This window comes from Lissotriton helveticus, chromosome 4_1, assembly GCF_964261635.1.
Source record: "Lissotriton helveticus chromosome 4_1, aLisHel1.1, whole genome shotgun sequence".
In the NCBI taxonomy this organism is placed as follows: domain Eukaryota; kingdom Metazoa; phylum Chordata; class Amphibia; order Caudata; family Salamandridae; genus Lissotriton; species Lissotriton helveticus.
The window spans coordinates 1,408,723,904-1,408,795,992 of NC_136063.1; positions in this window are offsets into that span (position 1 = coordinate 1,408,723,904).

Here is a 72,089-nt window from a genome sequence, read left to right on the forward strand (position 1 = left end):
AGAAAGTCAGAAATAAGTCGAGAATCCTTAGAACGAGCCCAGGAAAAGGAATTAATCGAGATAGGTGAACGAGTTAAAACCGAACAGTCAGACAGACAGACAGACAGAGGAACGCCCTCATTAAGGGTATGTATCATCTTCTTGCCGAGGGCTTGCCAAAAGCGACCCCGGAGGCATCCAGTAATTTCCCGCCGCCATTAGTCCCGCTCAAGCTACGTCACAAACTGACCGCAGCTGATATTTTCATCTCGTCCTATTTGGACGACACAGTCCCGGAATATGCAAATCCCGCTCCGCCAGTCCCTGTAAATCAGGCACTTCCTGCTCCTCCAGACACCGGGGCACCCCTTGCAGTACCTGCTACGGCACCCCCGGTCCAGCCTGCATTTCAAATTCCCGCTCTGCCAGCACGAAGAGCATCAGTCGATGGTTCCAGTTTAGGGGCCGCAGGAGGAGGTCCTCCTCAGACCCCGCCGCCAAATAGACGTCCAGGAGCAGTCCGAGTACTTGGTCACTTTACCGAATATGAAGGAAGATCTAGACAGAATATATCGTTTCATCCGTACAGGGGATGATCCCGAAAGTATTAGTGAAGTCATGTCTCAAAGGAAAGCTGAAATTCAGCTCATGATATTAAAGTTTCTGATTAATTGTCTAATAAGGGAACAAGATTATCCGACCAAAGATCAAGTCGAAATGAGAACCCTGACAAGGTGGAGTGATAATATAGCCGACGGTAAGCATAGAACTATCGGTAGTATAGAGAGTATGTACAAGAAAATTCGTAAGGAAATAATAAGGTTACATGATCAACGTAAGGCAGCACAAGTAAGCGAGAAAGAAAATGACTCTGCGGAAGAGGTAGAGGACGAGAATCCCGCCAGAATAGCGTATGTAGGAAAATCTAGATTTCCAGATCGCCATTTACGCCTAGAACACAAGTCAACTTTCCATCGTCCAACACCAGAACAAGGTTCTCTAGAACAAGTATTTCAAGCTACCGACCACATTCTGAAATCACGAATCGGTTATAGCGAGTTAAGTACTATGCATGAACAAGAACTAGTCCGATCAGCAGTCCGATGGATTACTGATTCTACCACTTTTCCAGACGAAATAGTGGCACAAATGTTTCTGAAATTGCCCCCAGCCAAGCAACGACTGGCGGGTATGTATATGATTCAACACCTCATTACTTTGTATGAGGGTCAACATTCTGATCCAGGTCCGTTACACGATGTCCTGAACGAGTTACTCCAGTATAAATGGAAAGGTTTAGGTACCGATTTAATTAGTGTTATTCTAGAACAGCGCCACAAATATAGTATGTTTCTGAACCCGCATTTTGTTCATGTTTCACCCCCAGAAAGTAAACCCTTTTACATAGACAGACAGAATCCGTTACGAGAAGTGCATCCAGTTAAGACAGAGGGTGGTGAAATGCAACGAGTGTTTGTTTACACCCCGATCACAAAGATGGAACTCTTAGAGATGAAAAAGTTAATTCCCTGTCATGATAAAGATCCAGCAGGGTTCCACCGAGAATTAAAAGACATGCTCCGTATGGGAGAATACACGTATCCAGATATTATTAAAATGCTAAAGGTTCTGTTGCCCGCAGGGGTATATGAGAAACTCAAGGAAAAAGATTGGGAGGTGGGAGAGAAAAAGATCGATTGGACAGTTCTAGAAGCTGAAGACAAGGCACGAGTACCAGGTACCGGTCTTGGAGACAAATGTAAAGAATTACCAGAATTATTAATACAAGTTTTGCCCAGATTATTAGCAACTAGAAAAGAAGACTGGGATGCAATCTCAGCCTGTAAACAGAAACAAGATGAAGATATTAGTGATTTTTATTCTAGATTTGAGAAATGTTTTAGCATCAACAGTGGCCTCAAGACAAGTAGCGAGTCATACCCTCACCTTTTTGTTAATAAATTAGTCGAGAATTCAAGTCCACCAATTAAGAATTGAGTTTTGAAAGTCGAAAGTACCTGGCAAGCTAATACCCCGTCCCAGATGTTACAGATGCTTCAATATCACCAGAATAGAATCAGAGAAGAGCAAGAGCACGAGAGAAAACGTATGAAAGACACAAAAATGAAAGTGCTAGTTGCACAATCTGTTCCTCAAGACAGTCAGAAGAGGGGTCCGAATCAAGCCAGTCATCCCGCAGCTCCCGTTAAAGGAAACTGCAATTATTGTAAACAGCCAGGTCATTTTATAAACGAGTGTGCAGTTCTGAAACACAACATAGCTACCGGTAAGACTAAAGAAAGACCACGTCCGCCCAGACAAGAGCAAGTTTCACAGACTCCTCAGCCACAGAATGCACAACAGACAGTTACTGTACCGCAGCCCATCGCTGCAACACAGCATGTTACACAGCAGATGTACCAGTATGCTCAGTCAGAGTATCCAGAGTATCAACCGTATTCATGAAACAGCCTAGAGAGGGAGGTAGGCTTGCCTCTCATCGAGATACCTGTAGATCAAGAAGGTCCCTATGTTCACAGTCAAGTATTAGGGAAAGACCGAAAGTTTCTGATTGATACAGGGGCAAGTAGGACCACCATCAGCCACGCCGAAGTTCCAGGGGCTCCGCTCTCAGGCTCTAGAAATGTTTCCCTTGGATTTTCAGGAAAGCCTATTGTAAATGAAATATCAAAGCCAGTTACCCTAGAAGTAGGTCCACTGTCCCGCACTACTGATCTATTACTTACGAAGTCGTGTCCAGAAAATTTATTAGGCATTAAAACACTGAAAGAATTAGGTGCAGTTATTTGCTGCTCCCCAGAGGGAATACGATTGTTCCTACGTGACTTCAAGGGTCACTATGTATTACGAGATTTTGATCCCAGATTGTCTAATGTTCCGCAGCATCTATGGGCGCGAGGTCCAACTGATGTTGGCTATATGCAAATCACACCCCATCGTGTGACTCTTAAGCCAGGTGTAGTGTTACCACGAATCAGACAGTACAGATTGCCACCTGAGGCTGTAGCAGCCTTATCCAAAATTATTGACGAGCTCATCGCTCAAGGAGTAGTTGTAGAGACCGACTCCAATGTATGTAATTCTCCGATCATTCCAGTCATGAAACGTACTGATCCAAATGCACCCCCGGTATATCGATTAGTGATTGACCTTCGAGAACTTAATAAATGTATTATTCCCCAGTACCCAGTTGTCCCAGATATCTCTTCCCTATTGACGGCCATTGATTCCGAAGCTTCATTTTTTACAGTCATAGATCTCAAGAACGCGTTTTTCAGTGTCCCCATTCATCCAGACAGCCAGTTTCTTTTCGGATTTTGTTTAAATGGAAGGAGCTATATGTTCACACGCGCTCCTCAAGGTTTCACAGAAAGTCCTAGTATTTACAGTCAAGCACTCAAGAGACAACTAGACGACATTCACATGCCAACTGACACTGCCCTGCTCCAATATGTTGACGATCTACTGATCACAGCCCGTTCTGAACGTGCTTGCGAGCAAGCATCACTTACAGTCTTGTATTTCCTTGCCGAGATGGGGCACAAGGTGTCCCCTTCTAAGCTTCAATTCTGTGTCCAGCAAGTGATCTACTTAGGCCACTTACTGTCCAAGTGGGGTAGGCAGTTGACACCTGACCGTATTCAGTTAATAGCGAGTCTTCCTCAGCCCAAGACCCAGAAGGAGGTACGTGCTTTTATCGGCCTTACTTCTTATTGCAGACAATGGATTCCTCAGTATGCATTTCTAGCTAGACCACTGATACAGTTAACGACACAGGAGGCAGCCGTATCGACTGTCCTCCCTTGGACATCTGAACATACACTTAGTTTCAATGAGTTAAAGAAAGCCCTATGTCAAGCTCCAGTTCTAGCTACACCGAACTACAGTAAGCCTTTTACACTTTTCGTCACTGAATGTGAAGGTACAGCATTATCTGTTCTCACACAAGATCAAGCAGGACAATACAAGCCCTGTGCTTATTTTTCGAGCACATTAGATCCACAGCACTAGCTATCAGACAAAGTGATTCCATAGTATTAGGACACTCTCTGACAGTACAAGTTCCACACTCCGTGGAAGTTCTTTTAAACCGAACACAAACTCAGCACTTGACAATTGCACGTTTAACAGGTTATGAATTGACACTGTTCCAGCCACACATAGAAATCAGACGCTGCAACGTTCTAAATCCTGCTACACTGTTACCATCAGTTACTTTGAATCCTGCCACACACGACTGTGTGGAAGTAGTTAACATTATGACAAAGCCAAGACAAGATCTGACAGATATTCCATTACCAGATCCCGACCTGACACTTTATGTGGATGGTTCATGCATGAGAACAAGTACAGGTGAACTAGTAGCCGCGTATGCAGTGACTACTGACACTGAAGTTATTGAAACACACCGTATTGACACCCTGTCTGCTCAAGCAGCAGAGCTAGTTGCTCTGACTCAAGCCTGCATACACGCCAAGAACCTGAAAGTTAATATTTACACAGATTCACGTTACGCATTTGGAGTCGTACACGACTTTGGAGTGCTCTGGCAGGAGAGAGGTTTCATGACTTCTCATGGAACCAAGATTCAGCATGGTCTCCTTATCCAGGCTCTGTTAGATGCAATACATTTACCGACATCCATTGCTATCATGAAATGCAAAGCACATACGAAGGCTACTGACACTATTTCTCAAGGTAATGATCTAGCAGATCGCACAGCCAAGCTTACAGCACAGACTCCAGACATTTCAGTTAAGCCAACACAGACACATACTCCAGATCCGACTACATGTATGACAGTTAAGGACCCTACTCAAGATGTCATAGATATCCAGTTACATGCTACTCCCGATGAAATCAAGAAATGGTCCGAACAAGGAGGGGTCCAGACAGATCAGGGATGGGTAACGAAGGGTAGAGCCACATGGTTTCTCCCCGACTCTATGGTTCAAGTCATTATCAATACCGCACATAGTCCAGCACATTTAGGAGAAAAAGCAATGTTAGACAGTATCCAGAACATTTGGTTCAACAAGCATTTACGAGCTGCAGCCAAGCAGAAAGTCCGTACCTGTATGATATGTTGTCAGTTTAATCCAGGTAAAAGTGTCCCGGTGGAACAAGGTGGATTCCAGCCCCCTGACCACCCTTTTGAAGTCCTCCAGATGGATTATATTCAGATGGAGCGATGTCGAGGTTTCAAGTATGTCCTTGTAGTTGTATGCGCTTTGTCCAGGTGGACAGAAGCATATCCAGTCCCAGATTACACAGCCACGACTACTGCCAAGCAGTTGGTTCGTGAGTTCTTCCCCCGTTATGGACTCCCTAGAGTCGTATATTCTGACAACGGCCAGCCATTCTCATCCGAGCTAATGAAACACGTGTCCCTTTTGTTAGGGTACCAGTGGAAGTTCCATTGTGTACGCCATCCTGAAGCGGCCGGTCTCGTAGAAAGACATAACCAGACCCTGAAAATTCGAATTGCAAAAGTTTGTCAAGAAAAAGGTGTAGACTGGCTAGTAGCTCTGCCAGTTGCCCTGTTCTATATGCGCATGGTCGCACATTCCAGGTCAGGTCTGTCCCCGTATGAGGTCGTTTTCGGCCGCCCCCCTAACATGTGGGGTACTCCTAGACCTCGAAGTATTACCGATGTTTCAAGTAATATGCTGACAGATTACCTAGCTTCCTTGATGTCTGCCCTCAACTCTTGTCGTTCACAGGTTGCCGCCGCATTTCCAGACAATACCGAGGTGGCACCGCATGAAATCGTTCCCGGATCCATGGTCCTAGTGCGAAATTTTGATCGTTCAAGTCCGCTGGAGCCTCGCTGGAAGGAGCCCCGACAGGTCCTCCTGGCCACCCGTACAGCCGTGAAGTTGGAGGGACGCAAAGGCTGGGTGCATCTATCGCATATCAAAAAGTTTTATGGATTGAAGCCCGTTTCAAAGAACATTTCCGAGGATTTAAAGGACTGCCAAAGTACTATTCTTAAGGACTGTCCCGCAAAAGACACTGTTACTGAACCCTCCCTGTTAGAGAAAACTCCGCAACAGGAGTATAAATTAAAACTAAGGTCTAGTAAAATAAGTCAGCCAGTTTGATTGTCTAAGTCCTCCCCTAGGTGAAACGGTTAGACCGGTTTCTGACATGTATAAAATAGACCCCCATAGTGAGAGAGTTAGTCAAAACTCAATCCGATGTATCGTTTTTCTAAGTTTCGTTTTGTTTCTCAGCATTATGATTTCCTGCACCAGTTATGCATTTTATCTGTATTTTCCAGTTTCTCATGTGAATAAGTCTTCTAATGTTACAGTAGAGCACACGTTTAGTGATCTGCCTCCTCATGAACTCTCTTACCGCCTCGCTATGCGTAATAATTCTTTTATCCGCATGTTACATTACTCACACCAGACCAGCAACGCCACTAATTGTTGGGTGTGTGGTCGACTCCCCCCTTTCCAGACACCGAAGGGAGTTCTGCCACTCTTTCCTTATCCATTTTCACATAATGGTTCGTGTGGAGCATGGTCCACGTTAACGTCATCCTCAACAGATATGTCTTTCCTTAACAGTACATGTTTCCCAGACAAGCAAGGTCTTCCCCACAGAACAGGGTTAGATCTAGAAAATGAAGTTTACAATTTAGGTAATTATTCTTCGAATTTTATGGTCCTGAATGTTCAGTCTGATTCCACTCCAGACTTACCTGCTATTTCCGTATTACCAGTCAAAGGCGAATTATGTGTCCGAAATAATGGTTCCGTACATGTAGGACACAGCGATTGTACTACTATTGTCAAGTATAGTGACAGTGGGAAATCTATTTTCAAAGCTTCACGTCATTCTTATTTTATTTGTGGTCAAACCGCATATGTTCGTCTGCCCCTCGATTGGGAGGGAACTTGTTATATTGCCTTCCTACTGCCACCAGTTTTTCTAGCCCCATCTGATTATCACAGAAATACACATCTAGTACACATTAGACATAAAAGGGAGATCGAGTCCCCAATTGTCGATTATACTGAAACCGCTCTAGAACAGTATACAGATTTCAATAGAGGTTTCTTCTTTTTTATAGGACCTATCCAGAATAGTAAGCTAATCCGTAGATTAACCAGAACCCTTGAAGCTGTAGTAAATGAGACTGCCTCTGCCCTAGGTAACTTAACCGAAGAGCAATCTGCTATGAGATTTGTCGTTTTGCAAAATCGTCTCGTCCTTGACGTCATACTGGCCGATAGGGGCGGGGCCTGTAGAGTCATCGGATCTAGTTGCTGCATTTTCATTCCTAATAACGCGCCGTCTGTTTATTCAGCTATAACCAGACTCCATAAAATTGCCCATCTGTTACACCAAGATCCAGGCACCTGGACATGGTCCGGTTGGTTCTGGAATATAATTTCCGCCTGGGGATGGAAAGTATTGTCCTTTCTAGGTATCGCAGTAGCGATCATATTCAGCTGCTGCCTCTGTATACAATGTGGCCCTGCGATTTGCGGCATTTGTGCTACCTCTTGTATTCCTAGTCCCAAGCCCCGTTCTAAATCCCGTTCCAAGAAAATTCGAGATGAACAATTGATGCTGTATGAAATGATAGATGGTATCATGAATATTGATGTTTCCTGATGGAAACGTAGTGACAAGGAGGGAATGTGGAAAAGTAAATTTTGCCATGTTCTGTGTCCCTACGCGTCCTACATCATATGTTATGTGTGCATGATTAATATGCATATGTATTCCCCATGTTCGATTAAAAAGACGCAATTACAGTTGTGTCCATCTCTAGTATGTCAATTTCCAGTTCTCGTGAATACTACGAATATCAGGCCTATGCAAAGCTACGTTTCCCAGTGTGCACGTTATTTCATTGTAAAGTCCCTGTTTCTAGGCCCCAAAAGGGCCCGGACACCAGATTCAGCTCCTGTCTCCTGAGCCCTCGCTGAGGAGCGATACAGCCCCCACCTGTGTTCCTGACCCTTCACTTACTTCCTGCCTCACAGTGCCCGGTTCAGCCTGGCTCTGCCTCTGAGTCTGCCAAGAGTATGTTATGATTCTAGTTATCAGTCCAGCCCTCCTTCTCTGCATTCCTAAGTTACTGAATCGCATCAATAGTTTCCGTCATAGTCTAGCCTTTACGTCTCCATGTAAGAGAAATACTGTATTTATGGTCATTTAATATTCTTCATCACGCACTACATGTAGAATAATGCATGCTCCAGTCTTAGAGTCTGTTAGCCTTTACCCCGATAACTTTTGGATTCTATCAACATGTTCTCTAAACATCAGATACTAGATACTGCTTAGGTACATGTCGCCCTGACTCTCCAGACTTCAGTCTCTGCTCCTAGCACAGAGTTCATAGCCCCCAGCTTCTCCTAGTAACACGTCATTGCCAGTTTGCGCGCACCATCAGGTTAGAGGTCCCGGCTCCTTAGGTAGCCCCCTCCATGTTTCCGCCCCATTCATGACATATTCTGTTACGTTTGCATCACATGTCTATGTATACGCCCTGTTACACCCACTTTCACCCTTATCTTTCGCGACTGCTACGCGTCACGCCTACTGCTCCACCCACTGCTCCGCCTATCATATGTACTGTAATGCAACTGTTTTACTATATATGCTTGTGTATTGTTATTAAATGTTACGCCAGTCCTTTCCCCAGGCAGCTGCCATCCTATTCCCGTGCAGGTTGTCCCGTTCCTGTCCTTTATGCTGTAATAAACCTGCAAACTCCTACTACCTCGAATCTTGACTCTTATTTTATTGAGCTATCTGTTATTGCTATGCCTAGTCAAACCTAGATCCGGTATTATTTATTTATATACCACAAGAGAAACAAGAACAAACAACATAATATACTTATATGCAGAAACGGTTTTCTGTAGTGATGAAAGTGGATGTGAACGTGTGCCACTTTTGTGAGCATGCACCATATTATAGTGCCTGCCTGGGTAAAGGTGTCGGCCCCTACCTGTGCCATTTAAGTACATGCCTCCGTGACATCTCAGAGATTACGCGACGGAATGCGTGTCTCATGGGCAACGAAATCGCATACTGATATTGTGCATCCATTATCGATTAATTTACATTCATTATATGAACAACATATGCACCCAAATATGTTAGTCTCAATCGTATCCACTCAATTAGTAAACGTTCACTTGCTCTGATGTCTATCGCTTCAACACCCATTATGTCATGCACATATACGTGGATAAATACTGTACCCAATTAGGGAAGTCGGCTTTCTGCACACAGGACCAGGAAACATGTGGGTGGTCCTAGTGAATTGGATTTAATGAAGGAATTACCTTATGGCGATCGTAATCAGGGATAGTAATTCAGGATCGCGGGCTGTAACCACTCAAGAAGGAGGAATGGCCGTGGGCAGCCCCCATAGAGTAGATAACCTCTCTCATGCGACTAGCACTAAGTGAGAATTTCTTCAGATTTGAAGACCAATTATACTTGCAAGTCCATGGAACTTCTATGGGCAGTACTTTTTCTCCGAGCATAGCCTGTCTCTATATGAGTCATTTCGAGGACCAACACATATGGTCTCAAAACCCTTACACTAACAACATATGTAAGTGGTATCGTTACATCGACGATATTCTCGTCATATGGAGGGGTGATGATAATAGCATTGACAATTTTGCAACCTGGATCAATGGATTGAATCCATACCTACACTTCACCCTGAACAAAAATAAAAAATCCATCCCTTTTCTAGATGTCAATATAATAACACAGAACGGATCTCTGGAGAGTTCCTTATACACTAAACCGACTGATAAAAACAGTCTATTGAGATTCAAAAGCGCACATCCACGGTCCCTGAGAGAAAATCTACCTGTGGGACAGTTTCTAAGAATTCGTAGAAACTGCTCCAAAATTGAAGACTATAATAAAGAGGCAGAGATACTCACATCTAAATTGAAAGAAAAGGACTACCCCACCAACATTATTGAAAAAGCGAAAAAGAGAGCACGAAATACTCCACGTGAGGCTCTATTAGAAGATAAGGAGAAAACACAACCTCAACAAATCATCTGTGTCACTACATACAACTCGTCATCGAATGATATAAAAAAAATCATAAATAAGAAGTGGTCAATCTTAACATCTAACAAACTGACATATGAGAAACCCATGTTCTCGTTCAAAAGAAATCAAAGCCTGAGAGATGTCTTGGTCCACACAGATTCATACAAACCGACAACTGACAATCAAAGAACGCTATGGAATACTACACCAGTGACAGGACATTATCCATGTGGTTCATGTGTGGCCTGTGAATTCACTGAACAAACTAAAACTATAGATCTGGGGCTACGCACTGCCTGGGAACAGAGATCCCACACAAACTGTAACTCGGAGTCAGTGGTCTACCTTATTAAGTGCCCGTGTGGACTTATGTATATAGGTATGACCAGCCGAAAGATAAAAATACACATCAGTGAACATAGAAGCACAATCAGAAGATCCATTACAGCCACCCGACTAACCGCCCACTATGTCGAAAAACAACACAAAGACACCGATCTTCAATGGACGGTAATTGAACAGGTGAAAGGTACAGGGAATCTTCAGAAGAGACTCCTACAAAGGAGTCACTCCTGAGGCTCAGCCGGGAGGTAGTTTATGGCGCCGAAAACGATCTTTTCACAAACATTTTAAAAACTGTGTGATAACTTGTATTTTATCTTTGCACACCCCTACCTCGATTTAGGAGGTTTCTGTGGACATCCCTGACCCTGCGCAGCCGAGCTAAACGCTGCCAGAGACAGGCTTTGTTTCCCTTCTTGCCGCCATCGGCGAGCCTGACCATAGGCCACGCCCATTTGCACGAGGCTACGCCCCCGCTGTTACATAAACAGAGCTGACTACGCGCTTGCTAGATTAGACACTCCTGAGGCTCAGCCGGGAGGTAGTTTATGGCGCCGAGAACGATCTTTTCACAAACATTTTAAAAACTGTGTGATAACTTGTATTTTATCTTTGCACACCCCTACCTCGATTTAGGAGGTTTCTGTGGACATCCCTGACCCTGCGCAGCCGAGCTAAACCCTGCCAGAGACAGGCTTTGTTTCCCTTTTTGCCGCCATCGGCGAGCCTGACCATAGGCCACGCCCATTTGCACGAGGCCACGCCCCCCGCTGTTACATAAACAGAGCTGACTACGCGCTCGCTAGATTAGACACTTCTGAGGCTCAGCCGGGAGGTAGTTTATGGCGCCGAAAACGATCTTTTCACAAACATTTTAAAAACTGTGTGATAACTTGTATTTTATCTTTGCACACCCCTACCTCGATTTAGGAGCTTTCTGTGGACATCCCTGACCCTGCGCAGCCGAGCTAAACGCTGCCAGAGACAGGCTTTGTTTCCCTTCTTGCCGCCATCGGCGAGCCTGACCATAGGCCACGCCCATTTGCACGAGGCCACGCCCCCTATTTCCCCATAAGAGCATGTGTTTTTCACGTACGCGCAGCATACGGGCGCAGCGGGCGCGCCGTCTGCGCGCCGAAGGCGCGCCTAAGGCAAGCCCGTCTGCGCCTGTCCGCGGCCAGACGGGCCCAGGGCCCCGGGATACTACCTCTCCCTTGACTTACTCTTCCGCTACACTGAGAAGCCTTCAGCATCCCTCTTGCGCGCTCCTGTCTACAACCTGGGATCGCCTCGTGTCCCTTGGCATCTCAGCTGAACTGCCTTCCCCCAGACTTATCTGGGTGTCCCCGTCAGCCCCCACCCCGCCTGAGACTCGCATCCGCATACTCTATCTTAACACACGGTCCCTCCCCCAATATCATGTCGATATTTTTCTTTTGCTGACAGCTGAGAACCCTGACATCTTGTTGCTCACTGAGACCTGGTTGTCTGATCTCTCCCTCCCTGACATCTTGGCTGCTCTACCTTCTAACTACTACATGCTGAACGCCAATCGGCCCACTGCCCGCCGTGGTGGAGGGGTGGCGGCAGTCATACGCAAAGATCTGACTCTCATTGCGTCTTCCTCGCTATGTCTCCCTGACGCTGAGAACCTTGTCATCAGCCTGGCAACGGAAGCTGGTGCTTTGACCCTCATTGTCCTATATCACCCCCCTACCTCTATGCCCTTGTTTCCTGCTGCCCTTAGTGAACAGCTCTCTGCCTTGCTGACCTCCTCGGCCCGCATCGCCATGTTTGGCGATTTTAATTATTGGTTTAATCATGCCGATGCTGGCCCCCACGCCACTGAACTGTTTGAGGCACTCTTCAGCCTTAATTTGATCCAGCACGTCACCTCCCCTACCCATACCGGGGGTCACATCCTGGACCACATTTGGACGCAGGGGGTATCGCTATCTTGCCCGATTATCTCCCCTTGCGTCTGGTCCGACCATTCATTGATCGAGTCCTCCATCTCTGTAAAGGGTCTGGTTAGGCCCCCCTCTGGAGGGTGGGACCGCTCGGAAATGGAATGCTCTTGACTCCTCTGCCTTCCTTTCCTTTCTCGCGGAGACCCAATCCTCATCTAACAACACTCTAGACGTCAACACAGTGGACGTAAACATCTCTCATTGGCTCACGACGGCTAGTGACCAATTCGCCCCCCTCTCCGGCTTCCCTCGCTCACGCCACAGTAAATCCCATAAATGGTTCAACTCAGCCCTGAAACAACAACATCTTGAGCTGCGTCAACTGGAGCGTAGGTGGAGGCGTAACTATCTCAGCTCTGATAGGGAGGCGTATGTGTCCGCACGCAAAGATTATAAAAAAGCCATTACTACAACTAAGTCTGCTTTCGTCTCCGAGAGAATATTAACAGCCCCTAACAAATCTAAAGAGATTTTTAAGGTCCTCGGCGAATTAACATCGGATGCCAGGACACTCCCGAATTTGCCCCCTTCCGCAGAGTCATGCAACGCCTTAAACTCCTTCTTCATCGATAAGATCTCGGCAATTAAAAACTCTATTCCCTATTCCCTTCCCTTAGCTGCAGCTGTAGCCCCCCCTGCTAACATCTCCACTCTGTCCTGTTTCCCCACACTCGATTCCGACTCCCTTGCCAAGTTGGCCACCCGAGTGAAATCCGGTTCCCCCAAGGATTGTTGCCCTCCTTCAGTGCTTCGCGACATTTGTCACACTCTTCCGCACTGTATCCTACCCTTACTCAACACCTCCCTTAACTCTGGCATAGTCCCCAGGTCGTTTAAGGAGGCCGTACTGGTGCCTCTGCTTAAAAAACCTGGCGCGGACCCAGCGGTCCTCACCAATTACCGACCCATCTCCCTCCTGCCTTTCCTGTCTAAAATCCTGGAGGCACATGTTACTACCTGCCTCTCGCAATTTATCGAGGAGTCCAACTTTCTGGAAATAAACCAGGCCGGCTTTAGACCAGCCCATTCCACTGAGGCTGTGATTCTCGCCGTGCTGGACAATCTCAGAAGCAACGCTGACAGAGGACTCCCCCAGGCATTAGTCCTACTAGACTTATCGGCGGCATTCGACACGGTGGATCATAACATCTTACTACACCGTGTCGAGGCCGCTGGAGTCTGTGGGCCTGCCCTGTCCTGGGTCAAATCTTTTCTAGAGGGTAGATCTCAAGCAGTGAGCTTGGGTCCCTTCAGCGCCACCAGTGTCCCTTCATCCTGTGGGGTCCCCCAGGGTTCTTCTCTGTCCCCCCTCCTTTTTAATTTATACCTTCAACCTCTCCTTCACTCCCTTGGTAGGTGGGACGTCACAGTGTTCAATTACGCGGAAGATTTACAAATTATTTTCCCCCTCACCTCCCCTGACGCTGTCACCAACTTCCAGGCGGTCATGACACACATCCAACACTGGATGAACCAAAAGCAATTAAAGCTCAATCCCGGCAAAACTGAGCTTCTCCTTCCTGGGAGAAGTGCCCCCCATTGGGGCCCTCAGTACTGGCCAATTGAGCTTGGGTCACCTCCCTCTCCCGCTGGCTGTGTAAAGAGTCTCGGGGTCATTATTGACTCTGAGCTCACTCTCAAGGCCCAGGTGAGTGCTGTAACATCCTCCTGTATGTTCCAGCTATACAGGATACGGAAAGTTGCCCACCTTCTGACTTCCGAACCCCTGCTACAAGTTTTAATAGCTTTGGTGATGTCCCTCTTGGACTTCTCTAACGCCCTATACCATGGCCTCCCCAAATCCCAGCTGGCTAGGTTACAGATCATCCAGAACCAGGCTGCCAGACTGGCATTTAAAATCCCTAGATGGCAGTCGGCCAAACCCCTATTACATCAACTACACTGGCTACCAGTCAGTGAAAGAATAGCCTTTAAGGTCTGTTGCCTGGTCTTCAAAGCCTTAACTGGTCCCTCCCCCGCTTTCCTGAAGTCCCTGATCACCCCTTACTGTCCTTCCCGCACCTTGAGGTCCACCCACCTTCAGCTTCTAGTTACCCCCCGGTTTAAACTCACTAAATCTGGCGGCCGCAGCTTCTCTCACCTGGCTCCCAGGCTATGGAACTCTCTTCCACTCTCACTCAAGACCTCTTGCTCCCTCCTATCTTTTAGGAAATCTTTAAAAACTCTGCTCTTTTCACATCCCCACTAAATTCCTCCCACTCAACCTCAGTGTCCTATCAGTGCCAGGAAACTCATGGTGACAGTGCGCTCAATAAATTTCCCTTAACAATAACAATAACAATAACAATAACAAAGGGAACAATGTTGGGTTTATCGCTTAAAAACCCATATTAAAGGCCTTAACGATGGCATACCTTGGAGCCAACTAAATGAGTAGATCAGAGTATTGTTCATGCCTACTTGTATCACTACCTGATAACTACACCGTCCAAGCGGACTAAATATATCTTTCCTAGTTTATTTGTTATGTGCCCCCCCTTTTTTAAAAATTCCACACCTTTGGCCTATTAAATAAACCTTCCTTATTTAATTGTTATGAGGCCATAACGTTGATATTCCCACACTCTTGGCCATTTATTCTGCAACCAAGCCATATCCATTGGTAAAATAATTGTTCCCTTTTGCAAGAAAACACAGTCACTCATGTTAGATCACATGAAGGATTACATTCGGCAGCCTAATTGTATATCCGACTTCGCCTCAAACTCTATGGATAAATATCTGTCACTTAGAACTACAGACGGACTCAAAAACTACAATCCCCATAGGGTTCCGCCCTGCGCGCTTCCAGACGTATTACGTCATTAACGCATGCGTAGGGGCGTGCCCGACGGCATCCACCGTTGCCGCCAGCTACCTTTATTAACAAACTGTCCGAGCACTTCGGCTGCCTGAACTAAAGCCGAGGACCGGAACCGATAGGAAGACTGTAGGGTGAGATCTTCATTTGAAGTAAGTGCCGCTGCACGCAGCGCGTCCGGCGGGTTACAGCCCGCGATCCTGAATTACTATCCCTGATTACGATCGCCATAAGGTAATCCCTTCATTAAATCCAATTCACTAGGACCACCCACATGTTTCCTGGTCCTGTGTGCAGAAAGCCGACTTCCCTAATTGGGTACAGTATTTATCCACGTATATGTGCATGACATAATGGGTGTTGAAGCGATAGACATCAGAACAAGTGAACGTTTACTAATTGAGTAGATACGATTGAGACTAACATATTTGGGTGCATGTGTTGTTCATATAATGTATGTACATTAATCGCTAATGGATGCACAATATCAGTATGCGATTTCGTTGCCCATGAGACACGCATTCCGTCACGTAATCTCTGAGATGTCACGGAGGCATGTACTTAAATGGCACAGGTAGGGGCCGACACCTTTACCCAGGCAGGCACTATAATATAGTGCATGCTCACAAAAGTGGCACACGTTCACATCCACTTTCATCACTACAGAAAACCGTTTCTGCATATAAGTATATTATGTTGTTTGTTCTTGTTTCTCTTCCCAGACGCAGCCTGGCAGTTGATGCACACAGCACATTCTATACTGTGAGGAGCAGCTACTCTGCCTTCACTACATTGTTAGGATAGGGAATCCCATCCTTACAATTCCTCACAAAGGGGGCTTCCTTGCCCTGAAGAAAGTCCCGGACCTTTATGGCCACGTTGGACTGAAACATGTTGGCACTAGGGTCATAGGACCATAATACCCTGACATGACCCAATTGTATATATAATTTCTATACAGTATTTTTAACTTCTCAGACAGACATCAAAATAAAGGGACACCGGGGATCTACCTGGGTGATTTTATTTTACGTAAAGGCCCCTCCTTGAATATCAGAAGAGCTTCCCAACACTGTGGTTGAGCCCACCCTGACTTATAGGGGTCAGGGTGACCCGATGATGAAGCATGACACCACTAGGGTGTGTGAGGGTAATATAAACAAGCTAGTTTCTTCCCCCACATACATGGTTGCGCTAGACACAATCTTATAATAGCATCAGTCGTGTCGCTCCTACTAACTGATCTCTAGACCACAGGTACAGTCTCTAACATTTTATTCAACTGACCTCTACGTGGTCCACTGGAGTATTTTTTCGTGTTATACTTTTCTGGGAGGACATACTCTGGTACTACCTCTCTTACCCTCAAGGTATCTGGATGTTCCCAGTGCCTATTAGTGTTATCGATGTTGATGTCTCCTCATGCTCCCGAGCCCACAACCGCCGATACTCAGCACAAATAGCCTCCAGCTTACGGGCCCTGGCCCGGACAGCCATCTCCTTACGAGTGAGCTTTTTGGGAGTAGCATCTATGAAGAAAGAAAGAAAAATACTGTAGCCAATAGTCTTTAACATAAAGTCAAAATAATTCAACGGAAGGTTGACACTCAGTAACACCAGCAAGTAGCAAACACAGTATAACATTTTGGCATGTACTTTCCGACGTCTTTGTAAGCCTGTGACACTGTGAGTTTCAGGAATTCCACTAGCAGCACTATAGGTGGACTCACTACTACATACATAGTCAGAGAGTACTAAAAAAAAGGCCTTTTTTACTTTTTTCTCTTGTTTTGCAAAAGAAATTACTGGTACGTGAGCTTTTGGTAGCCGCCATAATGGCAGCTCACTCAGCTTTCACCCAAGAAATACAGACACAGGCCATGATGATGCAGACTCACAGTACTTTAAGCAGTACAGGCAGGTGGGGATAGGAATGTCTTACTTTTCTATAGGGGTGGCACTGCCACTGGCCATACTTCATCCACTCAGCGTCTGCTCTACTACATCATACACCTCTGCTATCGACGAGGAGGATAAAGAAGATAACATCCAGGCTTCTAAAGTACGTCTATGATTCTTCTTAATGTCTCAAATGTACCAAAATTTCTTTTTGTCAACACCCTTTTCATTATATTTTGGAAACCGCCGTCTTCTTTCTTATGTTGAACTGCATTCAACAAAACCATTCTTTACAGTCATAAATATTAAGACTTGCTCGTCCTTCGTTTCACCCTTCTTTAACTTTTCGTTCTTCACATCCCTAAACTACATCTGATATGACTTGGCTTCACAATAAAAATTTGCCAGTTGAGTTGAAGTGAAATAGAGGGGGCCATTGGTTACCAGAGAAGTACCGCCGCTAATGCTATTAAAAGTCAAGGTTGACTGTCTTCTCCGTGATAGCCCAAAAAGTAGTTCTAAATTAGTAAATGTTCTTGACAGTACAGTGTACTTATACTAGTGTACTGTGTACTACTGTACAGTACATCATACACTCCTTCGCAAGCCTACTCAAAAAAATTTCAATAAGTAAGGAGTATAATAACTTACCACCGTCCGCCGCCGCTGAGTGTTCCCCCCCAGCTCCTCCTGTTGGTGCCGCCGCATCCAGAGTGGACCCCTCAGCACTGCTGACCCTGGCACTGGTGGTCATCTGTGCCGCATCAGATGTTGTGACGTCTAGGAAAAACATGTCATATTTTCAGATGCCATACACAACCCCCTATTTTGTCTCGTAATGAAAGAAAATGTTACATAACACATTTTTTATTACTGGGATTGAAAAAAAGTAATGGTTTTGGGGAGGGTGTTAACCTTTTATATGCTTATTCCATTAAATGCTACACTTCTTCTTATGACAACTGATGAATGCTTGCTTAACGTGCATCATTTTTCTCATTACAGAAAGAAGATTCCATTGCCCTTCTGCCAGACAATTCACCAACTACTACTAAGTCATCACCAGCAGTACTTTAAGTACTTTAAAGAAGGTGGGGGCTCCCGAACAGTTATTCTAATAATTTCATGTGTCTGTTAACGATTATTAAGTTTGAGTCATACTAATTTCATTCATGGGAATGTTGTTTAAACTTTAACGTCATCTTCATCCATCAGAATACTACGCTATTAAAAATAAAGAAATAATGTTTTCATTTCTTAATTGAAAATAAAACTTTAAAACTAACAAACACTGTGTGGTTTTTGTTTACGAGTGAGTGAGCGGAAAGGTTTCAACTACTGTACTTGGCAGTCATGTTTCAGTGACTCTGATAGGCCGGGACTCGGAGGTAGTCTTCTTCTGTTCTTCTGGGTCGTAAAATCATTGGTCAGACATTCTAGATAGTCTGTCAGGGGATTGGGGGTTCAACTTCTGTTCGGACTGAGGTATGTCGAAAGTCGAACTGCACCTATCATCAACAATGTCCTATTTATCTTGTCCATACTTCTTTGTGTCCAGAATAGTCCCTGAATCACTAGCGGTATGGGATGTGCTCCTGTCAAATCAAAGAGGCAACTGCTACCTTTTACTTGGTGTAAACAATTACATTTTGTTGTTGGAAATTGTCAAAGCACTTACATTAAGAAGACTTGAATAGACAGCAAGGGCAACCCAGAGGACTGCACTCAGTGCCTAGAGCTATTGCTGTATCAGAGTTTTGTTTCACACCGTTTGCCGAATGGGCAAGCTTAGCTACCTACACAGACCGACTCATAATTGTAAATAGTAGTAGCACAGAGAGTGATGGTAGAGGCAGGATAAGAATGTAGAAAGTAGTCTACATTAGAAGAAGATCAAAGACTATTTTGTAAAACATAGAATTATTAGGAACCAGTTTGTAATGAATAGGAGCTGTAAAAGTTAGGGAAGTATAAGTATTAATATAACAATAGAACAACTTACTGGGGCCAGCGGAAGAGCCTGCAAGGGACTGCTCCTGTCCACCTTCTGCCACCGGAGTCTCTGTCGCCGCCGGCGCCTTGCCCCTGGGAGGTCCTGGTGATCTTGAAATAAAGAAACACAACATGGATGATTGTTTTTTTGGAAATATTTGATTTCTTTGTACTCAATCTAAAATTATGTCGGGGAAACAAATTAACATCAATTGCATCTGATCTGGTCAACTAGGAGGATGGTAGTACAGTATTGCAGCATTCGCAGACCGTCTAATAGGAAAGTTATGTAATTCACTAACTACATCAACAACAAAAAGGTTCTACTACGACTGCCATCACTCAGCAGCACGAGAAGTCGCGTTACAGACACAGTCCGTCATCATGATTGCAGACCACTAACAAATGTCCTATAACAAGTAATAAATAATATACTCAACGTATCAATCCACCACTATCTCTTCAAAGTGGCAGCAGCAGGAGTAAAAGAAGGACTAGACTTGAGTCTACAGTCTCTAGCATTACGCAGTAATGCTCTCAAATGACTAAAGAGTTGCAAACAAGTAAGCATAGTAGCAACGCCAATAACCAGGTGAGCACCTGCAATGACAGAAGCTATTGAAACATTAATTTACCTGCAATGTAATCGAATCAGCAGCATTCGTACTCTTCAGGAAAAAAATAGATTAGCAATATAACAGAGCAGAAGGAAAAAAAGTTGTTATTAAATAGCTACTTACCAAGGCCAGGGATCTCCACACCGAGCAGGTCGAGCATGTCATGCTCCGGGTCAGAGATGTCACTCCACCGGTGCGTCACTTGCTGGTAGGTGCGCCGGGCCCCAGACTCCTTATACATGCGCCGGCACACCTTCTCCCACAGCTGGCGACGCTCCTGGAGGCCGTAACCGGAAGCAATCCGCCCACCTGCTGCCACGGTCTTAGGGAGGTGGGCTTGGACAAAAACCATCAAGGCGGCCACCTCCACCGCAGAGAAGATCTCCCTGGCCTGGACTTCCTCCCCCCTCAAACACCCCCAAGGGAGCCGGGTACGGGGTGCTGGGCCCTTCCCCTAGCCCTTGTCGCCTCCCTTAGTCATGGTCCTGGGCACAAGAAGAAGGAAAGAAGAATAGGTGTGAAAAAAAATAAGAGAGAGAGCGAAAGAAATAAAGTAGGTAATAAAGTAACAAAAAGTAAAAAAAAAACACAAAATATAGATGTAGGAAATTGAAGAGAGAGATAATAAGCAAACAAAAACAAAAAAAGTTCAGAAAAACATAGGATTACAAAGATGTAAGATGGATAGAAAGGTAGCATGCCCAAAACCATAGCAGTGAATGAAAAACAAGATGGCCGCGCCCATAGAGGACCGTGTGGGTAAATTCACGCGATATTTCCCCCGCGAGCACGCAAAAACGCCCACGAACACATAATCGCGCGCCGCATATGACGCGAGCATGCAACTAGCGCCCTGAAACGGAAACACATCATGCAAACAAGATGGGCGCACCCATACATGACCGCATGGGCAACCTCGGGGTCGGTGCGCTGCAAGCGGTCCGCGAAAAAGCAAAAAAACACGCGAACACGCAAAAAAATCTGCAAATTCGCACGAATTTGCGGATTGCAAGTTCGATTTCGCACGAATTCGCGCCCCGCAAATCTCGCGAAATCCCAGAAAAACGAATTTTGGAAAACTGAAAACACTTAGCAGGTGCAAAAGTTCAAGCTAATTTGTAACCATTCCCTGTAGTGCTTCCTGAGGGGCCCCTCCAGAGTTCAGTTGCCTACTTGCAACTATTCTCTGACCCTGCTCTGACCCTCAAAGCAGGGTCATAGAATAGTTACAAGTATGGCACAATGCTCCTGTAAAAAAAATAACTGCAACAGGAAGCACTTACAGCTAAGGAACATGTGCCAGTCTTGAAGCACAAATTCAGTGACACATTAACCAGCCCCAAATTAATTCATCTCAGTTGAGGCTGGGCAGGTGTGCTTTCCCCCCATAATCTACAGTGGTGAACAAGAGGGTGGCAGTGGCGAACCAGAGGGTGGCAGTAATGAACCAGAGGGTGGCAGTGATGAACCAGAGGGTGGCAGTGGTGAACAAGAGGGTGGTAGTGGTGAACCAAAGGGTGACAGTGGTGAACCAGAGGGTGCTATGATGAACCAGAGAGTGGCAGTGGTGAGTGCTGAACCAGAGGGTGGCAGCAGGGGTGAACCAGAGGGTGCTGTGATGAACCAGAGGGTGGTAGTAGTGAGTGCTGAACCTGAGGGTGGCAGGGGTGAACTAGAGGGTGGCAGTGATGAACCAGAGGGTGGCAGTGATGATCCTGAGGGTGGCAGTGGCGAACCAGAGGGTGGCAATAAAGAAGTAGCCGAATGGATGAAACAGAGCCGCCTAAAACTCAACTCAGACAAAACTGAGGTGCTCATCCTCGGATCCTCCCTCTCAGCGTGGGACGACTCTTGGTGGCCTTCCGCTTTGGGATCAGCGCCCACTCCTACTGACCATGCACGTAACCTTGGCTTCATTCTAGACTCCTCTCTCTCAATGTCCAGACAAGTCAACGCAGTATCGTCCTCCTGCTTCAACGTCCTTCGCATTCTCAAAAAAATCTTCCGCTGGATCCCCCTCGAAACAAGAAAGACTGTCACCCACGCACTGGTCACGAGTCGACTGGACTATGGCAACACTCTCTACGCCGGAATTACAACAAAATTGCAGAAAAAGCTCCAGCGCATCCAAAACGCATCAGCGAGACTCATATTAGACATCCCGCGCCAAGAGCACATCACCGGACACTTAAAAAACCTCCATTGGCTTCCCGTCAACAAAAGAATTACTTTCCGCCTTCTCACCCACGCACACAAGGCCCTTTATAATCTAGGACCAGAATGCCTCAACTCCCGACTGTCCTTCTACTATCCCACCCGCCAACTAAGATCATCCAGTCAAGCCCTCGCCGCAGTCCCGCGCATCCGAAAAACCACCATGGGCGGCAGATCCTTCTCCTTCCTGGCTGCCAAGACCTGGAACTCACTCCCCACCCACCTCCGCCTTACTCAGAATCACATCTCCTTCAGGAAAGAATTGAAAACTTGGCTTTTCGATAAACAATAAACCCCTCCCCCTAGCGCCTTGAGACCCTCTGGGTGAGTAGTGCGCTTTATAAATTCCTGAACTTGAACTTGAACTTGAACCAGAGGGTGGCAGTGATGAACCAGAGGGTGGCAGTGGTGAACAAGAGGGTGGTAGTGGTGAACCAGAGGGTGACAGTGGTGAACCAGAGGGTGCTGTAATGAACCAGAGGGTGGCAGTGGTGAGTGCTGAACCAGAGGGTGGCAGCAGGGGTGAACCAGAGGGTGGCAGTGATGAACCAGAGGGTGGCAGTGGTGAACCAGAGGGTGTCAGTGGTGAACCAGAGGGTGCTGTGATGAACCAGAGGGTGGCAGTAGTGAGTGCTGAACCTGAGGGTGGCAGGGGTGAACCAGAGGGTGGCAGTGATGAACCAGAGGGTGGCAGTGGTGAACCAGAGGGTGTCAGTGGTGAACCAGAGGGTGCTGTGATGAACCAGAGGGTGGCAGTGGTGAGTGCTGAACCAGAGAGTGGCAGCAGGGGTGAACCAGAGGGTGCTGTGATGAACCAGACAGTGGCAGTAGTGAGTGCTGAACCTGAGGGTGGCAGGGGGCAACCAGAGGGTGGCAGTGGTGAACCAGAGGGTGGCAGTGGTGAACTAGAGGGTGGCAGTGATGAACCAGAGGGTGACAGTGGTGATCCTGAGGGTGGCAGTGGCGAAGCAGAGGGTGGCAGTAATGAACCAGAGGGTGGCAGTGATGAACCAGAGGGTGGCAGTGGTGAACAAGAGGGTGGCAGTGGTGAACAAGAGGGTGGTAGTGGTGAATCAGAGGGTGACAGTGGTGAATCAGAGGGTGCTGTGATGAACTAGAGGGTGGCAGTGGTGAGTTCTGAACCAGAGGGTGGCAGCAGGGGTGAACCAGAGGGTGCTGTGATGAACCAGACGGTGGCAGTAGTGAGTGCTGAACCTGAGGGTGGCAGGGGTGAACCAGAGGGTGGCAGTGGTGAACCAGAGGGTGACAGTGGTGAACTAGAGGGTGGCAGAGATGAACCAGAGGGTGGCAGTGAGGATTCTGAGGGTGGCAGTGGCGAACCAGAGGGTGGCAGTGGTGAACAAGAGGGTGGTAGTGGTGAACCAGAGGGTGACAGTGGTGAACCAGAGGGTGCTGTGATGAACCAGAGGGTGGCAGTGGTGAGTGCTGAACCAGAGGGTGGCAGCAGGGGTGAATCAGAGGGTGCTGTGATGAACCAGCCGGTGGCAGTAGTGAGTGCTGAACCTGAGGGTGGCAGGGGTGAACCAGAGGGTGGCAGTGGTGAACCAGAGGGTGGCAGTGGTGAACTAGAGGGTGGCAGTGATGAACCAGAGGGTGGCAGTGATGATACTGAGGGTGGCAGTGGCGAACCAGAGGGTGGCAGTAATGAACCAGATGGTGGCAGTGATGAACCAGAGGGTGGCAGTGGTGAACAAGAGGGTGGTAGTCGTGAACCAGAGGGTGACAGTGGTGAACCAGAGGGTGCTGTGATGAACCAGAGGGTGGCAGTGGTGAGTGCTGAACCTGAGGGTGGCAGGGGTGAAACAGAGGGAGGCAGTGATGAACCAGAGGGTGGCAGTGGTGAACCGGAGGGTGTCAGTGGTGAACCAGAGGGTGGCAGTGGTGAACCAGAGGGTGCTGTGATGAACCAGAGGGTGGCAGTGGTGAGTGCTGAACCAGAGGGTGGCAGCAGGGGTGAACCAGAGGGTGCTGTGTGGAACCAGACGGTGGCAGTAGTGAGTGCTGAACCTGAGGGTGGCAGGGGTGAACCAGAGGGTGCCAGTGGTGAACCAGAGGGTGACAGTGGTGAACCAGATGGTGCTGTGATGAACCAGAGGGTGGCAGTGGTGAGTGCTGAACCAGAGGGTGGCAGCAGGGGTGAACCAGAGGGTGCTGTGATGAACCAGACGGTGGCTGTAGTGAGTGCTGAACCTGAGGGCGGCAGTAATGAACCAGAGGGTGGCAGTGATGCACCAGAGGGTGGCAGTGGTGAACAAGAGGGTGGTAGTGGTGAACCAAAGGGTGACAGTGGTGAACCAGAGGGTGCTATGATGAACCAGAGGGTGGCAGTGGTGAGTGCTGAAACAGAGGGTGGCAGCAGGGGTGAACCAGAGGGTGCTGTGATGAACCAGAGGGTGGCAGTAGTGAGTGCCGAACCTGAGGGTGGCAGGGGTGAACCAGAGGGTGGCAGCGATGAACCAGAGGGTATCAGTGGTGAACCAGAGGGTGTCAGTGGTGAACCAGAGGATGGCAATGGTGAACCAGAGGGTGCTGTGATGAACCAGAGGGTGGCAGTGGTGAGTGCTGACCCAGAGGGTGGCAGCAGGGGTGAACCAGAGGGTGCTGTGATGAACCAGAGGGTGGCAGTAGTGAGTGCTGAACCTGAGGGTGGCAGGGGTGAACCAAAGGGTGGCAGTGATGAACCGGAGGGTGGCAGTGGTGAACCAGAGGGGGTCAGTGGTGAACCAGAGGGTGGCAGTGGTGAACCAGAGGGTGCTGTGATGAACCAGAGGGTGGCAGTGATGAACCAGAGGGTGGCAGTGATGAACCAGAGGGTGGCAGTGGTGAGTGCTGAACCAGAGGGTGGCAGCAGGGGTGAACCAGAGGGTGCTGTGTGGAACCAGACGGTGGCAGTAGTGAGTGCTGAACCTGAGGGTGGCAGGGGTGAACCAGAGGGTGCCAGTGGTGAACCAGAGGGTGACAGTGGTGAACCAGATGGTGCTGTGATGAACCAGAGGGTGGCAGTGGTGAGTGCTGAACCAGAGGGTGGCAGCAGGGGTGAACCAGAGGGTGCTGTGATGAACCAGACGGTGGCTGTAGTGAGTGCTGAACCTGAGGGCGGCAGTAATGAACCAGAGGGTGGCAGTGATGCACCAGAGGGTGGCAGTGGTGAACAAGAGGGTGGTAGTGGTGAACCAAAGGGTGACAGTGGTGAACCAGAGGGTGCTATGATGAACCAGAGGGTGGCAGTGGTGAGTGCTGAAACAGAGGGTGGCAGCAGGGGTGAACCAGAGGGTGCTGTGATGAACCAGAGGGTGGCAGTAGTGAGTGCCGAACCTGAGGGTGGCAGGGGTGAACCAGAGGGTGGCAGCGATGAACCAGAGGGTATCAGTGGTGAACCAGAGGGTGTCAGTGGTGAACCAGAGGGTGGCAATGGTGAACCAGAGGGTGCTGTGATGAACCAGAGGGTGGCAGTGGTGAGTGCTGACCCAGAGGGTGGCAGCAGGGGTGAACCAGAGGGTGCTGTGATGAACCAGAGGGTGGCAGTAGTGAGTGCTGAACCTGAGGGTGGCAGGGGTGAACCAAAGGGTGGCAGTGATGAACCGGAGGGTGGCAGTGGTGAACCAGAGGGAGTCAGTGGTGAACCAGAGGGTGGCAGTGGTGAACCAGAGGGTGCTGTGATGAACCAGAGGGTGGCAGTGATGAACCAGAGGGTGGCAGTGATGAACCAGAGGGTGCTGTGCCCTTACACGACCGCATGGGTAACTTTGCCATGCAAGCGGCCTGCGAACACGCAAAAAGCCCCGCGAACACGCAAAAAGCCCCGCGAACACGCAAAAAACAAAAATTCGCAATTTCGCACGAAATCGCGAATTATGCGGATTGCGAATTCGCTTTTGCACGATTTCGCGGACCGCGATTTCGCAGATTTCGCCCATGCTTAGTCAGCAGATGATATATTTAGTAAAAGATCTTTTTTGGGGCCCTTAGGAAGAATCCATTCTGCAGTGAGGTGTTGATGGGGGAATTCAATAATTTACTGACTAGATGGACGTTGAGGTTGACTAGTTTTGTTGGCATAATATCTTGAAAATAGGGCATTGGTTGTTAACTTGGTGCATCTTTAGCCAATTGAACTTCAGAGATCGGTTTAAATTGTCTCCAGATGTCAGACGAAATCGGTGTCAATTGTAGTATGATGTTGATAACCATTGAACAATTCCTTAGGTTTGCTCAGAGCATTAATGATTTTTTTTTATATTGAGATTTTGCTTTGATAACATCTGCTTTATATTGATTCCTTCTTGTTTTTAGCCCTGATAGTGAGTTAGGCATCCATATTGTTCTGCAGCTTCTTTCACTACTCTTAAGTTCTCTTCTTTTGTTGAAAAGATCATCTGTAAATCATGGATTGCGTTTTCCTTGAGTGATTTTTTTAAAATATTGGCATATGTAGTCTATGTATTGCTTTACAACAGTGTAATAACTTAAACATGCATGGTTTATATAATTAGATATGACAAAAACATCACCACCATTCTTCATTGCCACTTCAATTTCAAGGGCTGATACATGGTATAAAGATCTTTTGTCGATAATTGAGGCTGAAGTTAGCCAATACACGTGTAATTGAATCAAATGTATTTCTATTGGATCACATGTACGTCAGACCAATCCACCTCAACTGTTTATTGACATTTAATATTACGCTAATCTGTGATGACTAAGTCCAACATCTTTTTTATTATTAGTAGTATGCTGTAACTCTTGTTCCAGATTGTGGGTGTTTAGCAATTTCATTAGATCCATGGCCTGAGAGTCATTACAGTAGGGTTGTTCCTGTGTATATTGAAGTCACCTAGGTAGAGATTTCTATTAGACAGTGACCTTTGCTTTGTAAGATATTCACTGATGTAGGTTAGCAAACGTTTGTATATTCCCTAGCCTTTTCAATAAAAAGAGCTACTTCTGGTCAAGAAAAATATTTCCCACCTACTAATAAATATAATCGGTTGTCCATGGAGATATTAGACAAGAATGCGTTCAATGATGGGTCACAAGCAGTGACCACTCCTGTGCATAATGCATTACCATCAGCAATGCCATAAAAAGCTCCCCAAAAAAGGTGTGTTAGTTTGTGATAAAAATACTTTCTAGCCTCAATTTGGTTTTTTTAATTAAATGCTTGTTTGGTGTTCAAAAATGATTTAAATCAATTAAACACATCTATAACTCCCTCACTTGGAGACCTTCTGCCTCACATATGCATGTAATGCATCCACGTCAGGGATGCCCACCCTAGCATTATGGTTGCGCACATTTTTCCAAGCATAACCACCTGTTATGATAGAACCACCATTACTGCAAAGCTGCGCATCACAATGCCAAAGATGTTATTCATTAATGGTCATCATTATAGACGGGATAGCCACAACCATTGTGCTTCGTTGACATGTTCAGGCAAGGATGACTACACTGTGTCACGGATGACCACCTTTATAAAAGGGCTGGCATTCTGTACATCAGGTGTAGCCACAATTAGGCAAAGCATGCCAACACAATTCCAATTCTGGCCATAATGATGCCAGTACGGGACACCATAAAGTAAAAAATGTCCCACTATGACAAAGATGGACTACGACAATGATGGCATGTTTACCCAAGAGTGGCCATGGAGAAGATACCATAATTGCATAGGGGGTAACAATCAGGCGAGGGATGCACATAGAAGGATCACCATTATGCAGGACCACCGATATTCAACTGGCTGCCAACATTATGTAATAAATGACCTCCATTAACTCTTGTATACTCCGAGGTGACCAAATTCATAACCCTGTACTGTCACCCACACAGTGTTATTGGTAGTACGGGGCTGTGCAAAAAGACCAACCATTTTATGGTATGTTTTTATATATGTTAGTGGTCCATATTATCAGTCGCACTGTGTTTGAGAGCGGAGGGTTTGAAGCTGAGCAGCGCTGTCTCCTTTATTCAGCTCCAGACCCTCTGTGTAAGATACTGGTCTGGGCTTGATGGCAGAGAGCTACTTATTGATCAACAAGAGGGGGGACTGTGGGGCTTTTTATCGAGGTCCAGCATTAGCGCCCTGTAAGATCCTGCTAGCTAGTGGTATGCTGTTATTCATAGAGTGGTGCCTAGCCAATAAAACTGAGAGGACCAACCACCATCATTGGTAATGATAGTTAAGATGGAACCTGATATAGGAGAGGGCTTAGGAGGGGATCCTACTCTTTCGTAACTAGGGTCCTCACACACCCAGCAAGCTAGGTGTCATGCTTCATCATCTGGACCTGCTCCTTATTGGGTCGGCGCTGCAAGACCCAACGGGCACCCTTAAAGGGGCTCTTTATCGGAGATCTTTTGTTCCTTGCCGTATTATGAAGTGGGGGTGTGTGGCCCGTTGTGTAGATAAAATGAAGTGAACGAGTGATTTAAAATAGGTAGGATAATCCAAATAACACTTTTATTCTGGCTGGTTATCCACCTCAATAAAAACAAAAAGAGTGGCAGCTTACCTGACGTCAAGAGTCAGTCAAAGCTATGCTCATCTCCTAAGGTCAACATGTTTCTTGCCTTGTGGTTATTTCAATCCGTGTCAGTTCTTCAGGACCTAAACTGTGAACAGTGAATCTATCTACACTAAGTGGTGGGGCTATTAGCTACCTACCACATGTAAGTACTACGATACATATCTTCAGTAGTGTGGTTCAGTAACCGGCCGATGAATCAGGTGACAGCGAGGAGGGTATGTGATTCAACCGCGTTCCCTGTAGGCATGGACACCATGCATCTAGGTGTCCGATAGAACCGCCGCACACCGATTGAGGTGACATTCCCAACATAGGGATGTTATTGAACCACACTACTGAAGATATGTACTGTAGTGCTTAAATGTGGTAGGTAGCTAATAGCCCCACCACTTAGTGTAGATAGATTCACTGTTCACAGCTTAGGCATACACCTTCCTAGACCAATGAGGGCTCCAAGAAAGTTATTTTCTGCTATGCTCAGGGAGTTGGTATTGCAGTGGCTCCACAGTTCCACATCATAGAGTGCTGCCCCCCTGGCTTGGGCCTTATAGATTTTCATGACTGGTAATATGGGAGTCCAGCTAGCTTTTCCTCCAAATTTACAAATGTTCCCGGCTCTATTCTTAACTGTTATAGTACTTTTTAGGATCTGCAGTTCGAAAGACCCTGTTTCTGCTAGCCTGATGCCCAAGTAATCAAACTTTTGCACTCTTTCCAATGTTTCATTCCCCACCTTGACAACCCCTCTCACCCCTGCTCTGTCTAGTTAGTCATATATTTCGTGTTGGAGGTATTGATTTTGAGGCCATACTCATCACAAAACCAGTTGGATCTATCAATCATATTTTGCAGGCTTGTTCTAGTTTTGAACAATAAGAGTGTGCCATCCGCAAAAAGGAGCTCCAGGATTTTTCCCCAGCCATAGTTGGGGAATCATTGACACAGATCTAGAGGTAGAAGATGCAGTTATTTATGTATAGGAAGAAGAGGGTTGGCATGAGAACACAGCCTTGGTGCACACCTTGATTGACCGAGAAGGCCTCGATTAATCCTCCATTTGTGCCACACTTAACTTTAGCATAATGCTCCTCATAGAGTAATTGGATTATGTGCAAAAGGTTAGGGGGGATTCCCATCCCATGGAGTACCTCCCACAATTTCCCTCTGGGCACCAGATCGAATGTGGCTCTGAGGTCGATGAATGCCACAAAATGTTCACCCTTGGCCAGATCCACCGTCCTCTATTTACAAGGAGAAAGCAGAAGGCCTGATCAATGACCCTGGTCCTGTGCCTAAATCCTGCTTGCAAGTTTGAGACGATGTGATTTCCCTCGCACCAATCCAAACGCAGCTCAAGAATCTGCTTGCAAAAAACCTTTTGCAGATTATCCATTAGGCTAATTGGACGATAGTTGGAGGGGGTGCTGGGATCCCCCTTTTTAAAAACTGGAACGATCTCCGCACCCCGCCAAGATGTTGTAATAGCCCCTTCCATCGAGATTGCATTTGAGATGGCATTTATTTAGGGCACCCAAACAGCAATGTCCGATTTACAGACATCTGTGGGAATCTTGTTGAGCACCAAGTGCTTTCCCTTGCCTAAAAGAGACCACAGCAAACACAATTTCCCCCAAGGGGAAAACTACTGGGAAATTATTGACAAACAGATACTGTCCCTGGGCACAGAAGCTTCATGGGATGCTGAACACAACCTTCCTAATTGTGTAACTCTTTCGCAGGGTAGAATTGATGTTTCGGACGGTTTACCCAATCTCTAGTCACCGGTGCTGACGAAGGCCCACACTATCTTCTGGTCATTGGTTGTTGCGGCATCCAGGAGGTCCAACCAATTGCCATTTTCCTAATTTGCTTTAGCTTCCTTTAGTGTGCCATGTTAAATAGCCCTATTTCTCTGATGTCATGGGTAGTTCCCCTTTTAATTGCCATTAGCAGGTTTGCCTTAGCGTTTTTGCAGGGGCAATTTAACCATGTCATTGGTGCTGTTGGTTTTGGGTGCCCCAGGACTTCCTTGGTAAAAAGTTCCCCGAGTTTGGAGAATACCATGTAGTGCTTGGCTAAAATCAGTTTGTTGTTCCCCCAATTTATGAACATATTCTCTATGTGGGTAGCAAGATATGAGTATAGGACCTTAACGCTCTCATGCGAAGAACTCACTGCCTCCCACTTAACGTTTCTCCAATTATTTGTGGCTACGAGCTAGTTCTGGACACTGTACATGTCAGCCACATGGGAAAATGTAATTTTATTGATTCCATTTCTGTCTCGGGGTTGGGGTAGCTTTCCTCATGTTTTACCACCAGCATATCTTCCAGTTTACTAAAAAGTCTTACATCCAGGAGGATGTAATTGACGGTGCTATAATACAGCTCTCACCTGAATGTGGGAGCAAGTATTTTATCAGAGGGTGATCGGCCATTGCTGGCACATAGCCCATGCATCAAGGTAAGTTCCACAACCTGGAGTGCTGCTCTAGAAGGGTTCCTTCTTGTCTTGAGTGCTAGATCCAGGACACCCCATGTTGAATCCTCTACGCTTGACAAATCTTGGGCCAGACCACTTGGTTCAAAGGAAAGGTTGAAGTCCCCTGCCACAAGAATATGCTTGTCACCTGAGTGGGTTGTTAGAACTCTATCCAATACTTGCACGGGATTCGGATCTTGCTTATCGCTACTGCTCCTGTTGTTTTTATTGATTACCAGGAGAGGTTGGAGAAAATTTGACGCGAAAAGATCAATCCTTGAACAGCAGGGAACCCACATGTAGGACATTAAAAGAATAACAGAGTAACCGAGTAACAGAATAAGATAAGGTGGACCGTACCAGTATTAGTAGCCCACTCAAGGAATGTCCAGCAGTGGATTTAATGGCTGCCACACTAAAGATTTTAAATCCACCCCTGTTTACTTGATCCAACAAATGTTGTGACCATCAATAAATGTGCCCCAATCGAGGGTTGACTCATTTACCCCTGATCCCTGCAATATTCCAGCACAATAAAATTATCTTTGGGGTGAGGTGCTGGGTTGCCTGTCAGTGATATCTATTGCATATATTCTATCTGGGGGCTCTCTAGTGTATTTGTTACTGGCTTTATGTTACCCACACAGTGATTTTCCAGTGTGACTGGGCAGGTCCAATCTCACAAGTTCAAACCAGTAAACTATTTGTTCCTGAGGAAGCACTATGCACAGGGCCATCTGAGAATGATATCCCTTTTTATCTATGGTCAGTTTGATTGCTAGGGAGTCAGTCTACCTCAGTAAGTTAGGAGAAGATTTCTACTGAGGCAAGAGGGTCAAGAGGGTTCCGGCGACAGATGTTTGTTCCCATTCTACAACCTTTCTTCGCCTACTGATGTGAGTTGGAGAACAGGCCGATGTCTGTCCCTCAAGTGGCTGTACAAAAAACAAAGGTAAGAGGGAAATGTTTGATCTTGGCAGTTCTTGATTCATGCAGTTGGTGAGAAGGTTGTGGACAATGTTTGGGTGCCTAACATTTACAACAATGTACTTGCCCATAAAAAGCTTAGGCAGGAGCCCCACCCAGTCCACCCTCCTTACTTTCAGTATATGACAAGCATCAAAGTAAGACAAACCCGCATGAGCAGAGAGTCAATATAGAGCCCTATTTTTTAGTTGGAAAAATGGCTCCCCGATGCTGTTTGCTAAACAGGGAACATTTGACAATATGATTACATACAGACAGGCATCATGTGGCAGATTCATGGTTGTAGATGTATGCCTGGTCCTTGCCTGGACTGCACTCCTCCCTCGCCTCCACCACCCCTCTCTACTCCGTCAGCTAAGCCCATAGATCGAAGTTCCTCTCTCTCTGGCTCACAAGCAGACAGGCTGCTCAGGGTAATATGTGCTCTGGCTACAGGCTGTGGCTGTGGTCTCACCGGACCACCCTTAGTAGGCAGTGCATGGGGACAATTTACTTTGCTTTTAGAGGATGTGGTGCAAGACTAAGCCACCTAGAACTTGGTGGCTGTTGGAGCATTGATCTTTCACATCTGCTCTCTTCATTTTGGCTGCTGCTCCCTTAGATCCTTGCTATGTGAGTGATGTGGTGTCTGTGCTTGGCCCGGTTCTGTCTCCATTGTTGGTGCAGTTTCCACTGGTTCTGTTGGTGTCCTGGATACACAGTGGAGAAGAGCTGATAGAGGAGATGAGGGTGATAAATTGCATTCAGCCAGTTACATTTCTTTATTAAATACCCCCACTGCTGTCTGTAAGAAGAGTGGAGCCAGGAGAGGCGTTAGGACCACTCTCTGGGCTTTCCGTTTCCCCCTGGTATCTCGAGTGGCGGATACAGCGGGCCCGATTCACAGAACTAACTTAAGACAAAATCCTAAACTTACTACCATTTTGGTATTCACAGAAGACACTTACTCATTTTGGTATTCACAGAAGACACTTACTCATTTCGGTATTCACAGAAGTTAGGAGTCCTAAATTTAGGACTCCTAAATGCCTTCTGTGAATACCGAAAGTCTTAAAATTAGGATTTTTCTCAGTTTAGTGGGTTGTGTTGTGTTTAACTGGATGATGGTAGAAAATAGCTGTGATCCTGAGCAAAATCCTAGTCTGAGATTTACCTGGATGCTTTCCCAAGACTTTAGTTTAACCTGTATTAAATATTATCTGTAAATAATTTTTCTGCATTAAGGTGTCATGAGTGGGATAGGCCCCTCAAATTAGGGCATCACGCCCCCACCCCTTGCATTTTGTCATTAGCACGATATTCTTTAATTCAGCATTGCATATAATCCTCTCATTTCGGAGAGAAATCACATCTGCTACTTAAGCAAAGCGCTGAATAGTTGAATAAATTGACAGATCTGCTTCGTTCACTTTTGCCCTTCTGTCAGTTAACGCATTAGCATATACATATGTCCATGCCATAAAAAGTCACTGCTCAATTCAAAAACAGCACTTGCTTGGAGGATGCTGGCAAAAAACCAGCGATGTTGATGCAGAGCAAATAAGAGAAACAAATTTAGCTGAAAAAAATCAAATTAAATTAAAAAGAAGGCATTTCTTAAAGTGCGCAGCCACAAACAAAAGCCTTGATACTGTGATATCCTCCCTAGCACATATCTGATGCATACCTTAATTAGCGGCAAATTAATATGTATTGAAATCTCATATTTCTCAGCATGTCAGAAAACTGATGAAGAATATTAGACTAACCATAAAGAGACGCGCGTGTTTTTTCGCAGATGATGCAAAATAGCTCAAATTAGTTTTAGCATTTCGGTAGGAGACTTTTTGACACAACGTGTTAGAGGGTTTTGGGAAAAGAGGTGAGTAATAGGAGCTCCCCCTCACAAGCATCTTTGGCGGTGATGTACCTAGCGAGCAAGAGGTGGCCTGAATTGTGAAAGGAAACACGGTGACAGTACATGTCTCTGAGAGCTTTTGCAGATGTTTCCACCCTGGCATTAGATGTGCATGAACTGAGTGTGCCTCACCTGGGGACGAAAGTTGGTACATGTACGTGACAGGGCCTCTTAGCAAATAAAGTTGAGGACAATACTTTACCATACACAATAATTGTTAGGTATATTAAAAAAAGAATAAACCAACTACAATGATCAAACATTCATGGGAAAGTAATGGGCAAGGGTAAACGGTGAATGCAAGCAGATACAAATATAACTATATTCCCTGAACGATGGAGGTATTGATGGACGGTAACAAGCTAACTACATACAATCGGCAGAATCAGCATAACGCCAGATTTGCAGAGAATCGGTTGCAGATGATGTCATCAGCAGTGACTGAGCAACAAAAGGCTACTTAGCTGGACACACAGTTATGCACCCTAAGGCGAGCCAGCAGTGTTGCTTTTTTAAAATGTGTCCCAGTGTAACACCTTCTGGTACATATTCTACCTGAAAACAGACTTAGTTGGACAAGCTTTATTAGCGAATATAACACATTACAATGCACACTAATACCACGTGGGTCATTACAATGCGGGTAAATACTACGTGTAGTCATTCACCATTACCTACCATTACAACGCATACTTTTACCACGAATATGCCTTTATCACGCATGCCATTACAACGCAAAGGCATGCATGGTAAAGTTATGCTCTTGGTAAAAGTTTCTAAGGTACTTTACACTACCCTGCCCTACCCTAAACCCTAATTTAGTACCCCTGCTCTTCCCCCCCAAGCCTCAATACTTTCCCTAACCTAAATCGACATCCCTGCATGTTGCATGACCCCAACCCCCAATCCTTTCCCAAACCTAAAACTCCACCCCTGCACAAACCTCCCCCTTGCCCCAGTCCTCTCCCTACGCTAAAACACTACCCTGCACGATCCCCCGACCCTACTCTAAACCCTAAAACACTACCCTGCACGACCCTTCCCCGGCCACCAGACCTCTCCTTTACACTAAAATACTACCCTTCACGACCCCCCTGATACCACCCTAAACACTACCCTGCACAACCCTCCCCGACCTACAGTCCTCTCCCTATCCTAAAATACTTCCATGCATGACAGCCCGACCCCACCCTAAACCCTACCACACTACATCTGCACGACCCTCACCTGAACCCCCAGTCCTCTCCTTACACTAAAACACTACCCTGCACGACCCTCACCCAACCCCCAGTAATCTCCCTACCCTAAAACACTACCGTGCATGGCTGCCCGACCCTACCCTAAACCCTAAAACAGTACCCTACACGACACACACCCCCACCATCCCCTTTTACCCTAAAAATGTAACCCCCAGGCCTACTCCCCCTTACCTCTCTGTCCTCGTGGTTCCTGATTCCCTCTGGTCGTCTGAGGGGCGGTGCACATTGTTGTGAGGAAACGGAAGAGCTTCTGTTTCCTCACAACGACGTGGATCGCCTACATTTTTTTACAAGGTATGTGCCTTTACCACACATACCTTTACAACGAAATTCGTAGTAGAGGCATGCGTGGTAAAAGCACATGCATTGTAAAAAAATGCGTAGTAATGACTATGCGTGGTTACAACGCATGAGTGGTAGCGCTTGCGTTGTAATGGTATGAGGGGAAACAGCTGTGTTGTAATGGCTGTTTCTCTGGATTAGTAGTATGCTTTTGTGTAAAACACGTATGTAACGCATAGGTTTTGTATGTGACAAATGTCATCCTCTTTTGATCATTTCTCATTTGGCTTTAAGATCTTGATACAACACAAAGTCAGGCCGTCATAGTTGAGAAGGCTTTTCATCAAAACACAGAGGAGTTTGAGCAGACCTGTCTCAGACATGCCTCAGGTGCATGGATTATACCAGTGTAGACCTTTATCTGCGTAAAGTGGCTTCAGCACTGCGCATGCAACAGTGACGTTTTTGAGCTATCACACTTTGGTGCTTCAAAGTGGATCGACGCTGCCATTTGCACTGTTTTAAGTTACTGACTGTGCATCACAGAAGAGCCTGTGCAAACATTTAGTTGATCTGGGCCACAAGCTTTCACCCGTTTAACCTTACTTCATCAATGTATGCTTCCTTAACAGCTAGAGCTTTTGTGCCTGTGCTAGAAGGTAATTGGCCGCGTTCTTACTGTGGGTCAAATGCTAGATTTGCTTTTTTGTGTCAAAATTTCAGTGCTAAATTGACTCTACTGACATGGATGGATCATCATTTTGCAAGGTCTTTTTATATGTTTTGTTTCCTTACTTCTTCTTTTGGTGCCTGCCTTTCAGGAAAGTAGAGCAGTAGAGGATGGTTAGATGAGAGTCCATGTGGTTCCAACACCACATTTATACTTCTGAATTGAGAATTACTGGGGATTTTCATAACGTTAATAATGACCTTCGTGCACAATGTATTTTTGGGGAGCTTATATCATTCAAGCCAGCAGCAAGACATGTTAAAATATACTGTTGAAGAACTGTGACCCTTCCCTCTGGCCCATGGTAGACCATTTATAATGACTGGACTGGAGTTGAGGCTGACTTAAAACACATTTCTAAATGAGTCTTGGAATCTCACGACAAACAACAAGAAACCTTAAGCATTCCTCCAGAACTTTCATTTAACTGAGCCAAATCGACTGATATTATGCAGATGCAGTAGTTGTGTGAAAAAGGTTAAACATTTTTTACCCAAAAAGTGGCCTCCACTTTTGACAACATCAAGTTAGCATTTTTATTTTTTCCGAGGAAGGACACAGATGAGAGGACTCAGTAATTTTCATTCTCTAAGCCGTTGCGTAGTCAACCTTGAGGAAGAGGTATTGGTGAATTTAAAATCTCTATCACCACCAATGCCAAACTGATGCTGAAGCTGTTTGGTCATTCTGTCCATTACTTAAATGATATACTACCAGGGCAAGTAATATCTGTAGACCTTATTGGGGTAAAGACAGGAACTCCACACAAAACCTAGTAGGAAGTTTATTACATGAAATGAGAACAACTTAACAACCACCTGTAGCGTCCTGGGTACCCGCCAATGACTGCACCACACACAAAGCTTAGTATTACACGTCTTTATTCATCTGCGTGTAATTGCAAACTCAACATTCTAAATCAGCTTTCATTGCATACCACTTTAACACTTACGGAGTCTATCAAGAGCCAAATAAGTTCCGCCATTGCTAACCCACAAGACACTACCTTTCCTTCTCTGATAAATGAAAAGTACAAATGTTATACTATATATAGATATAGATATATATAATGACATCTCTTCATTCAATCTCTCTGGTGCTTTCATTGTTCACTTGATCTTGTCATGGGTGGGAAATTGAGAGCTATCACCATCAGTGGAAAGGATCTGCGTTAAAGGTGTAGAGGCGCCACCAGCCTCTGATGTTTCAGCATGTTGATTTGATGAACGATGAGTGAAGTACCAAAAATAAGAAGAGTCTCTGTTAATAGACTTTCCCAGGGCGCTGGGCAATTAACATGTGTCCCTTGGTAAACACCACTTGGAACATCAGATTTTCTTTTCCGTATTTGGCGTTTGAGCACTCGATCGCCTTTCTTAAAGACAATATTCTTCGCATATTGTCTTTTGCCAGCATACGCTTTTATCTTTTGTTTATGAACCAAGTCCCCTTCTCAGGAGTTGCGTTCTCATTTTTCTCTCTCTGATTGGTCATTGGTTGTCATTGCTCTACCAAACATAAATGTCGCCGGACTTTCACCTGTGGTCGAGTGAGTTTTGAACCATTAGCTCTTAGGGTAGAGTTTAACACAGTTTTTAAATCGAACTTCTCAAGAGCTGCATGCTGCACTGCTTTCTTTAGCATACTCATAAAGTGCTCAACATGTCCTTTGGCCTGCGGCCATAGAGGTATGCTCTTCTGATGCTTTATAGTAAGATGTTCTTAAAAATATTTGAACTCTCGACGGTTAAAAGGCGGGTCATTGTCAGATTTCAATATGGCTGGAACACCACATGTCGCTAAGAGGCCATCTACTCTCTCAGTGACTCGGTCTTGCATGATAGATGAGATATCCTTATTTAATGGTAATTGTGAGTATTCGTCCTCGCTCACCATCAGGTGATGTCCATTGTCAAGTGGCCCGAAAAGGTCAATGGCTACTTTCTCCCAGGCATCTTTTGGAAGTTCTTACATGTTTAAGGTGTGTTGAGTAACTTTTGAAGAAAGGTGGTTGCTGAGATGACAGGCCTTCAATTTTTTTCCAACCTACTCATCAGGATATTAGGAAACCAGACTCAGTCTCGGAGAACTCGTTTTGTGGCAAGGATTCCACAATGTTCTTCGTGGGCTACTACAATCATTTCCTGTTGCAGACTCTCTGAAATCAGGGTTCTCGACCCTTGCAGTATAACTCCTTCCTGAGTTGTGGACAGTTCATCTTTGACAGTTTTGTATTTTTGATATTCACCATCACTGGTGATGGACTGAGGGTGTTGGTTCTATTACTGGTGTGTAATTATATCCTTCAAATTTTAGCATATCACTATCATGGCTCATGGTAGTAATAATCTGGGTTAACGAAATGGCAGCTTGTGTGTTTGATTCTAACAATGAAATTGATATAGGCTCCAGCCATCTTGGATGGATTACCATGTGACCCAGTATAGGCATTCTGGAAAAGTAGTCAGTAGATTTCTAGTCCATATAGTTAGTAAAGCTTGATGATCAGTTACCAGTGTAAAATGCTTTCCTTAGAGGAATACATGGAAATGTGCACAAGCCCACATCATGGCTAAACTTTATTTTTCAGATTGTGACTAAGCAACCTGCGTTCTTTAGGACCTGCGTTATCTGCACCATCTCTGAGGCCCCACAATGGGTAATCCCCTGAATTGTCCCAGACAGTCTGTGGGACTGTGACATTCTGTTTGGTCTCCACCTGAGCCCTTCACTTTCTGGAGACCTCTGGAGTTGTTCTGAGCTGCCACCTGGCAGCTTTGGCTGTGTGCCACTTCAGGTTTTAGAAAGCTCAGTAAGCACAACCCTTGTGCTTCTTCTTGGGTCTCTTCACCTGGTGCTGAGGTAATAGAGCTCTGTTTATAAAGACTCTAGTAAGTGAAATTACAGTATGCTTTGTTGTTAATTGTTTAGTCAGCATGCCCGTCAACATAACAGTAACATAATCAGGGGAAGTTCTGTTTGTAGAAAGGGTGGCTTGTAAAGCCTCCCTTCAAGGCAACCCACTCTTAATTGCCAATTGTATGGAATCCTCGATCGTCTGTTAAAGCTCTCCACTTGACCATTCGATTGGGGGTGATATTAGATACCTGTTAGAAATTGGGTTACTGGTTGACTGGGGTGTATGCCCTGGTCAAGCAGCAACCACAATCCTAGTCAGTGTAAGGCACAAGCAAGCCCCAAATGAGCCTGTGCTCAACCCCCTGATAGTTTGGCACACAGCAGTCAGGCTGAACTTAGAGGCAATGTGTAAAGGATGTGTGCAATACTTCAAACAGTAAAACAGTGAAAACATCACACAAAAAGATCCTACACCAGGCTAGAACAATAGAGCTTCATTTAATAAATAAAACAAGACAACAATTACAAAGATCCAATCAGTAGAATTGGAGTTCTGAATTTTTAAAGAATAAAGAGTAAAATAGCACCTAAAATCCGAAAGCGCCAACAGCGGTTATGTGGTTGCAGTGGACCGGGTCAAAGTCATAAGTTTAAGCTGTCTGCAAAGGAGCGTGGATCAGATGCAGACCCTTCTGCTGAAGGTTTACCTTCTCAAGTTTTGTGCCAAGAGTCACGGTCACATTGGAGAGGGTCACAGGGAGAAAGGAGAGTGTTGAGGGTAGTGTGCTTCCCATTGGCAGTCCTCGCTGGGTGATCAATATTTGCTTTGTGAAAAGACGGGCTGGTGGCCAGCTTCGGTGCAAACAGACCAATTCACGATCTCGAAAAGCCCAAAAGCTGGATTTAAAGAGGCTCAGAACAGAAGGTCAGCAAACTAACTCTTTGAGTCATTCTGGGGTCCTGGGTTCAAGATGAATTTGCAGGTCCAGTTCTTCCCTAGACAAAAGGGGAACAGGCACCAGGTCGGCACAGCAGGGCAGCAGTTCCTTTAAAGTAGCAGTCTAGCAAAGTGGCCGTCCTTTTAGCATTACAGCAGTCCTTCTTGCTTGCATTGATTCTATTGCAAAATATGCACAGGAACAGAAGTGTACTGAAGTGGTGGTGTCTGAGATCCTTATACACAGTTGTGCCTTCCTGGCTATGGCTCCAGACTAACTACAGAGGCTATGCAGCCCTTTGTGTGGAGGTAGGACATGGCCTTGTCATGTGTAAGTGGGGCTGTGCCTAGTCAAGCCTAAGCTCCCATTGTGTGTTGCTAGCTAGGAGAAACACACAAAGCCCAACTGTCAACTACACCCAGTCATGTGACCAGAGACGCTGCAGACACCAGGGGGCAGATTTATGATAACTGGCGCATCCCCAGGGATGCGCCAGTTATTTTGCGCCGCTGCTCCGCCACCCATGGTGCGCCGCATTTACAATGCGGCGCACCATGGGGCAAAAACGGCACAGATGCGTGACGCATCTGTGCCGTAAAGGTGGTGCATTGCTGGAGTTGCGTCGCAAGCGCGACGCAGCTCCAGCAAGGCTCGGGGGTGCCCCATCTTTACCATGCTGCGTCAAGACCTACGCCTGCTTCAAGCAGGCGCAGGGTTTTGACGCAGCATTGTCCTGAAAGTGACTGAGTGAAATCTTATAGATTTCACTCATCCACTTTTGCGAGGCGCACCTGCCCCGGAACGCCCACAAGTGGCGCAGGGCTTTACAACGTGACGCATCTGCCTAGATGCGTCACGTTGTAAATGGGTCGTAGGGATGCGCCACGTTTACGCCGCAGTTGCGTGACGCAAACGTGGCGCATTCCCGACATAAATCTGCCCCCAAATGAATATGGCATGAAAATGCGAACTTTCGAAAAGTGGCATTTTCAGAATTGTTATTTAAAATCCGACTTCACCATAAGTTAGGATTTTAAATTAGGATCCCAGTGACACCAAACATGAACTGGGTATCAATCTCTTCCCATTTGTAAACTACTCATATAAAATGTACTACAGCAACTCCAATGTTATCCTACAAAAGTAAGAGTTTTTCACTGCCAGGACATGTAAAGCTTAAAAGTACATGTACTACTTTTTAAACACATTGTGAACTGCCCTCTGGACTGTCCAGGGCCTGCCCTAGGGGTGACATATGTACTAATCAGGAAAGTTTGGGCCTGGCAAAAGGTTTATTTTGCCAGATCAAAATGGCAGTTTACAACTGCACACACAGGCTCTCCAATTGTGGGCCTGCAATGTTTAAAGTGCTACTTAAGTGGGTGGCACAACCAGTGCTGTAGGCCCACTAGTAGCATTCAATTTACAGACCCTGGGCATGTTATGCCACTTTACAAAGTACTTATAAGTAAATTAAATATGCCACTGGGTATACGCCAGTGTTACCATGTTTTGGGTAGAGAGCACAAGCACTAGAGCACTGCTCTGCAGTGGCAAAGTGCACAGAGTTCTAAGGCCAACAAAAACAAATTCAGCAAAGTGTAGAGGGGAAAGGCAAAAAGCCTGGGGGCGACCCTGCATAAATGACCTATTTCAACAACACCCTTTTTACATACTACCCCATATCTAGTGCCGTGACATAAACAATATCTATCCCGATGCCCTAACCACAAAAGATTTCTCTTTACTCAGCACAAACTGCTGCTCTCTCCCGAAGCAGAAAGCCGACATTTTTGATCTCCTGAGCAATGGTTAACCAGACGCATTATTCCTGACAGAGACATGGTTGCATGAGAGCTCAAACCATGATGTGGCTGCTGCTTTACCGCCTAACTACATCATAGTTAGGAAGGATAGGGGCCCTAAAATTGGCGAGGGTATAGCCATCATTTTAAAAAAGGATTTTCAGTGCAAATTCGAACCCCTAGCTTTCACAAACTGAGAAGCAGCATTATTCAAACTGACTTTGACTCCAGATTTCACCCTCTCTGGAATATTGGTATATCGCCCCCCGGGCCTCCTGCTCCCAGGTCCTCATCCTATCCCTGCCATATAACCCCTCTGCTTATGAGTACCGCCAATTTTTCAATTCTGGGTGATTTAAACATACAACTGGATGACCAAACAAGTAAAACCAGCACAAATCTCGTTTCTGATTTGGCAGCCATAAACATAAACCTTCATAACTCTGGCCCCACACACAAGGCAGGCCACCTTCTGGATCCTATTTTTTTCAGCCTACCCTGCATTCACTGCTCCCCCGCACTACCACTATGCTCGTCTGATAATTTTTTAACCAGGTTCAGTCTAACACCCCCTGACAACTCTATGTCCTTCTTTCCTACTCTAAGGCTATTAAAAGAGACTGGAAAACACTTGAGCTGACTGTTTTAAACAACATCTTGTGTTCCAACATACCCATTTCCGAACAAAGGGTTAGGACATCGTACAAAAATGGCTTCTCAATAGCAAAAATTACCAAAAGACGGGATGCACACCGTCTTTTCTGGTCATTTTCACATTTTGCATTTTATCCCTTTTTTAAACTGAATGCGTGCTATTTGGTAAGGTGCCATGCCCAAAGTGCACCAATTGAATAACATTCCAGACTGGAGCAGAATTATGCCCCAACCAAATGCAAAGCTCAAGTCGCCAATTTAGGCAGTCATTTCTTTCAAACAACTAATGTATCCATGTATTCCAACGTTATCCGTATTTCTAACGCAGTAGTTCAACTTTTTTTCACCATTTTTTTTCTTTCTCTCTCCACACGCGAAGTGATGCTTGCCAATTTTCATAATTTCTAATGCTTATGCTGGGCCATCCGTACCTCTAGCAAAAACATGAATAATGCAAAATTGTCTAGGGCAGTGTTATTTATTTAAAAAACTCAATGCATTTCGGGCAAACTGGGTGCCCTTCGTCAGGGGTCACTGAAATGACAAGTAAAAAAGCAAAAATGACCGTTTGAACCTCTAATCGCATGGCTATACATACAATGCTATACAATTAATTTCAATGCTCAATGTAATTTATCCAGCTTGTTAATGATACTTGCAAATGACAGTATATATCAGAAAACTTAAAACTGACAGGATTCTAAACTAGTCTTACTTTAACCCACCTATCCCGCTATACTGTAACCTAAATTCCCCTTCATCCTCACTCAAATTCACACATCCCAACTCTTTTAATAATCACCCCCTTCAAGCGCTCTCGCTTCCCTGTACTCTCATCAACTCGCTCCCAACCGTTCACAAGTTTAACTCACACGATGCTCTCACATTCTCTCTACACGGCAGGTGAGACAATGTGGTTCGTCTCTAAAGACAGTGTTCAAAATACATGAACTGGTGAACTTTCGCGAGTATTTGATGACAAGGAATTATGTTATATATTATATAAATGATACCATTGATTTATGTACGCATAATGAGCAGCTTGTGGTTCCCATAACAATAATGGATTATGGGAAATAGAGTTTTTAGAATAGAACATCATTATGTCGATGTCATACAGCTGGCAGAAAAAGAGAAAACAATTGACCAATAGGGTGAAACGTATGCATGTAAATGAGGGGCGGGAAAAGTGAGTATGATCATTTGTGTTAGGAGAATTGAGAAAGTCTGCAAGGGAACGGCTATGGCAGGTATGGAGATCGAAGTAATATTAATTTAGAATCAGGTTTGAGCAGCCACGGCCTAGGGAGGGAGTTCTGGTGGGGCAGAAAGGCGGGGCGGGGAGGGCAGGGTAGGGGGTGCTAAAAACCAGAATATGGATAATTGGAGGTAAGTAAACAATTTAATTAATAAAACAAATTTCGTCGCGCGCTGCATCGCATGTGGCAAGCATCACTCCGCGTGTGGAGAGAAAAAGAAAAAAATGGTGAAAAAAAGTTGAACTACTGCATTGGAAATATGGATAACGTTGGAATACGTGGATACATTAGTTTGAAAGAAATGACTGCCTAAATTGGTGACTTGAGCTGTGCATTTGGTTGGGGCATAATTCTGCCCCGGTCTGGATTGTTTTCAATGGCAAAGACATATGTCTTCCTCTTTCTAATAAAAAGACCAACAATCACCGTCCACCTGCGCCCTGGTACACCGACACTCTAAAAACAGAGATTGCCAAGTGTAAGGTGCTAGAACGAAAATGGAGAAGAGATTACGCTCTTGAATCCAAAAATGTCTATAAAAAGTATATCCTAATCTCTGCAAATCAGCCCCTGCTGAATATGTCTCAACTACCATTGATTGTGATTGATTGTGGGTTTCTAAAGCGCTAGAATCGACTCCCGAAGGAGTATCTCTGCGCTGTAGTCCGCTGGGGAACCCGTCCTGGCTTTCCCTGTGAGATGGTCCCTACTGGGTATCTCCAAGGTGAAACCAGGCATCCCCGGCGTATGTGGGGGGCTGTTGTGGAGATGAGGCAAGCTAATGCCCAGAGTTGCCGAGTGTGATCCCTAGTTAGAGTAGGCACCGAGGCGAGAATTATCGAGTCCGTTGACCCTGGTCCAAGACCCTGCCACGTCAGGAATTGAACCCTGGTCCCGGGCCGTCCTCTGCTCCCGGGTCTGCCGCCTCTAACCAGTGAGCCACACCACTCCACCTCTGATGCCCTGAATTGCTCCAAAACACTTTTAGGTGTAGTCAAGGAGCTAGCTGGCTACCCCACTCAATAAACATCAGTGTGAGGACCTCACTTCCTTCTTCGTCCATAAAGTTGAGAAAATCTATTCGGATATTTTGAGCACACGATGTGGCAACACCCCTCCTTCGCTATCCCCCAACTCCCTCCAACCAACATTCACACCACACTTAGCGGACTATACCCTCCCTGACCCGGACAAAGTGCTTGGTACTCCCTTAAACAACCTAGACTCCCTGGCCTCTACTCAACGCAGACTCCTTCAAAAATCTCCTACATAGCATTAATCTGGATCACGCAAGGACCCTCTACCTATTTCTGTGCTCAAGCAGCTTGAGCCACCACCTCTGCTTGCCATTATGGACCTTTTAAATACTTCCCTACTTAAAGCTACAGTTCCACCTGACTGGAAGCAGCAATGGTGACCCCTCACCTAAAAAAGCCCAATGCCGACCCCGACTTACCCTCCAACTATCGACCCATCTCTCTGCTGCCGGCCTTTTCAAACATTTTAGAGAAGCACATCCACTCCCAGCTCTCTAAATTTGTCGAAACCAACAAAACCCTCCATCCATCACAATCTGGTTTTAGAGTGTATTTCTCCATGGAAACAACATTATTGGGGGTAACTGAAAGGCTGCATCGCCATCTGGACGCTGGAGATACTGCCGCCCTCATTTTGTAAGACCTAAGCGCAGCATTCGACACAGTATCTCACACAATACTAGTAAAAATGTTGAGAGCGCTAGGGGTCCACGGCTCAGCCTTAAATTGGCTCATCTCTTTCCTGGCTAACTGCACTTTCCAAATCTTTTCCCCAACAGCCAGCTCTGACATCTATCTCTCACCCTATTTGGTGCCTCAGGGCTCCATCCTTAGCACCCTACTTTTTAACTGATATGTCAGACCTTTAGCCGATATTGTGGAAGATGTTGGGCTGACTCTGTTCTCCTACGCAGATGACTCCCAGATTATCTTCTCTCTCTCCATGGAAAGTACGGATGGATCATCCCCCCTTCAGGTGGGCTTAGGGAAAATTGCATCATGGATGCATAATAATCACCTAAAACTTAACGGAGAGAAAACCGAGATCCTGATCCTTGGTAAAAACAAAGCTCTCTGGGGCCCACAACATTGGCCATAATTTAGGCGTGACCATCGATGACTCGCTTACTATGCACCATCAGGCAGTCAAGGTAACTGCCACCTATTTCACCATCTTGAAGTGGCTCAAAAAGATCATCTGGATGTTGCCTGAGTCCACTCAGAGAACAGTAGTCGAAGCTCTTATCACCTCAAGACTGGACTACGGCAACGTTCTATATCTCAGATCCAACAACGCGGTGACTAGCAGGCTGCAGATGGTACAAAACTCTGCTGCAAGACTACTTTGCAAGGTTCGCAGAGCTACCTCTATCTCTAGCCATCTGCGGGACTTGCATTGGCACAGAGTTGAGAAACGAATCAAATTCAAAGCCCCGAACTACATGTTTAAAATCAAAATAGGCGCTGTACCTCTGTATTTGCAATCTCTGGTCAGCCCCTTCGTGCCTACCCGCTGCCTTCCCTCATCCACTCAATGGAATTTCTCTGTACCCAGAATCAAACTATCTCGACGGGAGGTAGATCATTTGCTTACCTTGGTCCCTCACTATGGAACGCACTTCCCTTAGCTATCCGGATCGAAACGGTCTACGCACTTTTTCGCAAATCCTTGAAGACCTGGCTTTTTAACTAGTAATCTCACAAAGCTGCTATACATTCGTTTGGCCTGCTCCGGTGCCGGAAAACCCTTTTTGGGTAGCTGTCGAGCCTTACAAATCTAATAAATAAAATAGTTAGCAAGGTCCTTCATGTGGCGGGAGGAAAACCTTGTTCCTTAAATTATGCGGAGGAATAACCTTGTCATGTGTTAGTAAAATCTGTCACAAATCATCAATTCACTTCTCACTTTGAAAAAGAAGCCAGATCCCTGCTCAATTTCCGTTCTTGAGGCCATCCATCAATCAAAGAGTTATGAACCAAAGTCAAAAATTGAACATACTGGAAAGATTCCTTCCATACTTCCTCAGAAATAACATTTTGCAACTTCTTGCTCTCATGCTATGCATTCAAATCATCTACAGTGTATGCTACATCACATTCACACTCATCTGTTGATTCTACACTGCTTTCCAATGGAAAACAGGACATACAATCAGCAGATACTTTGCCTTATCCAGTAACGTATTTCACAATGCCCTGATATTCTTGTAGTTTAGTAGGCAAGCAGGTCTAAAAGCGCGATCAATGCTCTTCCACTGCCAGCAGACAAAATGTTCACAAGTGGCTTGTGGTCAGTTCTTAGAACAAATTTTGACCCTCACGGAAATTGCCTAAAAAGTTGCACAGCTCAATGCTTTTTTGATCACAGCATAACTCATTTTCGAGTTTTTCAAAATGCAAGATGCATATGATACTATCCTTTCTTTTCCTTTATCTTCCTGCATTAACATCACATCTAAACCAACACAACCAGCATCCACCACCACCAAAACATTCTTTACATGACATATAGGAGCTCAAACAAGTTATCTCTACAATTTCTTTTTTCAAAGCATCAAAGGCCACCTATTGATCCTTACCCTATGCAAATTATGCATTTTCATTTAACAGAAGCCTTATAGGATCAAGTTACGTAGCAGGATCTTGGACAAACTTGGCATAAAATTATTTTAGGCTAACAAATTACATGAATTGATCCTTAGAAGCAAGAGTAGTAACACTTACAATAACTTTTACATTATTGTGCTTAGGCTTTATTCCATTGTCAGAAATTTCATGACCTATATGCTCAACATTCTCCCAACTAAAGCAGCATTTAGACAATCTTATTGTTAAACCATTAAACTTTAGGTTTCCTAATACAGCACAGAAAGTCTTATTATGTTCCTCATGGCTCTTACAGAATACCAATATATTGTCTTGAAGGGCCACTGCACCAGCAACACTTTCAAGTGTGTGCTTAATAGGATGATGGTATACTGATGCAGGATTTGCTAGTTCAAAAGGCATCCTTAAGAATTGGAACACTCCTGCTGGAGTCAAAAAAGCTGTGAGATATTTAGACTCCTCATATAATTCAACATGAAGATAGACACTTGCGAGATCAACAGTCGAAAACACTGTTGCTCCCACAAGGGTGGAAACCATCTCATGCAAATTAGGAAGGGAGTTTTGTCTATCTAAATTTTGTTGTACAAACTACATAAATCTACACATAGGCAGATTTCACGAAAGCATTTCACAGAAATTACCACAGGAGATACCCAAGGAGATGATTCAATTGGCTCAATTATGTTCTTTCTGCAAACAGCTTACAATTCTTTCAGTTTCTTGTGATAAGCCATTGGTACTTTCTGTACCTTATGCTTAACGAGTACAGTCCCATCCTTAAGAATGATGTTGTGTTTAAAGCCCTTATGTCATCCCAACGTCAGGAAATCAGAACCCTGCTTCACTGATGCGATGACGTACACAGGTAGAGATACATTTATATCTAATTTTATTCCCAGTTCCTGAGGATGAGGCCAACCTAAAATGGACTCCCCATAGTTGCCAATTAACCTTTCCTTGTGTTCTTCTTCCTTCAAATTCAAAATCTGACCACAAATACCCTTCTAACTCATTCTTGTGACCAGAATAACCTCCAGGTAGTACATCATGCTGCAGCAAATCTCTTATTACTTTGAAATTCATAAAACAATAGCTTAATAATAATGCTCTACCACGCACAAAAATCTACCATCTTGAAAATGGGTTTCCCACCTTTTTTTAAAATACACTTTGGAAACCTTTTACATAATTTGCATATAACACAAAGAATAGAATTAGAATTAGATTTCATACTATCACTCTCAGATTTGTCACCTGCAAGACAGTTGATTTTTTGGGCCAACTGGCCTTACATATTCTGCCAATATGTCACCTCTTTGCATCTAACACACACTTTGTCAACAGCTGTATATATTGCTTGAAGTTCTCTACATGACATAAACTTTCTCACCTGAAACGCACAGGACCACCTTTCTTTTCTAAATTCTTGTTTTCAAAATGTTTCCTGTTTTTGGCACTAGAAATATTCTTTACTAGGCTAACTTCATTGCTTAATCCAATAGTCTTGTTATTATGAACCCTAATTTCACTCGCACATTTCTCAGATTGTTCAATTCCCTTAGCAATGCTTATAATAGCACTCAAAGTAGTTTTGGTGCCTGCCTTTCTTTGCATTGTTTTGCTTTTAGTCTTCATCATTATCTGGTCCTGTAGTACTTGGTCGTATGTGATAGTCTTAAATTCCAGCTAAAGTTTGTAGAGCTGAACCATAGTCCTGGTCAATTCATCTTCTTTTTGTGCATGAAAGCAAAATTTCAATTTCTCCTTCACTGTATTTGTTTTCCAAATTCTATAGTCATCCTATTCATTGCTTCATCAATACATCCAAAATCACTGTTCTACTCCAAAAGAGGTATGTTTTTTAAATATTTTAATCAACCTCCCCTAAACAATATTTCAGTAAAGCCAATTTCCTTAGTGCTGAACAATCTTTACCTTCTAATACTTCAATATACGTCACAAATATTGGGTACTATAGTTCCCATTCCATCGGGGGTTCCCCAGCCATTTGTAGAAGGGGGCTGGAGCAGCAATACTGGCCATGACAAAGTCAAATAAATGAAATCTTTCACAATACAGTATAGTGAATAGTGGAAAAGGGAAAAAATGAAAAATACTAAAAAGCATGAGCCAGATATTTCTCAATGGCAAACTTCCCAAATAAAGATGGCTGTCAACATGTGGTGCGACACGCAATCCTGTTCAGCGTGTGGAATGTGCTTTCCAATTGAAAACTACCCAATCAAAGAACATCACCCGTTTGTTCTGTTGGAATCGCGAGATACAAGGATTTCCTTGTGATGTTGGATCTGAAGGAGCATTCGCGGACACTGAACGAAGGAATGCAGGAGGACCACTAGTCCTGAAAACAATTTTAATAGTCTTCCAGTTTAAATTATGCCACCCTAACACCAAAAAGCGATAGAGACTTAACAGCGCCTGCAGTAAATTTGGTTGACAGGCATTGCAAATTAAGAGAATGGGTGCACGCCAGTGTCTGCATACAGTTATTGTTGGTCCATAATATGACTAAATTAACAGCTGTGTTGGAAACAAAACAACACCAATTGTCAAGGCTTAACTGACCACTAGGTGAACGCTGCTCTCAACTCCATCTCACTATGAAATCATGTGGGAAAGACAGGAACTCCACACTAAACCAAGTAAGGAGTTTATTAAACGAAATGAGTACAACTTTACAACTTCCCATTCCAAGGAGATGACCAACCTATCTCCTCTGTATTCTGCCCCCAGCCTATTGTACATTTGACATTTAAACCTTAAAACATTCCACCTCTGAAAGTTAAATGGGGTTAACATACAATAGTTTGGATATTACTCAAATAAAATCAATTGGTCCAGGATGTAAGATGTTGAAAATAATTGTGACACTTGAAAGTCTGGTCTTTAAAGAAAAAAGTGAGCATTTGTGTCATATCAGGTGACTTTCATTCAGATATTGTTCTTGGAAGACCTCAGTAGGTCGACCAGTGACAGTGAATATCTCTACCTTGATATTGCTAGATACACATATGGCATTTTGATACAATTATCAATACCGGATTGATCAGCAACGGGGTGTAGTCAGGTATGGCAGGAAGAGTTCATCCTTGGATACATACTGATTCTTCAGTATGTTACCAGTTTGACAACATACCAGTACACAAATCATGCAAAACAAACTAGAAAAAGAAGGAAAGAAATTTCCCTCTCTTTTTTCTGTACTAAAAACCTGTTTATTGAATCTTAACAGAGTACATGCATAGTGGCCGGATGAGTCACAAAGCAGATCACAAAATGACAATGATGCAATGATATAATGTTACATGTACATTGAACCAATAGCCCGGACATATAAATAAAAAAACAACAATAAGAATGTGACATAGCCATGAAACTGCGTGAATCAGAAACAATGGATGAAGCAGCCACCATCCTGTAAGAACCTCACGGTAAGTAAAATGAGTGGGAACAGTGTGTGCCCTGCTTGCTGGGAGGCAGCTCTATAGGCAAAAATGAATGTGCATCATGTAACCCCTGTCGAACCCTCTATGAGAAAATCACTAGCGGAGAGATGAGGTGGAGGCAGGATAACAGGGAAGCTCCAACCGGTGTACTTGAAGGACAAAGGTAATGAGCTAATGGGCCCCATGGTAAGTAAAAAAGAGGAAAGAGAAAACAGGGACAACGCTAACAAACAAATCTCTGCCCACACAAAACAGGGGAAAAAACGGTACCACTGTGAAGAGTAGGATAGAGATGTGAGGGCATATTATCAAGGGCCTTATCTCAGCTTTTTTGGCTTTAAAAGCCAAATAGGCAGAGATAATGTTTTCGCCCTATTAACAAGGCAGTGCTAACATGAATTAGCGCATTTTAGAAGCCTTGTTACCGACGCCTGACTTTGCATCTCTAATGAGATGCAAAGTGTGCATCACTGGGCAGTGCAATCTTGCAAATATCGCTGATGTGCACATTGTGATATTTACAAGACTGCCCCAGCATTTAAGCAGACGTTAATTTTGGGAGAAAACCACTGTTTTCGCCAAAAACTAACATCTGCTAAAATGCAGAGTTATGTATCCCTAACATTGGGGCGAATTATGCTGATACGACCACAGGGTCGTATCAGCAAGGTTATCGCCGTTTTGCAAGGAACATCGCTGGAAAACCACTGATGTTCCCTGCAAAATCAGCGATTTTTCCGCTATCGCTGGAATTTTTATTGCCCTGGAGAAACGCGTTGTTAATAATGTGCTACCAGGGCTATAAGTTCCATCGATGGACAGCGATAAATAAAAAATCGCTTAGCACGCTTTGCGTTATTTATCGCCGTCCCTAGATAATATGCCCCGTGGTGAGGGAGAAAGGGAGAGGAGAGGAGAAGCCCCCTCTGGGGCGCAGGAGCAACCATGTCAATTATGAAGCCTAAAATTAGCAGGTCCATGACCATGTCATGGGAGAATCAGTCCTACAGGTTCAAAGCATGCAGTCTGGGCGGCTGAAAACAAAGGTGTAACATCTGTCACATAATCAAGTAGAGGTTTCCGTAACTGGGTACATTTCTTATCGGAAGGTAGAGTTTGTATGACAGATGTTCCAGTGATAAGGTATGTCATAATCCTGTGAACCAAAAAGTGAATGGGGAAGTGGCTGGGGCTTTCCAGGCTAGGACCAGGAGCTGTTTCTCAGCACCCAGCCTACAGCGAACCAGATACCAATACGCATGAGTGTAGGCTTCAAGTTTAGTGGGATGAATACCTAAAATGATAGTTTAGTAATCGGAGGTGTTTTTAATGTGTTTGTAATGTGTCCCAGGACTTCTTTCCAGAAGACAGTAAGGTGCATGATCACCAGATGAGCTGAAAATCTCCCTCTGGCGCTGCTCATCACAAACAAGCCACCAAGGCCATATGGAGCATAGTGAGCAGTCGAACTGGGGTATAGTACCATTTGAACATGAGTTTGTAAGTTGTTTCCTCCTGTAATATACTTCTATTACTTCTTTGTGTCTTGGGGATCTCTCACCACAAAAGTTCCCACTGCTACTGTGTAATGACGGACCCACTAGCTAATTACTATTAAAGGTGACTAAGGAGGAGGTGGGAGTATTGGATGACACTGTATGTTTTAGAATTCAGACTCCACAAGAATTAACATCTCGGAGGGTGTGAGGGGACGGGTTGCTGCAAGGCATTAGAGGGGAAGAGTGCCCACTGTCATAGTTGAAAATATTGGTGCCCAAGTCTGCCTGGGACGCAGATGTCTGCCCTACACTGCTCAAACGTTTTTACTGTCTGTCCTTGAAAAAGATCCTGCAACACCCGACATTCACCCGCAACCCAGTCAGTGAAGGAACCTGGGCGAAGAGCACACATGAAATCGGGATTGGAGGCTATAGGAACATTCAGGGAGAGGAATGTAGTTATGCTATCTTCAACTGCCACTTTGTCCCATATTTCTAGAACCGTCCAGGTGGAGGTTGACAGGTATATACGGTGAGCACAATAGGCCTTCGGTATCCAGGCCAAGTCCCAAAGTGGCCTGCAGGCCACCGCTTTGTCCATGTGGAGCTAATATTTTTTATCCTCACCCATTAGGAAATGAAGTGTAAGTGGGTTGCCCGGTAGTAGTCCAGAAAATTAGGGCAAGCCAGACACCCACAATTTCTAGGGAACATGAGCAAGGCATTTGAGATACGAGGCTGCTTCCCTTTCCAATAAAGTATCTGAGCACCCTTTGTATAGAGCGAATGTCCTCTGCTGGAATAGGAGTCGGAAGGGCCTGAAACAGGTACAACAGCTGAGGCAGTGTGTTCATCTTAACCACATTCACCCTGCATAACGAAGAGACATGTTAGAACCTACACCGTCGCAGGTGCTCCAAGATGGCCCTGCGGTAGCGCTGCCGATTAGCCTAAGTTCAGGTCTGCAAGAAGCTAGTGATGGTGAGGCCTAGGTATTGGATAGAGTGAGTAACCCATTGAAAAGGTGCCAGACTCTACAGGCGAGGGAGATGTTGAGGTGACTTCTGATTGCGACTACAATGATTCTAAATAAACGTGAATGACTGTAAACTTACCATTTCTGTGCTTCATTGATCGCAACACTTTAGCTCACAACGTGAACGGGGTCCAGGAAGTAGTGGAGTAGATGGAGTTCTGAGCATATGTTTGGTCACACTTCACCAGATCTTCTAACTCTAGCTCCATGCTCTCATGCATGTTTGACCCACATGTCTGGTCTCGCCTTGTTTCAGCTTTACTGAGAGCCGTCAAAAAGGATGAGAACTTTGAACAACTCGTGCACATCATTGCCCATTGCCTGGGGCTGTATTGGCGAGAGTCATTGTCACAGGTGACTATAAAAGTGGGAGATCTGGTGCCACTGGTTCTCACCCCACATCTGCTCTTTGATGTAGTGATCCTTTTGATTGTTAGACCAGTGATCTGCAGGAGATCGAGGTGCGGGCGGATATGTGCAGTTGATCCTGAGTTGTACCTTCACCTCCTGTTTTAAAATACTTAAATAGGTTTTGTCAAAGCTTAATAGTCCTCCTCATCACATTGCTCGTGGAAGATCTTGGTGTGTAAATACCTCTTGGCCCAAGAGGGTTAGCAGGCTGATTAGCTGTAATAACAAAAATGTATTACAGCATTGTTTATCCACCAAACTTTTTTACGGCAGGAAGACAGCCCACTTCCTACAGAATAAAAGGAGAGATATATTCCATGAGACATCCTCCTGGCTTCACTCTCCAAACTGGCTCTTAACGCCTCTTTGGCCACTCATGAAATATCCATCTGCACAATGCTCATCATCTATTTCCAGACTAAGGTAATGCTCGTAAATAACTAGTCATATCCTGAACCAATTCCAGAGAGTCATAATCACCTGCACCTAGGCCTTCCTTTGAGAAAATCACTTGCTCTGACCAAAGGGAAATGGATTGACCATTGCATCATTCAAGAGTGGGGATGTGCAGCCTACATGTGAACTTAAACAACAGGCTTACTCGCTTCCCTGCAGTCTGAAGCTGTCTCCTCACTAGTGTAATTTGCCCAGTCCGATTGCCTCCTCACCTTTCCCTCACATAGCCCCATCTCGATTTTCCCTGTGACATCAATATTTCTCTTACGTTCCTTTCTTCTATCTTTTTATTTGCTTGTTTCCTTCCCTACCTCTGTCCTCTTGCATACATTCTCTCCTCTCTTCCTCACTCCTCTCCACCTCTCTACTCTCCTCCTTTCCTCTCTATTTTTCCTGCACCCTCGCCTCTTTCTATACTGTGTATTCCTGCTCCTTCCCCTTTTGTTAAACAAAATTAGTATGCAGTTCCTTATAATAAAAAGCAGGGTTTAGCGTGTTTTATGCAACCGCTCCATGACTTGTATGGAGATATATGAGCGTGGAGAGGGAACCTCTCCTTACGGAAAAAGACCCTCACATACCCAGCCAGCTAGGTGTCTTGCTTCATCATCGGGTCTGCTCCTTAGCGGGTCGGTGGTGCAATACCCGATCGGCACCTGCGATGGGGCCTTCTTGGCGGAGATCTTTTTTCCTTTTTGCCAGGGGGTGAGGTGCATATTAGGGCCCTAGGTTAGTGTAGGTGAAAGTGGAGTGTGAGAAAGTGGATAAAATAGGGGAGGTGGTCCACTCAAAACTATTTTAATGAACGTGGTCCCTTACCTAATTAAAAAATAGAACAAGTCGCGTATCTTCACTCTAAGGATGTGGAGTATATGCGCTTGTGGAAAAGGTCCCCTTTTGTCTCTGGCCTCCTCCACTTTCCTTTCAGTTTTCTCTCCCCCTCTTCTTTCCTTTTCCTCCTCTTTTCCTCTCTAAATTTGCCTTGCTACTCTTCCTCTCTGCCTCTTTGTTCTCCTCTATTCATCCTTCTTCTGTCCTCTTCCTTTCTACTCTCCTCTATTCCTTCTTCCTACTTCCTAACTCTCCTCTCTACTCTCCCTTTCTGCCTCTCTACTCTTCCATCCTGCCTCCCCACTCTTGTCGCTTCTCTACACCTCTCACAACTCTTTCTTCCAAGCTCTCTTTTCGACCTTCCTGTTTTTCCTTCCTGCATCTCTCCTCCCTACTATTCCATATTCCTGTTCTACAGTTCATTCAAACATTTCTACTCTTCTTCCTACCTCATGGCTTTGTTCCTTCCTCATTACTCGTTGATCCTACTTCTCACCTCTTTGCTCTTGCCTCGCTACTTTTTCTTCCAACAGCTGTAACATTCCTTCCTACCGCCCTACTCTTCTTCCCTGTCTCTACTTTGCCTTCACTCCTCTGTCCCCTCTCTGTTGTGCTCTCTCTGCTCTCCTCTTTCGTTATCTGCCTGTCGCAATGGTTGTGCTATATCTGCCCCCTCCACCCTCCATGCAAATTATATTAGATCAGAGCTTTAAGTGAGATGAAAAAACTGGGGGGGAGGGGGTCTCTCAAAGGGGCGTGGCCAATGTAATTAAGGGTGTGGTTTAAAAACATGTTAGCTACAAATCTGTGCTTAGCATGGTGTTCCACACGACTGGTAATGCATACAGTAACATTGAAATGCTCACTCTCTAAAGTGACTCACAGGCAGCAATGCCCAAAATGAAAGCTCTGCGCCTTTTAAAAGTCCAAAATAAATGAACACCATGCCAGAGTGCATCAGAAGATTGTTTGGAGATATACAGTTTGGAGATGCGCCGTGAAATTTTGCCTCGTGATATATTAGTATTTACCTATATGCTTCTTTTTTAAATCATCACAAACACGATGCATATTGTCTTACAGAAACAAATGGACAATATCGTTTACATGCATTTTCTTTTGTGTCAATTCTATTCTATTGATGGTCACAATTATTCACATATATTTCTCAGTCTATTATTAGTCTTCTTTTTTTTATTATACCACGCACGGGCATGGAGCCTTGCTCCCTTCCCATCTCTAACCACCTCAATGTTAGTTTCAGTATTTTCACGAGCAAAAACGATTTCGTAGGGCATTTTCTTTCAAATTTGAAGTAACTATGTTGCGTCTTTGTAAAAATGCAGGGACAGATTTACAAGGACTGGCGCATCCCTGCATATTTGCTGGGATGCCCCAGTACAGATGTGACACGTAGAAATACCCTTGCGCCACCATGGATACGTTGCATTTACAATGCAGCGTACTGTGGCGCAAGGATAGTCAGATGTGTGTCGCATCTTTTGTCGTAAGGGCAGCGCATTGCTGGAGTCGTGTTGCAAGTGCGACACAATTCCAGCAATGCTCAGGGGCGCTCTATACTTGCTGTGCTGTGTCACTCCTTGCGCCTGCTGCAAGCAGGCGTAAGGTTTTGATGCAGTGGGGACATAAAAGTGACTCTGTTAAATCTTGTAGATTTCACTGTGTCACTTTTACAGGGCTTTCTTGCGACAGAACGCCCACCCTGCATACAATATACCTGACGCAGGTATAATGTAGCGCAGGGCTTTACAACGTGACGCATCTCACTAGATTCTTCACGTTGTAAATATATCGCAGAGTGGCGTATTGTTTACGCCGCCGCTGCGTCACAACAGTGAGCAAACGGCGGCGTAAAAGTGTTGCAAGGGCCTTGTAAATCCGCCCCATATTTTTTTATGTGCTACTCACAACCTGGGCTGAGGCCGACCTAATTGGGCGCATCGTTGCTGTGTGAGGAGACAGAGTCCCCGTTGGATTGTGCTTCTGTGCTCCTTTGCAACAGGGACTCTGTCTCCTCACACAGCTCCCCGGCCGCGGCACCCGCTCCTCGGCTGCTGCCGGTCCTCGGACCCGCCCACTCCGCCCACACCGCTGCGGGACTGCGAGGCAATCTCCACACCTGCAGCCTCTTCCCGCAGCGGCAACGCCCCCCGCCTGGTCACTGCATAAACTTTCGCAGCACCCGCTGCGCGGGCGCTACTCACAACCTGGGCTGAGGCTGACCTAATTGGGCGCATCGTCGCTGTGTGAGGAGACAGAGTCCCCGTTGGATTGTGCTTCTGTGCTCCTTTGCTCCCCGGCCGCGGCACCCGCTCCTTGGCTGCTGCCGGTCCTCGGACCCGCCCACTCCGCCCACAGCGCTGCGGGACTGCGAGGCAATCCCCACACCTGCAGCCTCTTCCCGCAGCGGCAACGCCCCCCGCCTGGGAGAATATGAACAGTAGAAGCGCCTCGCGCGGCGGGACGCGCGCGGGACGCAGCTCGGGGTGAAGACCGGGCAAAGAGCGGGCCGTTTGAGGCCGTTCGAGTACGGTAGAGTCCGGGCCGGGCCACTCCCCTTGGCCCCATTATTGTCATTTCAAAATCACCTGCTAGCTGTGCTTGCTGAAGACAAGGTGCTATGTCCACACGTGAGTACAGAAGCAGGGCAGCCAAAGGGAACTTGAAAGATGGAACACTTGATGACTTTATCACCAGAACCAACACTGCCATAGATATGGAGATCAGTAAAATGCAGCATAGGGTCTCCATTGAACTTAATGCAGCTAGAAGGATTTCCCAGGAGTTGGGCATGGCTAAAAAATTCTCTTTAGGCCACTATGCCCTTGCCAAAACACCGGATCGCCCGAAGGGCCTAGCTCCAATTATAACGCAGGCAGTCATCCACCATCCATCAGTCGTACCCCTTCCTGCTCCAGCTTTGGAGGTGGGGCCCCCACGTGAATCCCCCCCCATCCTTAGTCTATCATTGGGTGGGTTGGCAGGGGTTGAGGGTGCCCCCTTGGAGACGCTACCGACTGTTAAGCGTAAGGTTATGAGTGGGAGGATTTCCCCTACCCCCCTAAAGGGTTCCATTCATAAACGAAAGCGTAACAATACCACTGCGTACTCTAGGAAAAAGGCTAAGGTTGCAAAGGCTCAGTTACCCTCCCAAGTACTAGCTCAGCCACCCCACTCACTCTTTCCTATGGTAAATAGTTGCCCCTCAGTAACAGATCTTAGTCCAGCAAAATCAGTGGGGGAAAATGAGAATCTTGTAATTGAAGGTGGGAATGGTGGGGTACCACTTTGCACGATTGAAGGAAAGGATGTGGAATTTTTAGCGATTGTGTGGGAAACGTTAAAAAAACTCCTAATCCCCCTGGAAGTTAGACTCTCTCGAATAGAAACCCAGCTACTCGAGACAGAAAAAAGTATTTTAAATCTAGCCACCCTGTCCATACCTGCCAACAAACCAACTAGCCCACCTGCTGTGACTCCCATTCCACCAGTACCTGCTGCTATTCCATCAGTAGCTCCGGTGGTCAAACCCATTCCGAAACCTCGGTATAAGGTCAATATAAGCACTTCTATCAATAGAGTAGCGGAAAGCACGAATGAGTTGCCAGTTCAATCTGCACCAGGTCCGAAAGTTATGGCAGTCCCGAGGGTTAAAGATCGTAACACTTACCATTCTACCCCATATAGACAACAATCTTTTAAAAATCACTATAGTGGTTATGTTGATCTTCCCCCAGACGTAAGACCGTATGTAGTTGTGCTTACGGGGGTGCCGGAAATTCCTTACCAACAGCAGGAGGATTTTGGATCATTAAATAACAAGGTAATCCATTGGCTCAATGTAAATAGGCCATTACCCAATCACCTGAGAAGTAAAATTCTTATGGTGCGACGGGTCCCTTGGATAGGCACCTCGCACAAGTCTATCACAGGTGATTGTGTTATTGTCTCTTTTGAAGACCCCAACACTCCACACTTTATCCATTCATGGAGCAACCATGGGGCAAATTCGCCCATAGCAACTAGACCACTAACTTACTTTTATCCCCCGTCCTTTCATCCCAATACGGGGGGAAACTGGAATAAGATTCCGGTGAGAAATTGTGCACAGGGCGGGCTACCCAACTTCCGGCAGGATACACATGGGGGGTGGAAGGGAATACCCACCTACAATAGATTTGGCTGTCTTGAGGATGTGGATTGACTTTCCCACAGGGTCACCAATATACCGTCCTTGGCAGACTCACACTGTTCTACGTCTTACCCTTCACCGTGCTCTGCTCCATCATCTTCACACAGGGTCACTGATACACCGTCCTTGGCAGATTCACACTGTTCCCTGTCATACCTTTCACCGCGTTCTGTCTTACCACCATCACAATATCTTAATGGTGACTGCAACCAAATCATGGGTGAGACTAGGCACACAAAGGGGGAGGCTGTTGAACATTGTGCGGGGGGTATACTCGTTGAGCCCACCAAAGATTATATTACCAACTCAGGTCTAGTTGGCCAAAATAACAAGGATAACCACCTTCCTGAGGTGCTGTATGTAACATGTTCAATAGCAACTGAGGGATTGTCCTGTCCCAAGTACAGCCAGCGCAGGACAAGCAGGTGTCCCCTGGGTTCTAATACTATTGATAAGGTGGGGGCTCCCGGTGCAGTATCGATACTTTCCTGGAACGTTGCCGGGTTGGGCAATAAACTAGATTCCTCAGAGTGGGTGGAATTTATTGAGGAATATGACATATGTCTGTTCCAGGAAACGTGGGCCATAGAACAACAGTCCCGCACAGGGTACGCTTCCTTTGCGATAGCGGCAAAATGGGGTGGGAAGGGCCGACCGTCTGGTGGCTTGCTGATTTGGGTAGGTTCCCACCTAGGATGCAGGGCTCGAAACCTCGAAACTAACTCACCAGACCTTCAGTGTGTTGTTCTGGAGTGGGCATCTGGTGCGAGTGTAGCATTAATACATTTATACTCTAGACCGGTTGGGTTAACAGGCACCTCGGGGACAATCGAAGACTTGGCTTTGTTCCTCGATTCTGCCACCCTCTGTCCATCACTCATAGTTGGCGGGTACTTTAACATTCAGTACGAGCCCCTCCCGGGTCATTTGGAAGGGGTAATTAGCGAAGAGGACGATCTATGGGAGATACCCATCTTGCTGGGCCCACCAGTAAAATCATGGTCACCCCTAGCCATCCAAATAACATCTCTCACTCTATCCCACTCATTGAGGGCTTGTAATGGCCGGCTTAAGGGAGACATCCCACCTCAGCCTACCTTCAATAGACCAGGGCATGAGTCACGGATAGATTATATCCTGGTCACAACGAACAACTGGGCCAAAGTGAGGGACTTCACGATAGTCAAAAGGACTGACAGTGACCACAACGCATTGTCACTGAGGTTCGCTGTCCAGGGAATGCCCACGGGTATCACAGATGAAAATTTAGCATTCCCTGTTGGTCTAGTTGCAACTAGCAATAGACGTAGGGTTAGATGGCCAAGATTAGTGGAGAACCCGAAAAATATCCAGAGGTTGTATGCGGCTGTGGTCCCTGTCCTTGAAAAAGTTCTGGATCTCATTCCTCAGTTACCCTTCCCTGATAAGCTCTCCGTGCTTGGGGATATTCACTCTGAGCTTTGTTCTAATCTAGCAGAAGTACTGAACCCTGTGGCCCAGACAAAAAAGGCCAAGGGGAGAAGAGCCTCATGGTTCAATGCTTCTTGCAGGAGAGCAAAGGCCGACCTATTGGAGTCCCTCAAAACCCGGGAAACCCCTAGCAAGATTAGGGAAAAGCGGCTGGCCTATAAGTCTATTCTCCGCAATGCCAAAATAGAATGGGACCATGATAACTGGTCTGAAATGTCGGCTGCCCTTGCACTTCGAGATGCCCAGAAATTCTGGCATATCGTCAAGCACGGTTCAGCTGAACCCATAGCGGCAGTAGATGCAAATATTGCTTCTGCTGTGTGGGAGGACCACTTTAAAACTTTGTATAGCGCGCCCTGTCTAGATCAATTGGGGAACCTTTCCGAGCCAGCAATGGCCCAACCCCCTGAAAGCATATCCCCGATGGATGGGTTTACTTTGGAAGAACTCACTGTGGCAATCTCGGGCCTCGCTGCTGAAAAGGCACCAGGCCTGGACAAGCTCCCAGGCGACCTCTACAGGCACGAAATCAAGATCTGGGCCCCGTATCTGAGGGTGCTGTTCAGTGCAATTTTGAACGGCATGACGGTCCATCCAACTTGGCTGGGGGCAGAGATAGTCCCTATTTTCAAGAAGGGCTCGCCTCTGCTCCCAGCCAACTACAGGCCAATAAGCCTGATAGACGTTTCCCAGAAGCTCTTCACTAGGTTACTTCTGGATCGCTTGCCGGAGTGGATGTTGGAATATGATATTCTGAGTCCATTCCAGGCGGGGTTCAGAAGGAAGGTCTCCACCACAGACCAGGTCTTTCGGCTCGCCCTCATCTTTTGGAAAACGGTACAGCTGGAGGGTGGCAGCCTCTACACTGTATTCGTGGACCTGAGGGCGGCCTTCGACCTGGTTCCCCGCAGAAAACTATGGGAGGTGCTGGCCAAACTGGGGGTCCCTGAGGGCTTGTTGGAGATGATTATTCGTCTCCATACTGCCAACTTTACTCAGGTGAGGTGTGGCAAGGAGGGGGCGCTGTCGAACCGGTTCCCCGTTGACAGGGGGGTAAGGCAGGGTTGTGTACTTGCACCAACACTGTTTTGCCTCTACGTCAACGGGGTAATCTCCCACCTGAATGGAGTTGTCAATTCTGACGCTCCCAAGTTGGCAGGCAGCAGGGTGCCGGCGATTATGTTCGCTGATGACACCCTGCTGCTTTCAAAGTCCCCAATGGGGATTCAGCGCGTTTTAAACGGCTTTGTGGAGTACTGTGGGGAACACGGTCTAGAAATCAAAACCTTAAAGACCAAATTTATGGTTTTTAACCCCCCACCAAAACTACGATCTAGCCCCAGCATCGGGCAAAGTAGACTCGAAAGGGTGCGAATCTTTGAGTATCTTGGAGTCATGTTAAATGAAAATATGTCCTGGAGGACACACCAAGAGAAAGCACTACTCAAATTGGTCCAGTACTCGGGCGGGGTCATGAAGCTTATGGGAAAAAACAGGTCATCCATCAAACCCGTTGGCCAACCCCTCCAGATCTATAGGGCACAGGCAAGGGGGGCTGCCATGTATGGTTGCGAGCTCTGGGGTCATGTAGCTTCTCCCAACCTGGTCAGAGAGGAGAACAAGTTCATTAGGCGGGTGGTAGCACTTCCGCCCAGCACACCCCTTGTTCCATTAAGGTTAGATCTGGGGTTGCGACCCCTTGGCGAAGAACTGGCATTGCGCCCCTTGGTCTACTGGCGTAGGCTGTGGGCAGTCCCAGAACTGATTAGCTATAGGCAGGGGCTTCAGGAGGTGCTTGCCATGCCTAATGCAGGGAAAATTAAATGGCTTAAATATATTAAAACTGAGTTGGAGGGTCTAGGCCTATCGACACTCTGGTCTGATCCTTCATCCGCTTGCCCATTAATTCCTAAAAAGAGATTGGCAAAGGTTTACTACGACAGTAAAATAGCGGCACTCTGTCGTCGGCAAAACCTGGGGACACTCACAGAGTCATTTCTACGCATCAAGGACATTTACAGCTTTGAACCAGCCTTGGACAAATTATACCCTACTTTACTTAGGAAACTATATTTGCAATGGAGGCATGGGACCCTTCCACTTCGAGCTCTAACTAGTAAGTGGAGCGAATCAGCAGTCAGCTTATGCCCGGCTTGCAGAGTGGCTAATGAAACTGAGCTCCACATAATTTTTTTCTGCCCGGCCTATAACGCGAACCGCAAGAAATGGATTGTCCCTATATGTAGGAATTTGGGGTTTGCAGAGTGCTTGGCCGCGTTTAGAGTGTTGAAAACAGACTTGTCGGATCACATTGTTTTTGCAGTGGCTAAATATTTAGGAGCAATGTGGTTTCTGAGAAGTCAGTGCCTCAAAGCTGGTTATTGATCTTTACCGTAGTAAAAATGTGATACCCTGTATTACTGAACATTTCTATGGTCGCTGATGTATCTTCAAATGTTTTTTAATGTTCCATTGTTTTTACAAATATTAAATGGATATTCATATCTTTTATGGTGATAAACTACCGAAATAAAGATTTATGAAATGAATGAATATTATAATTATGCAAACGCGCTCTGCATAATTTACACAAATGAGTATTTCCAGTTGCAACTGAAACAAACCTCTCGTCACAATATCAGCACATATTTTGGAGTGCTGTCTGTTCCATTGTTTTATGTTGATACTGGGAGGCAGCAGTCAGACCTTCAGATGGGCACAGTTACATTTTCATATTAAGAACCCTGAGGGTGAGGCAAAAATGGAGAGCCCGGTGGGGACCCAGCAAGACTCGGCACACTTAAAGCCCTGATTATGTTACTTTGTCACCTGCAAGCTGAGCTCTCTGTTACCTCCACCACCCTCGACTGGATCTAATTTCTGGTACTGCTGCCCACGTTGTACTGTAGTATCTTGTACCCACCACTCTCCATTGGCTGAGGCCATGTCTGCATTTTGGGGAGATTCGGGAAAGGTAAAATCCATTGCATTTGTAATGCTTGTTGATTGAAGAGTGCTTTTTTTTATTGGCAAGTTCATATATGTGATAGAAGATGGAGTTGTGGGAATGAGTAAACAGTTAGAGGACAGGGAAAAGGGGGCATGCCCTACTTCTCATGCTCTTGGGCCCATGGTGGACCAAAGTATCAGCAGAAGATCAGATGGCCTGAGCCCGACAAGCATACAACTTTTGAAACATGGGCAGCAGCACACGATTTTCATGAATGCTATAGCTCTAAGTGAAGCACAAGTGTAGAAGTGCAACTATTTTTAAAGGCAGTACTTGTGAAGCACTGGTAGCTGCACCCTGCTGAGGGAGTTTGGAGACTTCTGCCCAGCGGGAACTCACAAACTAACCACACTGAGAGTAATCAGGAGAAAGGCTCGACTAGTACCACATAGTCAACAACATTTGCACAAATGTGATGCTGTCATGTGCAAGGTGAAAAAACACAAGACAAAGCATTACAAATGATGCTAGGGAGGAATTGTAGCTAAGTCATCATCCCTCTGTTCACTGTCTGGTGTTGAGGTAGCCCTAACAGGTCTACAGTTAGGGGTAGGTGCAGTGCCTAGGGCTAGGCAGGAGCATCCTACACATTTCTCGTGTCAATTTTGAGGATGCCCGGCGTTGGCCACAGGCTCAAAAAAGGATTGGCAAAGACAATAGGTCTTGCCTATGCAAGAGCTGTTGACTTTGCCAATGTGCTTTAGTCAGATTGTACACCAGCATGGCTGCTGGTCAGTGTGGCTAAAAGTTAGTGGCATAGAGGAGAGTGGCATGGAGTGGAGTGGAATGGCCTAGGGTGGAGTAACATAGAATGTCTTGGAGTGCCGTAGAGTGGAATTGAGTGGCATAGAGTGGAGTGACGTAGAGTGGAGTGTCATAGAGTGGTGTAGACTGACTTTTAGTGTCACAGAGTGGAGTGTTGTAGAGTGGAGTAGAGTAGAGTGGAGTAGAGTACAGTGTAGTGATATAGAGTGGTGCAGAGTTGAGTGGTGTAGAGTGAGGAGGTGTAGAGAAGTGGGACATAGAGTGGAGAAGAGTATCATAGAGAGTTGCAACATAGAGTGGAGTAGAGTGTTATAGAATGAAGTAGAGTGATGTAGCGTGGAGGAGCGTAGAGTGGAGGGGTGTAGAGTGAAGGGGTGTAGTGTTGAGGGACATAGAGTAGAATGGCATAGAGTGGAGTAGAGTGTCGAAGGGTAGAGTGGCATGGCGTAGGGTGGATAATTGTAGGGTAAAGTGTCATAGAGTGTAATGGAGTATCATACAGTATCGTAGAATGGAGGGCCATAGAGTGGAGGGTTACAGAGTGGAGAGTCATAGAGTAGTGTAGAAAGTAGTGGTGTAGATCGGAGTAGAGTGGTATAGAGTGGAATGGAGTAGAGTGTCGTAGAGTAGAGCGGCTTACAGTAAAGTTTTCTGGAGTGGAGTGTTGTAGAGTGTTCCAGAATGTAGTAGTGTGGAATGTTGTGTTGAGTAGTGGCGTTGAGTGGCATAAAGTGGAGTGTCACAGAGTTGAGAGGAGTAAAGTGTTGTAGAGTGGAGTAGTGTAGAATGGTATACAGTGGAATTAAGTGTTGTAGAGTGAAGTGGTGTAGAAAGGAGTAGAGTGTCAGAATGGGAGTAGAGTGTCAGAATCGAGTGGAGTGGTATAGAGTGCAGTGATGTAGAGTGGAGAGGCGTAGAGTGGAGTGGCACAAAGTGGCATAGTGTAGAGTTGAGTAAAGTGCTGTGGAGTGGAGTAAAGTGGCATTGAGTTGAGTGGCGTGGTGTGGAGTGTTCTAGAGTATAGTAAAGTTGCATAGAGTGTTGTAGAGTGGAGTGGTGCATGGTGCCATAGAGTGTCATTGTGTGGCAGAGAGTGTCGAGGATTACGATGTCTTAGAGTGTAGTGGCGTAGAGTGCTGTTGAGTGTCGTGGAGTGGAATGTTGTAAGATGGAGTGTGTAGAGCAGTGTAGAGTGGCGTAGAGTGAATTTTCTGGAGAGTATTGGTAAAGAGTGGCATTGAGTGGAGTAGAGTGGAGTAGAGTGTCATAGAGTATAGTAGAGTACAATGAAATAGAGGGTCATAGAGTGGAGTATTGTGGAGTGGAGTATCATGAAGTGGGGTGGAGTTGAGTACAGTGGAATGGCTTGGAGTGAAGTGTCATGGAGTGAAGTGTCATAGAGGGGAGTGGCATAGAGTGGAGTGGCATAGAATGGCATAGGATGGAGAGGCATAGAGTGGAGTGGCATAGAGTGTAGTAGCGTGGCATAGAGTGGAATAGAGTGGTGTAGAATGGAGTAGTGTAGGGTAGAGTAGAGTGGAGCAGAGTGTTGTGGATCGGTGTAGAGTGTTGTGCAGTGGAGTTGCGTGGAGAGAAGTGCCATGTAGTGGAGGGGTGTAGCATAGAGGGGAGTAGGGTGAAATAGAGTGCCGTGAATTAGAGGGTGTTGCAGTGTACTGCAATTACAGACAACACATTTTCAATTGAAATGACCATTACATTTGCACAGACATACAGTGTTGGACTTGGCCTTTTCCCCCAAAATGTTTCGCTTTTGCCCCCCTAATTTAGGATGTCTCCCCCATGGTAATAAACCTGTATGGGCCATGTGTGGTAGGAGTTGCCCTGTGTTAAAATGTAATGTCATGTAATGGTGTGAGCACTTGTAAATTTCCCCCATTTTAGAAATGCACCTGAATAAGTTGTTCTGTGTTTAACATGGATGCCATGGCCATGGGTTTTGCAACTGGACTGCCATAGGTCAGCGGTCTAGTTATTATTACCCAGCTACCCCTAGCTTTTGGAGGGAAATCCTGGCACCCAGGGTGCTCACCCCCTCCCCTTGAGCCAGTTTAGGCCAGCTTTGCCAACATTCTCGAAGGTTCTGGCACTGCCTGGGAGGAGGGTATAAGTAAGGGGGATGTGCCACCAGAGAGTCAGTCAGAGCTGGGACAAGAAAGAGAGGGGACCTGCTGCGAGGTGCTAAAATCCCCCCTCTGCAGTCCCCACGGGCCCCTGACAAGGGAGGGCTCCTACCCAGGTCACTGACGCTGTTTGGACCGGGTACCACGCCAGCACTGCGTGAAGAAGCGCCCACGAGGTGAGAAGTGTGTCCCTGAGGCTGACTGTGGAACTGTTCGCCCCCCTGTGAGGTGTGCTGCCAGGTGCTGTGCTGCAATAGCGCTGTTTTGGGGAGGTTGATGCCCCCAAGGAAGCTGTGCCCCCTGTGGAAGCTCTGCCGCTGTAAGGCACTGCCTGTCAAGCGCTATAATTTGGAAGAAGCGCTGTGTGAAGTTAAGCGCTGATCTGAACTGTACAGCTTGGGAAGCGCTATAATTTGGAAGCGCTATAATTGGGAAGCACTGGAGAAGAGTTAATTTCCTGCCCCCGCTGTGTGGCCCGAGGAGAGGAGCTAAGCGCCGTGAATAGCGCTGTGGGTGCCTACCCCACGTGGTTACGCCCTCTCTGGCGGAGGAGATAGCGCCGCACGTTGGCGCGCTGATTTGGTGTTCCAAATAATTAAATGAAAGGGAGCCTACCCCTTATTGCCGCCGATATCACCGCCGCAGCCCGAGGAGTGTTGGCGCTGCCTTGCGCCGGTTTTAAATCGGTGAAAATCACTGCCGCGGTCCGGCGCCGCCTTGGAGAGACCCCCATCGTTGTGGATACTGTTGCGGAGGCCCCCGGTGCCAGGAGAGGGCCGCCGAAGTGAAGAGAGGGCCGCGCTAGGCCCTGAAGCCGTCAGGTCCCCCATCACGTGACGGGGGCGCCCGGCCGCGTCATCGGCCCGCCCCCGCCAACGCCGCGCAGGGATTGGCTGCCGCCCAGGCAGCCGGGAAGGCATGAAGAAGCCGAGCCTAAGCCCCGGGTCCCCGTGAGGTAGGAGGGGGACCCGGGTGAAGCGACGGCGTTGCGGGGCCCCCGTGGTCGAGGGGGAGCCCCGAAGTGAGGAGGCGACCGCGGCCTGGAAGGGAGAACCCGGAGCCCGTCGGCTCCAGATCGAAGTCCCAGGTTCCCGTGAGGCGGAGGAAACCTGGGCGAAGCCGGCCAGAGGAGCAGAGTGCCTGCGGGGCTCCCGTGAGGATGAGGGAGCCCTGATTGTGCTGCAGGAGCCGTGGAAGGTGGGAGGAAAGCCAAGCAGGCTTCCCCCCGCGCGGGCCGAGTCACCGCGCTCGTCCCCGGTGGCCTCCCCGAGGCCGTTTGGAAACCCCGGGCCCCTGTGAGGAAGAAGGGCCCGGGTAGAGCAAGACGCCAGCCGGTTGTGAACCCGGAGCCCCGTGATTGATGAGGCCGGAGTGAGGCAGATTCCGGTGAGAGCCCCGGGTCCCCGAGTGAGAGGAGGGGCCCGGGGAAGGCCCGAAACCAGTCGGAGGTGTTTTGCGGGGCCCCCGTGGTGGAAAGGGAGCCCCGGTGGTGCAGCATAGGCCTGAGTGAGGCCTTGCGGGCCCCGAGTGACCGGGGCAGGATTAAGGAGAGCCCCGCGACGAGAGTGCTGTGCGGCATGGGCCTCGAGGCACATTGTCGGTGCCTGGCCCCTACTGTAAAGGAGACCTCCCCAGAACCCCAGTGAGTGGGGCCTACATTAGACTGTGTGGAGGGTAGAGTGGGCAACGGGGCACAGGGTCGGTGTCCGCCCCCCCCCTCTATGACTTGCTTGGGATGGTAAACATACACTGAACTGGGCAAGAGCCTGAATTAAGCCCCTATAGACTGGGCGGAAGGAGGAGTAATCCCCAGCTGGGGTGGGATTCTTGACCCCTTGTGTTTTCACAGGACTTATGCTAATGCTGGGTTGATGTTCAGGCCGATGGTTTCGCACCCAGTGTGTTGATGGCCTAGTGTTAATGCCCCTGTTAGTGGTGGGCATCCCATGCGTTATGCTGCTGAGGACAACTGCCCCTCTAGGGAAGTGTTAGTCGCCTGAAGAGATATTTAGGGTTGCCCTAATGAAATGTTTATGCCTGCACAGTGACCAGGTTATGGGAAATGTTTGATTGGTTGTGACCAGTTACTACTGTTACTGATGCCAATGTATATTGCTGTTTCACGCCTGTTAAGTGATCCTACGCTGACCCCAAGCTGTTATACAAATAAGGTTGTGGGCTCCTGCGGATGTTATTTACCTGCCTAAGTGAGCCTAATGTACGCACTGGTGAGGTGCGCAATGTGTTGGATGCCCAGGGTATTGCTCAGGAATAATGCGCCAGTGTTGATATGCTTATGGTTAAATGCCTAATGTCACAGCGTAATGTGTATGCCTAAGGTTCAATTGCATACAAGGTGCCTACTACCCTGATGAGATGGTCATCTCCCTGGCCTAAGGTGATGAGACCGATATCTAATGTTGATGTGCCCTTTTACTGCAGGTGTCCTGCCCCGGTGCTGGCCTGACGTATCATTCCAGGCCCCTGGTTATATTATTACAGGTGTTCCTGTCTGTTGGGATTTGCTGTGATGCCATGAAGTTTTCCTTTACAAGGGTCGGGTTGGAGTTATACTGCTAAGGATGAGAGCCTGAGTTGGCCCCGCCATTGTGACCCCAGGTTTAATGACAAATTTAATCACCTTTTTTATTTCAGCCATGGACTTACAGACTCAGCCCTTACTTCCCATGTAAATAATCCCCCCCCCCGGATACACTTGGCTCTGGTGCCTGTTGGCGCCGTGTTGTGATACCACTGTTGATGCATTTTTGCCTTTCAGGTTGGAGATACTAAACTACTTACTAATTTTCCAACTCAAACTGGTGTCCTGCCTATTTTGTGGTGTGCCTGGTGTGTCGTCTGTGGGTACTGCGTGAGTGCTTCACATGTCCTCCGAAGTTTGGCCTGCCCGCTTGGTTCCGTGCTACCCCCCTGGAGATTTGGTAACCCCATTTCTTACATACAGTTTTACTGATAAAACTATATAGTGCGCAAATGATAATGTGAGGAAATGGCACCAGCTAGTGTAATGATTTGTTTTGATCGTATTAAAATATTTGTTTCCTTCACACTTCAGAATTACAAGAAATGTGCGTCGTTAGTGCTTTTCTAGTTTTAATATATTCTGAAATATTTTCACAGTTCATTTACAGACATTTAACTTTTGTTGTGTGCTAGAAAAAATAACATTATTCATTCTTTCTCCAGCACATGCCAAATACCTAGCATGAACCTGGTGACAGGTTCTTTCCCTGATTGTCAAACGTTTTTCTGTGAGTAGATGTGCCTTTTGCTTTACCTACTCGTGAAATTGCAAAAGTCACACCAACTCAAGAAAATGGTAATTCAAGGCCTATTGCATTGTAAATGCTTGTTCTTTGTCTAAACGGTAGAGTCTGATACAGCATTTATGACGAGAGAGTTGCTTTTCAGCCTCAGACTTTTTCAGCAGCTGGAAGCACAGGAGTCTGTTGTGGCCAGAATCTGTTCCCACATCAGCAGGAAAGGAAGTGTGTTGTAAAGCAAATGCTTCCTAGCATCTGCAGGGTCAGAAATGCATCGTGGCTACAATCTGTATCAGTGTGCCAGGGGACAAAGTGCATTGTAGTCCCATTCTCAGAGCGCCCGCAACAAGCAAGTCACCACCCCTCAACTTGAAAACAGCATCTTTAAAGTCAAAGAGAAAGGCATACACAGTTTTGTGGTTTATCAAGACGTAGCTCTTTTAATTTCTCAGACAGACAGGAGAGGAGAACAAAACCCAGTCATGTTATGTACAGCTTTGATAAGAGGATCCAGTGAGAATATAATACAGTTGACTCTTGAAACATACATCAACAAAAGACACATTCGTCCCCAATGAAATACATCACATCCTGTCATGCAGACAGTAACACGTCAAAATATATACATTCTCACATGGACCAGCATGTGATGCCAACAGTACGTGTTCCCCAAAGGGTTCTTGAGAACACAAATCATAACCGTAAAATGCAAGCTTCCCCTCTGCCTACCGCAGCACAACAGAGGGTTGTGCCAATACACGCAGTCCAATGTACACTACCAGGGAATCACATTACCCACCATCCCTTCCAGGGCACCTGTAACCAACGATGGTCCCCATCAATCATTGGATCGAGGCCACTCAGGGTAAGGCAGAAAGGTCCAGGACAACCAGAAAGTCAGTCCCCACTCTTGCCATCCCAGTGTCCCAAATTTACACACCCTGCCAAAGGGATAGAAAAACAGTGAATTAGGCCAATTTTGGGTGTCCCCATTCTCATCTTCTTACCAATTGCACCACAGCGTGATGAGGTCACTGGCGAACTCACTTCCCCCCTTCACTGCTAACTTGTTTCCGTTGTACCCCCTAAGATTGACTGTATAAAGAGTTTGTGGCCCCTCTGGGAGGTTGCACACTATCCCTGTGGAAATATTTTGCCCTAGAGAGCTGCAGCAGCCCATGACGAATTGTGCTCATGGAAGATCCCACCAATAACTTCTGGACTGAATGGTTTCGTTTTCTCACTTACTTGCTCAGCGTATTAGCGGGGGCACACTTGGCTGTACTGCTTGGGGTTTGGCCTCGGACCAAAGAAGGGTCACCTCCGGGAGACTCTTCCTTCCTTTGGAGAGAACAGAGAACAGCAGCTCCTGCACTTCAGCACACCCAAGAGGACCATATCATTGACCCCTGCATGACCAAAACATCCTGTGGTCCTCCCAATGGTCCAGAGTCCAGTCCCACGATTAGGTGGTCAAGAAGGTACACCAGCTGGAGCCCTCCGATGCCCACCCAGTGCTGATTTATACCTGCGGGGAGCTGTGCTCTCTCCCAACTGGAACCATGAATGAGTTTGCCCGCTCAATAGATAAAATAATGCCTACACTGTTGGAACCGGGACCTCCGGCCCTCTTAGGGTAGCATGGCACTAGGTAGAAAGGCTAAATCTAGAAGGCATTTGTGACGTGCTTGCTTCACACACACTACAACACCCCAATGCAAACCCACCAAAAATGACACCACACGGTCTGTTAAATAGGTAATAGAGTAGCTTTATCTCTTTAAATTGAAAAGGGACAAGTGGGGGTTCCAATTATTCAATAGATTAGTACTTGGGCATTAGCTTTTAAAGAATAATTGCATTAACTAGACAGTACATCGTATTTCTTACAGTAGATAAAGCAGCAGAATTTTAAATACAATCATATTGACCTACAACAGGTAAGTATACTACACTTGGATCAATTGTAACGGGTTGTCGTCTATCAGGTCAGGTGAGTACATTAACTATTAATATAACAGATTTGAGTACTGTTTGGAACAAGCATATGAGTGAATGAAATTCTGTTTCAGCAGATCTTTTTCATCATTCATTTGAATCAAGCCAAAAGAGGCATTTGTTCTGGAGTCACGTCAATTTCTGAAACAGAGTGCGCTGACTCTTTATCACTCATATGCAAGTAAAATGCTTTGGGAGGCTCTTTTTCCGAGGGGGTTAAGGTCCGGAATCCACTCTTTCAAATT